Raw genomic sequence first — 72,089 nt, forward strand, 5'->3', positions numbered from 1 at the left:
CCTGCCCAGCTCCTGCCTAGCTCAGCGGGTTCTGTGGCAACAATTCCAGGAGACACCACGTGACCTATGTTCAGACGCCCTGCTGGGCATTCATCAGCCTGAATTTTGCTCCAGGCAAGAGCTAGGGTTCAGTGAGGAAGGGATCAAAGATTGGAATGGAACTCGGTTTACCACACCTGGGGCATGATAGGTTTCCATGGAAGCCCCATGTTACCTATAAGGCAGCTGAAGGTGTCCAGTGAGTTATGCTAGCAGAGGGAAGCGGTCAGGGAGCCCAGCATTAAATTCTAGTCTCCTCCCACCCCAATCATTTTCATCATGGTTCACAAATAAATGCAGATGAAAAACAAAATGAAAAAAACAGCATAATTGATTTTAATTCCATTGCTTAATGTCCAAGTCTAAGGAATCCCTAAACTTTTCTTTCCCAGGAATAAAGCAATTTTTATTTCTCCAAAATTGCATGATCACTGATGAATATATTTGGACTGGAGAGTTAGCCCTGGGGTTTTTCTGAGAGGACAAGTTGCTGATGCGGAATGATGCAGCTGCCATCACAAAAACCTTTAGGGAATTCTTTCTAGTTGTGTGGAACCCAATTCAACAACACACTTTTACTATGTGCCTATTGCATGCCAGACCCCAGGTCAGGTTCTGGTGGTACGAAGAAGGTAAGCCATGTGCGGCTGTTCAGGTTGTATACTCTACAACCCTAAGGGGCATAGAATTGTGTATCCATTAAGTCCTGTTTCTGCAGATGGCAGGAAGGTGACTTGAGCAAGATGGGCTGTATAGGCTGGCTGTGATGTCAGTTAGACACAGTTTCTACCCTCAAGGAGGTCACTGTCCAGCAGACAGCAGGGCTCTAAGACACTAGGTGATCACAGGCTAGAAGCTGGAAGAGCTTTTCTCTCTTCCCCTTTTAACACATTATTGACCGGAGGATTTTTGCAGAAACTAATGCTTGTGGCCAGCAATTTGTTATGTAAGTGAATATTGAAACACTCCGGTCAACAATGTTTGGGTAACAAAAGACGTATTAATATGTCTCTGGTCAGTAAGTTGTTAAGAACAGGCTACATATAGTTAGATAATGATGGAAAACAAATTGGGTGCACTCTGGTCTTTTTGTTATTGTTGCTAGTTAAGGACAGAAAATCCATTCCTTTACCATTACCAAAATCCATTACCACCTCCCACCAACTCCCAGGACCCGTGTCTTCCCCCATCAAGAGCACATCTTCTCTAACCTAAATAGGAAAAGAATTTGAAGAAGAATAGATACATGTGTATGTATAACTGAATCACTTTGCTGTACACCTGAAACTAACACAACTTTGTTAATCAACTATACTCCAATATAAAATAAAAATTAAAAAAAAAAAGAACATCTACTCTTGCCCTTATACTCCATTGCCCCCAGTCAGGACAAGGCTGTTAGTACTCATTATTCTTAGGAGGAAAAGAGCAACAAACAAACAAACAAAAAACCAAGCTGGCTCTGAAAGACAATGTTTCTTCCCAATCTCTCCAGGGGCTACCCTGGGGCAAAGCTAGCTGTGCCCAGCTTAGACATGGGGTATCTAACTGTGGGATTTATTGTTTCAGGACCCCAGCCCCATCCCCCATTCCTAACCCCCCATACCTTTCCTCCCACCTCTGAGATAACTGCCCTGCTGCACAATAATTCACCCCATGCTCCAAGCAGTGCCAATATCACATATATTACTTTATTATTCGGTCATTGGCTTTCCAATGCAAGTGAAAAAATAATTTAAACTAATTATATGTACAGAGGCTTGGTTAGTTTTCCCAAGAACTTCCAGAAAGATCCCCAGCCCCTTAGATAGCAAAGAAGGGTTACCGTTAACATCTATACAAAACTCCACCTATAAAAGTCGCATGTGTAGAAAGGTTTCTTTATTATAAGCATCACGTTTGGGGAACAGGAAGGGTTGGGGGTGGGAGGTGGAGGAACGTGTGCAGGGGGGTGGTCCACACACACCTGCCCTGACTAGTCCTGTGTAGGAGGCTGTGTCTGGTGAGGCTCAGGTGATCTGCAGCGGGGTCTCCAACATCTCCATTAGGAAGGTGTCAATGGGTGTGTCCCCGATGAGCTTGAAGAAGAAGAGGTGCTCCAGGCATTTCAAGCCGATGGAGCGCAAGGCTGGGAGGCGCAGCAGCAGCTTGGCAAACCTGTGGAGAAGCAAGGAGACATTAAGAACTGGGGGACTGGCATGCGCGGGGCGGCTGCTGGCATGAGGCAGCTCATTTGGTCTTCTTGACCAATCTGTGATTAGAAGAAAGAGCCTGGTTGGGGAGACTAAGGCAGCTGGAGAACCTCTAATTCTGGAGAGCTTCAGAAATAGGCTAGAGGTCTTGTCATGCTTCTTAAAGGTGGAAGTTGGATCCTGTGACCTCTTGAGAATCTCTTGAATTCTGTGGCCGCATCCCAGAATTGCCCTCAGCGCCCCCATTCGTGGTGGGCAAGAGGAAGCGCCAGCCTGCTTATGCTGACTCACATCTCCAACCCTAACCAGCTGGCGTTCCTCACATTCTCTGTGCCTGGGGGTTCCTGGGAAGATTTGCCAAAGCATTTAGAACAGCACAGCACGGCGGATGTGCAGGATCCGCAGGGGTTCTCGCCATCGGCTGAACGTGTTTGTGTACAAACCACGCACCAGGCACTGAGATAGGTTCTGGGATCCAGGAAGAGCCCCCCACTCTCAGGACCAGCAGTTCTCATCTCCTCGCTGGACTATGCCTTTCCTCATACCACACTTACTTTAAGCAATGCGACCTCAATGTGCCTCAGTTTCCACATTTCTGTTACCCGTTTAAAACCACTTTGTACATCAACTTCGTAGTCTGTGCTTACTTTTATTTTGTTTTGTTTATTTTTTTATTTTTTTGCCTAAGTGTGACTTTCTTTTTTAAATTTTTTGAAAATTTTTATTGAAATATAGTTGATTTACAATGTTGTGTTAGTTTCAGGTGTACAGCAAAGTGACTCCATTATATATATATATACATATATATATTCTTTTTTAGATTCTTTTCCATTATAAGTTATTACAAGATATTGAATATAGTTCCCTGTGCTATATAGTGGTCCTTGTTGGTTGTCTATTTTATATATAGTAGTGTGTATATTTGAATCCCAAACTCCTAATTTATCCCTCCACCCTCTTTCACCTTTGGTAACCGTAAGTTTCTTTTCTATGTCTTTGAGTCTATTTTTGTTTTGTAAATAAGTTCGTTTATATCAATTTTTTAGATTCCACATATAATCAGTGTCATATATTTGTCTTTCTCTGTCTGATTTACTTCACTTAGTAGCCACTACAGAGAATAGTATGCAGGTTCCTTAAAAAACTAAAAATAGAGCTACCATACGATCCAGCAATCCCATTCCTGGGCATATATCTGGAGAAAATTCTAATTCAAAAAGATTCATGCACCCCAATGTTCATTGCAGCACTGTTTACAATAGCCAAGACATGGAAGCAACCTAAATGTCCATCAGCAGATGAATGGATAAAAAAGATGTGGGGGGTGTGTGTATACACACACACACACACACACACACACACACACACACAATGGAATACTACTCAACCATAAAGAATAATGAAAGAATGCCATTTGCAGCAACATGGATGTGCTTACCTTTCAGTTAGGAAGAGAGAGAGACAGAAAATAGTAGCCTTCACCCCTGAGGGGTCCACAGTCTGGAGAGATAATACACACACCCATGCATACACACACTCACATATGCCTCCCACACATGTGCACACACACCCCCTCACCACTCTCACACACACACACACACGTGTGCACACACACTCACTCTTATACACCCTCACACACATGAGCTTGAACATATTCACACGTGTAAAAGTATACACACACATTCTCCTCCATTTTCACCTGCCCTCACACACTGGTACACACACACACACACACACTCTTCTATAATTAAGGACCTTAGCTGTGAGGCTCACCAAAGGGAAAGAGACTAGTGTGTGAAGGAAGTAGCCTCACACACACAGGGTCCCTTTCAGGCTCCTCAACCTGCCTCATTTCCAACACGCTTCTGTGGTCCTTCTTCATCTCTCAAAATCCTTTTTGCCAGTGAAGCCTATTTTTAATGTTATTAATGATAATGACTGGAAATCAAATAACTCTACTCACAGTTTCCAATAAAAAGTACAGGAATCGAAATCTTGTTAGTCACGGTGGCCTTAAATCAGCAACTTCCGGTTGGGCCGGACCTTCACTGGACGTCACAACGTTATTTCACGAGAAGTTTTCAAATTGGAGTTTTAATACTCCTCGAAAATGCGTATAGGTCTATATTCATGCCGAAAGAAGTTTTAAGGAAATGTGGCAATCTAAGAAGAACAGAGTGGCACCATCTAAAAAGGTAAGAATTACCTCCCTACATGGAAAAGTTAAAGGTCTATACCAAGGCCAACACAAACCTTCAAAACGTTTGGTTAGAAAGCCTCTGAGTGGGACTTCCCTGGCGGTCCAGTGGTTAGGGTTGTGCGCTTCCACTGCAGGGGGCACAGGTTTGATCCCTGGTCAGGGAACTAAGATCCCACAGGCCTCTCGATGTGGCAAAAAGAAAAAAAACAGGAAGCCTCTGAGTGCATCTGAATGGTATCACCATTAGATAAGAACATGGTCATGGCTCTGCCACGAAAGAGGTTTATGTAATTAGGCAAGGGAAACGGCTTCTTTATAAAGTGTGAAGTTAGGCTGACGTTAGCTCTGAAAATGTATTTTTTTACTCTAAAAATGCCAAAGTTTTACAATGTGTTAAATGCTAACCATTCTAGACGCAAACTCTTATATATAGAATGGATAGACAACAAGGGCCTACTGTATAGCACAGGGAACTATATTCAACACCCTGTGATAAACTATAATAAAAAGAATATGAAAAAGAATGTATATATATATGTATATATATATAACAATCACTGTGCTGCACAGCAGAAATTAACACATTGTATATCAACTATACTTCAATAAAATAATTTTTTAAAAAATGCTAACCATAAGACTGCTGTCTTTGCTGTCTGTCCCAGGTTTAGGAGCTAAGATCAGGAGGTAGAAGTAAACACACCCGTTAATAGCCATAGCCACAGGGCGGCCGTCGCATTCCTCGCTCACATGTTTGGAAACAAGGGGGACTCACAGCCTTTGAAGGCACCTGCTGTGTGAGAGAAAGAAGGTTCCTGCAAGCCCTGCCCCCTCCTGAGTTTTGATCTCTGCTTCTGGCTAGAGGAGGCAGAACTCGCCCCTGTGAGGTGTACTTCTGAAAAGTCTCCACGGAGTGGCAGCCCTCCACCACCAAGAAAACGGCCTTGACAGGGCTTGTGTGCCACCAGGAACCCCTTCAACCACTTTCTGCAAACCAGAGGTGACCAGCCTTCGGCACACTCGCCCACCTGGTTGAGCCAAGTGACATCCCTGATGGACCTACTCAGCGTCAGGGTGGTCACCCGCTGTGCAGGCTGCGCTGGATTCACCCAAGGGACATGCAGGGGCCCCGTCCCTGCACTCCCTCCCTGAACTCCCAGGCCCTGCCCTGGGCCAGGCAACAAGTGTTGGCATCTCTGCCTACTGCCTGGGGGCCGCCCAGGCCCCTGGCAGTCCCCTTCCTGGGAAAACAGGCAAGTTCCAAAGTTTTTAAAGTGTTATTCATTAGAGACAATCTAAATGTCAACCACAGAGCAATGACTAGATACATTACGATACACCCACCCTGTGAAATATTACAAAATCATTGAAAATAAGAATTTTGTACTTTTCAATATCTGATAAAATGCCTAAAATAGCTAATGGAGCAAAATAATACGCCAAACCATACGATTTCAGATCTGTAAATATACATTTCTATGTATACATACATTGATACACAAAGCTGCTAGAAAGAAATATACCTCCCAAATTTACAATCAGTTTATATTACCCTATTTATTTTAAAAAATTGTCCTTATTTCCTACCAAAGCATGCTTGGCTTTTATAATAAGATAAAAAGAGAGTTCTGTTTTTTAAAGAGGTAAACAGCACTACCTAGAGCCAAGTCCAGGAAAAGGATGAATATGAGCCTTCCTAGTCCTAATGCCCTGCACACAATATGTGCACACAGACACACACACGCACACACACACACACACATGAGTAATGCTGCCTTACAGCTGGGAGATTCGGTGGATATCATCCAGCACAGGGCTTTCAGTCAGCTCTCACCGGCCAGAAGCTGAGCCGATGCTGGCAGCCAGGCCCTGCTTGTTGGGTAGGGCTCTTTCAATCTCACCCACTTCAGATGTAGGAGAGACTGCCAGGTGCCTAGCAAAATCCATTCTCCCCTTCTTCCTTGGCATCCAGCTGCACACATTCTCCAGTCTCCTTCTTGGCTAGCTGGTCCATGTGACCAAGTTTATACAGTGGAAGTGAGTAAAGGGAGGGGGTGCCCTTTCCAGGTCAATGTGTTGCTCACATAGCCTCACCTCTGTGCTCCTCCTCCTCTTTCCCTTCCATCATCAGCATACAAAACACAATGAGGGCTTCCCTGGTGGCGCAGTGGTTGAGAATCTGCCTGCCAATGCAGGGGACACGGGTTCGAGCCCTGGTCTGGGAAGATCCCACATGCCGCGGAGCAACTAGGCCCGTGAGCCACAACTACTGAGCCTGCGTGTCTGGAGCCTGTGCTCCGCAACAAGGGAGGCTGCGATGGTGAGAGGCCCGCGCACCGCAATGAAGAGTGGCCCCCACTTGCCGCAACTAGAGAAAGCCCTCGCACAGAAACGAAGACCCAACACAGCCATAAATAAACAAATAAATAAATAAATAAAAAATTAAACAAAACACGAGACTCAACGACATGGTGGAACCCCAAGAAGGAAGGAGCCTGGGTCCCTGAGCGATGGTGTGGAAGAAAGTCACCACGCTAGATTGATTACCCATCCAGGACTGATTTGTGAGGAAGAAATAAACTTGTGTTCAACTACTGATATTTGGGAAGTCTGTTGTCACAGCTTAGTCTCCGTAACACACAAGGCCTGCACATTTATTGTATCAACTGGCTGGACCCCACTCACACAGATGCATTCATTGCCTGTGATAAAAAACGAGCTCAGCCTCTTCTGGACAATTGAGAGATAGTGGCTTATGATCCAGGAAAAATGGGCTAATGGAAATTAGACTCCACAGAGGAATAAAAGTCATCAGGGAGAATTGGGAGCATAGGTAATTAATCCTAAAAACAAACTCATGCCTTTAAAGAAGTATTTTTCAAGTTTCATTTTTCATTTTCTGTGAGGTTTGAGGATCATATTCTCTCTTTTTAACTAGAGTTAGTGGAGGAGGAAAACTTTTATTCAGCTGTACTTGGGGGAAACATTTGGGAAAAGGATTTTTTTAACCACTCAGGAATACTGGTAGATGGCCTCAGAGATCCTCTGACCGATGTCTTCCTTCTCAGACAAGAAGCCCAGACCCAGGACCTTGCCAGAGGCTACAGATGGCACCCTTGGGGCCAGCGGTCACCTCGCCTGGCTACCGAAGCCTGTACCTTTTACTGCATGGGGGCTTCCATGAGGGCAAAGCAGAAAGCAATGCAGTCACACTGAAAAGCACAAGTTCTTCGAAATCAAGCAAACTTGGGTTCACAACCTGCCCCACCATGCACCAGCTCTGTGACCCTGGGCAAGGTTCCTTTCGGAGCCTTGGGGCCTCTTTAGAAATTGGAGCTAAGGATTCCCACCATCGTTCGTTCACTGGGGTGTTCATTCAACATTTAAAGATGAATACTAATTGTTAGGCTCTGATGCCAAAGTGGTGAACAGTGGGTGAACAAGACAGACGAGACCTCCGGTTTCATGGAGCCAGTGTCTGAGTAGCTTTGAGACGGTTGTGAAAAAATCTAGACAGTGCCTGCTGCATGTCGCCATTCATTAATGGCAGATCAGAAGAGTTGCTGCGGTTGTTACCATTCTTCCAGGACTCCCTCACCTCCCTGGTTGTTCCGGGTACTTCTGCTTGGTGTAGGCCTCGAGGGTGGCATAAACCTTCTCTCGCAGAGTCTCCACCTCAGAGGGGTTGGACAGACCCTTGGCATCTGAAAAAGACAGCTGATTCAACCTCTCCTTACACACCTCTGCGGGACACCCTTCTACAGAGTCTGTCCCCATTCACACAGGCCACCTCCCGCAGAGTTACGAGAGACACGCTGGATGGGGGACATTGTGAAATACACAAAGCCAGCCCTTTGTGCCCTCACACCTCCTTCCTGTGCCCAATCTACCCAATAAACTCTTGGAGCAAAGGTACGCACCGCTGACTCCAAGGAGGAGAGTTTTTTTTTATCCCGGCCATTCTAGAAATACTACCTTCACGCATTTATTGAGTGCTTACTATGTGCTAAGCATGGACTGAGTAAAGAGATGGGGTACAAAAACCGGACAGACCCACATCCTGCATCAATTAACAGACCACTTAATTCAGGAGGTGAAGCATGTGCGTCAATTACTATGTAATTCTGAATACTCATCTTTCTTGACCCACGGCAGCATCTGAAGAAGCTGATCACTTCCTCCTTCTTGAAATGCTTTTCCTCCCTGGGCCCCCCAGGACACTACTCTTTGGTTCTTCCCTGTCTCACTCACTGCCTCCTCTCAGGCTTCTTTGCTGGCTCTTCCTTTTCTCTGCAACCTCTAAATATCACCATGCCCCAGGGCTTAGCCCTCAGCTCTCCGTTCTGCAGTGCCTCTACTTTACTCCCGGTCTCAGAGCCTTGCATGCCAGGTCTAGGCTGATAGCTCTCAAATGTACATCTCTGGTCCTGCCTCTTCTCTGAACTCCAGACTCACATAAACAATTGCTTCCGGGAGAGCCACTCTTGGGCGTTTACTATCCATCTCAGATTCTCATGTCCAAAGCCCTGATTCCTAGCCGTCCACCCTTTGAACCGCCGTTTCAGTAAATGAAATCTCTGTTTTTCCGAGTGTTCAAGAAAACAAAATGAAAAATTCTAAGAATTATATTTAATACCTCTCTTTCTTTCACAGCCTATCAGCAAATGCCATTGGCTCTGCCTAAAAATATATGTAGAACCTGACCACTTTTTACCGCCTTCTTTGCTACTACTCTAGCCCTCTGGCATCTCTCGTCCTCCCCACCTGCCCCCAAACATGCACACTCCACGCCCATTTGAGACCCTTTTCAGTATGGCTCGAGGAGCAGAGGCCATGAAGAGTTGACTCTTTGTCCTCCCTAGGATAGGTCTCCTGGCCCTCCCTTATCTGTCTCTGCTGAGCTAGAGGACTAGAGAACATCAGAGCACTGGGGGTCGACCATGGAGGAGAGCTAAGCGCGGCGCACTCACCTGGGTTAAATAGCACGATGGCTCGTAGGCACCCCAGCTCCGACTTATCCATCTGCATGTCTTTCATTTTGGAGACCAGCTCAGTCAGAACTCTGTTCACAGGAAACAATGGCAGGTGATGAGAAAATCATGAATACCAGGCCAAGGGCTGATAAAATGAATGCAACCAATATTTATTATGTACCCACCCCATTTTCCAGTAGATGCGCCAGCTAATAGGGGCACAGAGATGAATAAGATACAGTCCCTGATCTCAAAGAGCTCACAGTTTAATTAAAGAAGCAGACACAGAAGCAATACGTAGCAGCAACACAAAACCAATAACTGCCATGATCAAAGTCCCAGGGAACACCAAGGATGAGGCAGTGAACACAGAGAGGGAGCTGGAAAGGCAGCCTAGAGGATTTGTGAATTGGCAGAAATGCAACGGGCAAAGCAGGGTGAGGGCATCACATGTCTGGAAGAACACTGCAAAGGACGGCGTTCCGTGACAGGGCAGAAATTTCTAGACACCATCAAGAGGGCTGAGTCAACTGAAGACCGTGATGGTCTCCATGTGGAACATGTTGTGGGAAAAGGCAGGGAAGGAGTAGGGACATCTTAGATGGACATGTGCATGGCCCTGGAAGACCACTTATGATGGGGTTGGGAAGGGACCACAGGGCCCTGGCATTGGACAGAGACACTATTTTCAATCTTACTCTTCCTTTCCCAGTTCTCCATCCTGTCACCCACCCATTCATCTCTCATCTCTTTAGATCACCTGGCTTAATTTTCTTTTTCTTAACATCTTTATTGGAGTATAGTTGCTTTACAATGGTGTGTTAGTTTCTGCTGTATAACAAAGTGAATCAGTTATACATATACATATGTTCCCATATCTCTTCCCTCTTGCGTCTCCCTCCCTCCCACCCTCCCTATCCCACCCCTCTAGGTGGTCACAAAGCACCGAGCTTATCTCCCTGTGCTATGCGGCTGCTTCCCACTAGCTATCTATTTTATGTTTGGTAGTGTATATATGTCCATGCCACTCTCTCAGTTTGTCACATCTTACCCTTCCCCCTCCCCATATCCTGAAGTCCATTCTCTAGTAGGTCTGTGTCTTTCTTCTCGTCTTGCCACTAGGTTCTTCATGACTTTTTTTTTTTTTCCCTTAGATTCCATATATATGTGTTAGCATACTGTATTTGTTTTTCTCTTTCTGACTTACTTCACTCTGTATGACAGACTCTAACTCCATCCACCTCACTACAAATAACTCAATTTCGTTCCTTTTTATGGCTAAGTAATATTCCATTGTATATATGTGCCACATCTTCTTTATCCATTCATCCGATGATGGACACTTAGGTTGCTTCCACAGAATCCCAGACTGAGGCTGTCGCTCTTATAGCAGGATTCCCCCAGAGAGCCTGGTGCAGAGACCAGCAAAACCTCAGCTCATCTTTCCCAGATTCCTAAAGTCAGATCCTAAACCCTCATTCCCATCCAGGCCCCCTTGGATAAGCAGTTCAAACTCCCCACTCCCACCTTACTAGGTAATGTCAATAATACAGTCTCTTCCCTGGAAACCTTTAGGGATAATAGGGTCTTTCATCTGCCAGCAACTCTGTTGACCTCTGACTGACTCCATCTCCTTGGATTACCATTTCTTTTAATCCCTTTCTCATTCCCCAGGTTTATGTTTTCATGTGCTTAATGGTCTCTGCTTCCAGCCAGTACAGCTGATTGGGCTGTCCATCCTACATCCCAGCACTACCCACAGGTACACACACACACACATGCACACATGTATACACACACACATACAAGCGCCGGAAGCGGAATAGAGCCACCTGTCAAAGATGGAGCCAACCCCAGCACTGTGGGCACTGCTCCGGTGGACGTGTAAACCCGTGGCCAGAAGGATGCCATCCTGCACAGAAACCGAGCGGTGGGAAAAGGAGGCGATCAGCAATTCATTCCACCCTGCAAGAATAAGAAGGAGGCCTTGAGGGAAACCTGACCACACTCTTGCTTCATTGATAATCATCCAAGGCATGTATTATTATCCTTTGGAATAAAAGCAGAACCAGAAATCCAGGGAGGTCAAAAACTAGTTCCAGATGACACCACTAATTAGTGAGGGAACAAAGGGTAAGACTGGGGTCCCCTGACTTGTGGGTATGCTCCTCCCCCACAGTCTCCCCAGTGCAGCCCAGAATGGCAGCTTGAGGACAAGGGCCCTTTTTTTCCCTCCAGTTCATCAACAAATATGGATTGAACACTTAAAGGGTAATGGTCACTATGTTAGCTGCCATGGTAGATAGAGCGAGTATACCCTGCAGTGTCTGCCCCCAGGACCTGACAACCTAGTTTTACTTCTTAGGCGTTGTCTAGTAGCACCCAGCAGGGCATGTAGCTTTCCATCGACACTCAGGGATCGCTCATTATCTAATAGGGCTGAAATAAATGGACTGCCTCCCCAGGCTCAGCGAATCTTCATGAAATTTCCCTGCTGGCTCCATGACAAAGAGGAGATTTGGCATATGTCAACTGCACAGTGTCCCAGAAATGGGAGGCTAGAGAGATTACAGCATGTAGAATCTTAAAATAGGAAGGGACCCTGGAATCCATCTAGTAAAAGCCTGAGCAAAAATCTTTGGCTTCCCCTATTTCACCTGTGAAATGGGAATATCTCTATTTTCTAATTTCATAACAGTAATGAGGCACAGCTTCAGATTGTCTTGAATAACAATTGTTTAACTGTCTTTGAAAATTAAATGCAAATTATAAAGGCTGCATAAAATTTGCATGGAAAAAGAGCCTTTCTTGGTCACTAAAAGGATTCTAGGAAGCAGTTTAAGAGAACAAATGGACAGAAAAATCTCATTAAATAGAAAATTCTCACCTTCTTGTAAACCTGCCTTGTTTTTTTAATTATGTGTGTGTTTAAAAAGTTATTTTTCTCTGATAATAAAATGCATGTAGAAACTAATAAAAATTTCTTTAAGTATAAAAGAGAAAATTTAAATATTAAAAAAAAGAAAAAGAGTCTTACTCCTCCATTAACAAACAGTGTTTCATTTGGAAATGACAGTTTTGGGGGAGGGCCATCCAAATTTCAGAGCTTACCAATAATATAAAAAAGAACAACCTCGCATAGGGTTATCCTGTCTCAACAAGGTGCACAGCTTGGATGGGTTACAGGTCCATCAGGTCACTTGTTTTAGGATCCCAAGGGTAATTTCAAAATGGCAACCCAAGAAGAAAGGAGCCCTGCTATCGCTTACCTGCCCGGAGCAGAATGACCTGGTCCTCCAAGGTGAGGTCAGAGAAGTGGGGAATACGCTTGGCCCATTCAACGAGAGTAAAGAGCTGCTTGTCAGCAGCATGGCATATGTTGGTGACGGGGTCATTTGTCTGAAAAAGGAACGAGGTACTCTGAACGGACAGGTTCTAGGACTCAAACATACTCCTTCCCCACCTCCAGCCCCCTCCAAGAAATGGGAGGTGGATGGAGATCTAAGACCACCTACCGAATTCTCCATGTTCATGTCACCGTAGGATTCTGTCTTTGGTTCAACAGCAAGTTCAGCCTCCAGAATCCTCTCCACGGGCATATCTTCATGGCCACTACTGGCACATTCTGCCTCACTCTCAGCCCGCTCCCGGCTTCTCTGCCTTTCTTCTTGCACAGCTGGCAGGGACAAGGACGTGCAGACGTTACCATATGCCCAGGACAACTGTGGGAAAGTTAATTACAGCCCTAAGCCTCAGTTTCCTCCTCTGTAAAATGGGCATCATGGTGGTAATGAATCAGAGATGCTGTCATGTTAACAGATGAAACCAAGAAAGCAGAGCTCAGCTGTTTTCTTATGCCTGTGCCAAACTATGGGTCTTTTTCAGTCCGTAGTCTTTCCAGTTCATTATGGGGACCACTCTAAGAAATGTGCCTTTTAAGCTTTAATAACCTCCAATTCTGCCCTTTCTTTTAATGAACCACTGTCTCCTTGCATGCTGTCTCCCTTATCCTTCTTCCACCTGCTACCTCTAATAAACTGTGAGCATGCAATAGTTAAGTAACAAGCACATTACTCTAAAAACTCCCTCGGTCACATCCTGTGCATCATCCTTGGCATTCACGTCCCATTAGGTCTGCCCCTAGTGCACCGGCCTGAACACGGCATCACCTGATCTGACTTGTCAGGGAGGATCTTCAGGGAGCCATGTGGGTATTTAGTAAGCGAAAGGGTGGAGTAATGTCACCTAGATGACATTTCAGAATCAGCAGCTGATTTGGGGGGTGGGGAAGGGTACACAGGCAAAGGCGGAGGCTGGAATTTTCTCAGATTCCCCAAGCTTAGGGTTTTCATCAAAGAACCCTCTGGGTCTGTACATTAGAATGTCAGGCAGACCCCTTTCCCAATTCTGTGCTCTTCACTGGGAGAACAGTCTCTATGGGGTTAGTGTCCATCCTCTCGAAAGCTTCAGTTTCCATCTTCTTATTCCCAGTAGCAATAAGCAGAATTCAATATTGGCACACATCTTCTAAATCCCAAGAATCAAGAAAATTATACTCTAAGCAGTGGCCAAGAGGGACCTCAGTGACAGCTACTCCATGAGCAATTTCTACCTCTCATCTCCTCTCCTTTCCTCCCCTTTGTCCACTTTCCAAGGCACCTCTTACTCTCTGAGCCACAAGGCTGCGGAATGAACTGGGACCGATGCTGGACATCTAGTTTGTCACGCAAGTGATATTATTGATCTCTCAAAGTAGGTCAGAGAAGGGTCTGACAGCACAAATACGGCTGATGCATCACCATCTCTAATAGAGACACACCAAGAAACCTCAAGATGAGAATGATATTCAGGGGTTGAGAGGGAGGGAGGGTAGGAAAGAAGGCGTAAAGGAAGAAAGGAAAGAGAGATTAAAGCAGGAGAGTAAGAAAAAGAAGAAATGGACGAGAAAGAGAGCAGAGAGGACAAAATAGGAGAAGAGCAAAAATCATGTACCTTGGAGTCAAAGAAATCTTTTTCAAAATGGGCCCGACCACTTCCTAGCTAGTAACATCGGACATGGTACTCAGTTTATAAAGCCTGTTTCCTTACATGTACAGTGGGGATTATAGTACTTACCTGAGATTGTTTTATGAAGATTAAACAAAACAATTATTTAAAAGTTTTTTGAGAAGTAGCATTTCCCCTCCCCTTGGCCTCTCTTTCCACTCTCGGTGTCTGCTCTGGTCCTCTCTCTAACCCCGCTTTTGACCTCTTCCTCCCTCTCCCTGTTTCTCTTTTCCCCTCATCCTTTCTTTCTGTCCATTCTGTTAGCCTTCATTCACTGACAACGTACAGAAACTCTCATATGTGTTTTTATCATCAGTTGGATTTGCTGGTTAAAGTTGAATGCTTCTTGTATTAATTTTTTTTAAAGGTAGATTAATGGGCTTCTATTTGTCTTGACTTGAAAAGATGGATGAAAGCAAACCAAGTTCCTCTTGTGGCCCTCAATTGATTTCTTCTACAGATTTGTAACACTCAAGGAAAATAACCTTCAAGCTCCAAAGAAAATAACCTTGGCTTCAGGGAATTAGATTCTTATTCCAATTTTGCAATTAACTGAGTGATCCTTTGCTATTCAGTTCTCCTTTTTGTGCCATAAATCTTACTGTCATCAATGAGGAGTCACGTATCTGTTGTTGAAAGAAATCTTCTACGGCGCATTTTGAGCTACTGCTACTCAGTACATCAGGGTACATTGAGGGGCCAGTGGGGCCTAAAACAGGATTTTCCATTAGCCCAACACACATTTATTGCGATGTATTAAAATAGCCAAAATTTATGGAGCCCTTTTTCTGTGTCAGAATTATGCTCAACACTTTTCGTAATTATATTTCATTTAACCCCCACAAGAGCCCTCTGAAATGCTATGAGCCACAGAGAAGTTAGGTAACCTGCCTGAGGTCACAGAGCTAGAAGTGGTGAAGCCAGCATGTAGACCCAGGCTGGCTGCCTCCTGAGCTTACCCCTGACTCCAAGGCTCTGGGCTGGTTGGATTAATAGACCCACAGGAATGTCAAGTGCTGACCACAAATTGCCTCAAAAATAATCCATTCTCTTACTACCCAAACCGCATTATATGACCAAAAATTATGGAAATAGATCCAGAACCCGTGAGGATTGTTTGGTGGCCTGGAAGTCAGAGGGTCCCAGTCCTACACCAGCTCTGCCATTAGCTTGCCATGTAAGCTTAGGCAAGACCCTAACCTCTCAGAACCTCTGCTTCTTCTTTCAGGGAATGAATGTGTTACATCAGACAATAGCAAATGTCCACTCCAGCTTCGCCATTATGTACCCTGGCTTTAGGCAGGTGAATTCTGAGCCCACCCCAATTTCATCTCTGTCTGTCTGTCCAACTCTCTAGGAATGTAAATTCCATAGTATCACTCAGTTATCTGTTCCAGGATTTTATTATTCTTGTCCTCAAGAAAGTGTCTGAACTGAGCCCCAAATTCTGTAAATGAAGGCCAGAAATGATAGTGGCAAAGGAAAGGCTGTCCAGTAACATGTTTAAAGTGACCCTCCATATAGTGAGATGAGGAATTGATTCGCTTCTTTGCCTTCTGTTTTTCAGGGTAAATGGTATCAATTCCTTTAGCAATTTCACAGAGAGCCCCTTTTCCCCTCCTAATCTTTATTACTCAGCTTTTCATCACTCCTGTTGCTCCACATTATTATTATTTTTTTAATGCAGGAACCAAAACTGGACCCAATTTGCTATGAAAGAATCATAATACTAGGTTTAAAAGAAGGACTGCCCAGGCTCTTACAATCCACATGTCCCTGTTTGACTTAAAATAGAGAACCACGCTTCCCATCATTTGCTCTGTGAACCACTCTGACCCTAATTGAGCCAGAAATATTCAGGTTGAGCTTTGAGAGTCAGAATTAGACTGTGAGGCAGGAGAATCGAGTATAGGTGATTTGCAATCTGCAGCAATCATGCTCTATGCTGATGAGAGACACACTTTGGGGGCATTAATTTTATGTTTTGACTATCACGGTGGTGGAAGCTACAAAGAGTATCAATTCTATCCCAGTGAAGAGAAGACAGTCTCGACCAGCTGATTTTTCACATCACATGCTCCAGTCTAGAAAATTGTTGACCCCTCTACAGCAAGTATGACACAAGCATGAAGTAGTCACTCAAGTCATACTTGATGACTGAATGACTGAGTGAATGAATCATTTTTAGAAGCTCCTGCATTACTAAAACTTATGATTCCAATATTTAGTTTAAATCACTCATCCATTCTCTCAACAATTTTTTCTTAAATGTCTACTGTGTGCTAGTCACTGGTGATATAGCAGTGGGGGGGGAAAAGGCAGGAAAAATATCCCTGCGTTCTTGGAGACAGACAGCAGACAAAATTTTAAAGTATGTTAGATAGTGGTAAGTGCTGTGGGAAAGAGACTGGGAAGTATGAGGGTGTTTGGGGCAATCTGAGACAGTGTAGTCAGGCAAAGCTTTATCAAGAAGTTGACAATCAAGTAAAGGTACGAAGGAGGAGAAGTGAGTCATGCGGGTACCTGGGAAGAGGGCAGTCCAAGCAGACAGAACAGTAAGTGCAAAGGCCCTAGGGTGGGAGCACCGCTGACGGCCCAGCAAAGAGACTGGGAAGGCTGGAGCAGAGAGACACGGGGCAGCCAGACTATGTATGACCATGAAGTCATGACCAGAATTTTGCCTTTTTTTCTGAGTAAGAAGGGAAGGCATCAGAGGGTTTTGGTGAAGGAAAGGCTTCACCTGACCCACTTGTTCAAAGCCTCACTCAGGTTGCTTTGATAAGGAGAGACCGAAGGAAGATAAAGATGGAAGCAGAGAAACTTCTTAGGAGGCTATTTGTATTATTACAAAAAAGAATGGTGGCTTGGTGATAACAGTAAAAATAGTGAGACATGGAAAGATTCTGAACATATTTTGAGAAAGAGACAAGATTTCCTCACCCACTGAATGCGGTGTATGAAAGAAAAAGAGGTGTCCAATGGCTTTTGGTCTGAGCAACTGAAAAATGGCTATTTCCTAAAATGGGGAGGACCGTGTGATGAACAGGTTGGGAGGGCAGATTTGGGGGTCTGTCAATTTGAGATTCTGACCTGGGAGTAAGAGGTCCTAGTCTCTGTTCATCACCTACCTTGGGGACCTTGGAAAACTCACTCCATCTGTCCAAGCCTGTTTCCTTGGCTGTAGAATGGTTAGGGTTCTTAAGTTATTCTCAAGGGCCACCTCCGTCTCAAACATGCTAGGAATATCATTCTTTTTCCTTCTTGGTAGCATTCTCTCTTAGAAGGGGCTCAAACTTTTTCTTCATTGGTCCTTTCAGCCAGCCTCCCCCCTCCTCACAGAAAAGAAGTTCTTCAAGAATAAGAAGCCACCTGGGAGGGACTAAACTCCTTGTTCCCATTTCCTAGAGAGAGAGGCAGGACCTCCTTACTCTGAAATCTATTAAGATTCACCATTTACACCCTGTACTTGCTTGAGTTCACTAGCTAATTAACTGCCCAATTCAAGTTATTTGTATTACTTAACGGAAAGACTTTTTGATCTGTACATAAACAGAAAGCACTTTCAGATTTTTTTTCTACAAAAACCCAGCTAACCCACACTGTAAGTTTGAAAGATGTAACATTTAAAAACACACGATGATGATCTCTCTGAATGAGAAGGCGAAGTCTGATTAATTGGTAATGCCAATAATCCCCAAAGACTTTGGAATACACCAATCTCAGAGGATTTGTAGCAGACCAAGGTTATAAAAGCCCAGAGAGATTAATCAAACCAGCAGGCTTCCCCAGAGTGAGGATTAGAGGGGAGAAGTCAGCTCTGCCCGGAAGGTCAGTCTGATGTTCCATTACAGGGCAGCACACAACGACCCCGAGACCTCAGCTCTGATGCTGCCTGGCTATTGGAAGAGCAAGGGAGAGGGTCCAGTTTGGACCATCATCTGAGGTCCAGGAGAGGATAGGTGAACATGGAAGAAGAAGAGGCTCTTGCTCTCTTTGCTCGGGGGTACACACTTATCAGGGCAGGAAACATTCAACTGAAATACTCGAGAAATCATGGTACCCAAAGTCATTCCCCCCTCCGCTTCAAACCTCTTCCACATAATCCAGCCTAGCAGGACTCTTTCCTATGTCCTGCACTTGTTTCCATTATTTATATGCAAACTGCTCTCCCCCGAGTGGAGGGAGGGGTAGTGGGGAACCTCACCTTCCCTCTTCATGCCCATGACAAGGCACTTCTGATAGCGACAGTACTGGCAGCGGTTGCGCTGACGCTTGTCAATGAGGCAGTCTTTATTATCCCGACACGTGTAGATGAGGTCTTTCCTTATGGTTCTCTTGAAGAACCCTTTGCAGCCTTCACAACTGTACACACCGTAGTGCTTTCCTGATCACAAGAAAAGGACATTCCATAAGTTATTCTTGTGTTTATTTGGGTCTTTCATGCAAAAGAACCCCTTGGCTCTTGCCTAGGGAAACTGGCACATCACCTAGGCAATGGGACAGAAAGCAAAGCAGGGAAGGCAGGCTTGATGACAGGAACCAAACCAAGGCAGAGTAAATATGCCCTTCCTCGTGTCTACCCTCTGGAAGCGATTCTCTGGAATCACTAATTCCAGAGAGCATTATTAGAAAAGTCCGGACCTAAGATTTTGCTTACATTTATTTAATAGGGCAACTCATGTTTAGTTAAGCAAAATGTTCTGCCTTCATTTAAGACATTAGTATACATAAGAAATAAAAATATTTATGCTTATTACGTATTACCTAGCAGGCAAAGAACCTCAGCTTCACACATATTTCCCCATAATTGAAGCCCAAGGACTTAGGAATCTCACTTAAAAGTATTATCCTCTATCATAAACTATGAACAAGAACCTGAGTTATAAATTTTTTAAATACTACTGCCTATTGGAGGAATAAATAGGTATATGATCTTTATGGCATAATATGACATATAATCTTGAGATGTGACATAAAGATCTGATGGAAGGTAGTTTTGCTTGATCCAGAATAATCTGTTACATGTTTCATTGCCCTTATTACCTGTTCCACACATCCAGTTTTCCATGACTCCAGCCAGAGATGGCTAATTTGGTCAGGAGAGCCACCATACCCATGCCCACATAGGCATCAAGAGTCAATCACCATACTCTTTCTAAGTAGAAGTCTTCCCAGTACTACACACCATGCAGCTATGCTCAATGGACTGGAATTGTGGAACTTGAAAAATATAATGAAACAGATCATTCAAAACATATTTATGTCTGGTTCTTGAGTATATGACATGTAATACTGTTTAGTTATAGACCTGACATGACTTTCTAATTTGGTTGTATTTAGGCTGATATCGAAGTGAACTTGAAGTCACTAAGAACTACCCAATGTAAATATCTGCATCCCAGGAGCTTACATTTCAGAGGAAGCCACTCTAAGATGCAATGGTGGCTAGAGATAGCCTGCTTGATGAAGTTGGTCTGTGCCTAATCAGTTGACTATACTAATTTCCTGAACTCATAGCAATAATAAATACGGGATTTTATCTTGGGCTCAAAGAACCTAATGCTCTCAGCTCTGAAGTATTTGTCTTTAAGAAACATGGGAACAATTTGTCATTCCCATGGTTCTTCCATATACGAAAGAACTGCCCAACTTTCAATTAAACCATAGCAGAAAAAACTCTCTATCAGGGTGGCTGGAATTCCATTGCTATGGCAATGGTCAAGTCTGCATGATTTGGAAACAACTTTTTGAGAACAAGCAAACATCAGCCGTGTAGCTAAGTTCCAGGCACCTGGAACTTTCAGTGGAGTGACATTTTGCAGTGACTTTGGTGACAATAAAAAGATGAGAAAATATTGTCAGCCATCATAGACAACTATAGAAAAGAATCTTCCTCATTCATCAAATCAGAGATTCAAATGTCATCAAAATTGTTGAGATGGGGAGTGGTGAGGTGGGAATGATGGAGAGGTAGGGAAACAAGTCAGGAAAGAAATAATTTGGGCAAAAATGGAAGAGGATCAAAGAAGATAAAATCAGTGAAATCACACTTATTTCCACCTATGGAAACATGTTAAAAACCTAAAATGTTGTAGAAGGAAATTCGCTAAAATATCAAAGGGTTTACTTTGTTGGGAACACCATAGATAACTCTTTGTTTTCACTGGTACTTTTCTAGTTCTCCCACATTTCCTATGTTGGGATATTATTTTTAGAATTATAAAAAATATTTTTTTAAAAATTAAAGAGACTCTAGCTTGAGATACTTGCTCATTACAACAGCTTCTCTATCCCAGATACACACGCAACACAGTAACTCCAGGGAAGGGCTTCTGAAATGTTTTCTATAAATCTAATCTCACCACATGAAATTATGCTTTAAATTCATTAAGGCTGTGGTGACAGAAATTTACAGCCTGGGCCCCAGGCTGGACCATCCCCAAAGACCCTTTTTCTCTCGTTGGGTACAAAGGAGCCAAGTGGGCAATGGAAGAGGTGTCTTCTCTGGTATCCCCATTGCATGGGGCACTTGGGAGGAGTGTCTGCTTCTGTACATACCTGAGGATCTGTCCCCACAGATGGCACAGATGTGTTTAACCAGAGATCCAGGGCTAGTGGATGGGTAGTTCATGTTTCCAATGCCAGGAAGCCCTGGTAAGGGTTTGATGTCCTCTGAAATGCTGACACTGTTGACCACATTTAGCTGCAAGAGAAAAAAGTACAATAAAACACAGAGCCAGGGTAAACCCAATCCCTGAGGCAGAAAGCAATAAGGCCATCCTTGAGGGAAAAAAAGTGGTTCTATTTCGAGAAGTAGTTTCCAAGTACAGAGTATCTAAAATTGCCCATGAGGGATGTGAATTTAAGGGAGAAAAAGAGTAGCATAGAGGAACTAAGTCATTTCTAAATGCCAAAACCTAAACCGAAAATCACAACACATCTACATCAGAGCTCTCAGCTTTTACTCATTTTACTCATGTTTTATTTGAGCTAGAAATCCACGCTGAACAGCACACTTAGGACAAGTCCTCTGTGTATTTTTTAATTTTTTATTAACTACATCCTGCCTATTCAGCAGTACTCCAAGGGGAGCTATGGCCCTCAGGCAAAAGACTTAGACTCGGAGAGAACCAAGCAAAATATGCAAATCCATCCGTTTAGTGAATCAACAGTCCTTCACAAGCACTCACTATGTCAGGCACTGTGCCAGGCTCTGGGATACAAAGGTAAATAAAATGCACACTCTTAAGACGTTCACAGTAAAATGGAAGAGACAATACGTGTAGTGGTCATCTCAACGAGCCTACTGAGGACGGTAAGCCAAATGCCCAAATCATTGCAATAGCACCAGAAATTAGGTTAAAAGTCCCAGATCATGTTTTTGAACTTGTCTGTAAGGAACAAATATCTTCCCATGAAAACATAAAATCTTTAGAGCCAGAGACCATCTGCCTTGTCTTCCGGGTGCCTGACGTGAACCCAGAATGTGGTACGGAGTTGGTAGAACTGAGTGGCTGAATAAAGGAACGTGTGTGTATCCCTTTCTTCACCCCTTATCACAAGTTAACATTAACTCCTCACCGCCACCTGAGAAGCTGCCTCTACTTGTGTGTTTTGTATTCATCAAAGAAAAGTTAAATAAATACAAGCCAGTCATCCAATCAGCAGTGTTTCTGTACCCATGGGTACAGGTCAACATTCTAGGCACTGTGAAGGGAGATATGAAACGGAGGTCTGTCTTTCATTCCTCAAAAATGATCACAATCTCACTGAGGAGTCAGAACGTGCCCCAAAACAAAGAACACTTCCAAGTAAGTTCAAACAAAGGTGGTGCTGAGTAAATGTGAGTTAAGTGCCTGGTAGAGGCACCTGGTGAATATCTGGGGGTTTAAGGGAAGGTCCGCTGACTTCCGCATGGTCTATGTGACTTTTGCCTAACTGAAGTGACTGTAATTCCCAAACTGAACCAAAGGTAGAATTTTCTTCTCTATTCAAGGCCTTTGGGACAGAAGGAATGATCAATAAAACCTAAAATACAACAGAGCCTGAGTTAGGTTCCTTCTAAATTTACTAGCTTTTCAATTCACTAAGCAAATATTTATTGAGCACAGGAAGTGGGCAAAGGCTCTGGGTTAAATGCTGCAAGGGATGCAAAAAAGAAAAGACAGCTTTCAGGGCCTTGCTTTGAAATCAAAGTCACCAGGAATTTTTAAAAATTAATTCATATGAGGGATGAAAATACATACATGGTGGGAGAATTCTCCCTCCTCTTCCTCCTTCTCCTCCCTCCTCCTCCTGCTCCCTCCTTTTTATACAAGGCTAAGGCAAGACATCTAGGTCTTATGTTCAGTATTTTGTTTTGTTTTGGTGTAATACAGTGGTACTCAACCCCAGAGGTACACCTGGGAGCTTTGGAAAAAATTAATTCCAGAGCCCCACATCCAAAAGTGGCCTGAGGGCCACTATGTGCTAGGAATTCTGAGTGCCTCAAGGAAATAGTTATTAGCACTTAGATCCACCCCATGAAAGGGATGTATTTTAGAAGAGATGACCCCCAAAAAAAGAGCCCTCTAGCTAACCATGACTTTGTCTGCAAATCCTCAGATGAATAAGAAAGGTCATGGGAATAAGGAGGAGGACACCATCACCTCGGGCTCAGGAGGCCCTCACCCACCTTCCTCTCCCACTCCCATCTCCAACAGGACCAGATCCACCACCTCCAGCCCACAACAATCACAGAACAGTAATTATTGTTCTTGCTACTGTTAGTGCTACCGTCCAAGGAAAGTTTGCTCAGCGCTAATTAACTATTTTAATCCTTACGACAACTCTATGAGGTTTTCCTATTTTTCAGATGAGGAAATTGAGCTGTAAAGTGGTTTATTCTTAAGTTCATTCAGAAATCTTGGGATACAAAAAGGAAGAAGACACAGGCACTAACCCAAGAAACTGGCCATCCATGAGATTAAAAGCCAGTTGGGATAATTTAGGAAAGCAAGTGAGATTAGGGAAGATGTCCTGAAGGAAGGAGCATTTGATCTGGGACTTGACAGCTTTAAAAAACGGGGAGCACAGGGAGATCAGCTCGGTGCTTTGTGACCACCTAGCAGAGTGGGATGGGGAGGGAGGGAGGGAGAGGCAAGAGGGAGGGGATATGCGGCTATATGTATATGTATAGCTGATTCACTTTGTTATAAAGCAGAAACTAACACACCCTTGTAAAGCAATTATACTCCAATAAAGATGTTAAAAAAATTAAAAATTGGGTAGGATTTGGATGGGCCAGTGATGGACAAAAGGTTTTGACAACAAAGGCCTGAAGGGAAGCCCAGGTATTTGTGTCCAGTGGATGGATGGGAGACAAGGCTGGGAGGCGGGCTGTGACAGAGCCCGAGACTTGATTGCCCGGCTAAAGAGAGTGGATCTAATCTGAGAGGAATGAGGAGCCATGAGGTTTCCAGCAGAGAAAAAAGGTCGTCAAAGTATGAGGCAGCAGCAGGGGGAAAGACTGAAGGAGAGAGACACCAAGACTATTGCACCTGCCCAGGTACCAGGTTAGGTGCCTTCCCAGATCCAACAGGTTGGAGCTGGAACCCCGGGCTCCTGGATCTCAGGTCATCATTCCTCCTTCCCCACATTGTCTGTCTTGTGTGGCGGGAGCTCCCCAGACCGCCCCTGCCCTGAGTGCTTCCTGCCCGACTTCATTGGCAATGTGCACCCAGAGGAGCCGACTTGCTTCTGGTCACTCTCTCCTGGAAGCCTCTCTCCAACACCCCTCCTCTTCCTGAGTTGGGCTGGCATTAGGAGGCAGTGGTTGGGACAGGTGGGTTGATGCCCTCGTCTCCATCAGCCTCTTTGCCAGCTTGGGGTTTGCGTGGGATCAGAGCAATGGTAGATGAGATCGAAGGTGGCCACCAGAGCTCAAACGCATTAGCTGCATGGTCCCCAGTGCCGCGGCCCCAGCTGTCTTGTTCCATTAGAAGCAGCTCTGCTGAAGTGAGCACTTTAGAGCCGGGATTTACCAGGCGGCCGGCTGCTCCTGAGAACAGGAGAGAAACACACTTGGCTGGCCTGTCTTCCATTTGCAGACTCTCAGCCAAGGACTGAATGCATCCTAGATGCCCTGGAGCCATCACAGAACATTGGGAGCCACATTTCTGAGCGGCTTTCAGCCCAAATTATTCCACTCAAGGCAGATACGTGGCCAGCCAGGAAGGCTGCAGGCAGGCGCGCCTCTTCCAATGAGTGGTCTCCTTAGAGTGGCATTTCTTTAACCGAGTGAGGGTCTTTGTCAAAAAAAGTACAGAGCCTGGACCTGCCACTTCCTTGCTGTGTGATCTTGACTGGATGACTTCATTTAGAGAAGCTGTTTCCTCATCCACAGACTAGAGCAGTGGTTTTTGAGCTCAGAGAGTGTGTATAGCAGGGGGTGGCGAGGTTGAGTAAGAAGCCTTCACATTTCCCACCTCTAGTTCACCAGACCTGTTTTTATTTGACATGTAATGGCTTCTAAACATACTTTCACTTGAAGGAAAGACTTTATGGCTTTTTAAAAAATCATTAAACAAGATGATCTTTAAGGTCTGTTCTAGCTCTAACATTTGCAATTTTTATTATCAAAGTATTCTCTGTAAAAATGCAAGCATCTGAAAGGATAATAATTTGGTTATCAATCACTATCTGGGCAGGAATGATCAGGGACAGAACCCAGGTCAGGCAGCAGGGTCAGGAGAGGAGAAAGAGGAAGGAGCCTTCCAAAGGTAGGGCCTGCTTTGGGGTCGAGCCAACAGATATCATACTTACAAAAATGTAGCATTACACACACACACACACACACTCAGAAAAACGTGATCTAGATCATTCTGTCTGAAAGCTGCATAAATATCTTCTCAATTATATATTTGGTGTTTTGGGAAATTGTTCACTCCACTTAGATACTCCCCAGGGAAGGGACTGAGTCTTAAACATTTTTTAAATCTCCAGTGTTTAGTGCAATGAATGATTGTTGAAATGAACTTCTCTAGAACCTTTCAACAACAAAGTACACACACCTGAAACAATGATCACATAGTTGCATAATATACATCACCTAGGTGTATGATATAGCACCTAGGTATAATAATATTAATATTAATAATACCACATTATTGCCATAGAGCATCATAAGTGCTTAAGCAATGACTTTTCAAATCCACATCTCCTTTGATATTCATAAAAATCCCTGTAGGGTAATCAGGGCAAAATGTGTTACCCCACAATAGAGAAAAGGGAACTGAGATAAATATAAGTTAAAGTGGTTTGCAAAAGTTTACCCAGACCCTGCCTCCGGAGTATCAGTTCATTTCTCTTTATTCCTCAAGACTGAAAATCCAACAAGAGTAAAATAAAAAAAGAAGCTCAAACACCGTGAAGACAGAGCACAGAACGCGACAACCCCCCCTGCTGCTCCCACACCGAGCACTTCCCTTCACCCGCAAATTGCACTTACCCTAGACCCAGGTCACAGAAGGCGCATGTTTCCCGGACAAGTCCCACTCAGCCTCAATCCTGGGCAAGAAAGGCAGGCTGCATAGGAATCGTCTATCCAGTGTTCAGAGTCCAGCTCACCGTGGCTAATACTGACAGCACTAGATATCATGTGTTATCTAGTTAATTGGGCAAAGTGTCACTGCCGTGTGGCTCCACAACCCAAGCCCCAAACGCTGCTCAGCTTCACCAGTGCTGGCAAGCTTAATATAGCTCCCAAAGCCAAACTTGGCCTTGGCCTCTGCACACAGCCCAGTTGGCCAGGACCAAAGCTTTCAGCTGACCTTTCAACCCCAATCCCTCTGTACAGACATATGGTCCAGGAATAGCGGCCCTGCCACTCACATGGCTGTGAAACTGAATTTATTGGCCAGGTTTGGTTCAATTAGACTGGAGTGTGGTTGCTAAAAGCAGGCTTGGAGGGCCGGTGCCTTGCCCCTTCCCCACCCACAAGCCCTGTCACTGGTCATTACCTCACCCTGTCTTATTTCTTCCTGGATACAATGATTGCCATTTGAAACTATCTGGTTTATTCATTTCGTTTTTGTCTATCTTGCCTGCTACAGTGTAACTGCCATGAAAGTACAGGCTTATTTAGTGCTTGTCCCCAGAACCTAGGACAGTATCAAGTAGTGCCTGATACAGAGTAGATCCTGCTAAATAGTTATTTGAATGAACGTGATTGTCCTTTGCAAAGTTTCACTTTTGTCCCAGAATTTCCACCTCTCTTTCTGTCTCTAACCTATTGACTTTGATCTGCCTTCCTGGCATCTGTTCACATGAATGAAAATGAATAAACCAATCTCTTCAAGTCCCACATTCTAAAGGGTATGGTATCACCAGCTCTGCCAATGACAGTGGGTGAGGGTGGCATAAACCCATGTCCCTCCCCACCACTGTCTGGTCCCCACTCATCCAAGTGGTTGACATCTGGAAGACACAACAGGAAGTTCACAGGGCCCTTTTCTATGTTCCCTTCAGTTCTGCCCCTACACCTACGACAGCACGTACAACGTTAAAATTTATCTGTATGATGTGGCACGTCCCTCACAAGACTCCTTGGGAGCACCGATTATTCATCTTTTAATCCTTGGCAGCCAACAGGAAGATCCTGGGGTCACTGGTTAAGTCAGAATACACCACAGCAGTGGGCAAACGCAGCATCATAAATACTGAGTGGGGGTGTGGAGACTTGGGGTCTAACCCTGGCTCTGCTGTGACTGGTTGTGTGAGGTTGGACACATCACCTGAGCCCACTGAGCCTATGTGGGCTGAAGGACTTAGAACTAGTGGTTCTCAGCTGGGCAGGGGTCGGGCAGTTAGAATCCTCTGTGGGGTTTTTACAACCCACACAAGGGCCAAAATATGGGATAAGGGAGAAATGTGTACTCTGAAAAAGATCCTACAGGTGAGAGCCATTAGATTACAAATTGGGGTTCAAAGGGCTGGCCAAATGGGACCCACAGAAGTACTCTGCTTGGCCCGTGGAGTACTTAAAGTCTTTGAATTTGAACGGCTTCAGGGGAGGAGGGCAGCTTTGTACAGACCGCACCAGGCTCATTCACCTACCTGTGTTACCCACCTGGCCCCTGGCTCCTGCAATCCCTACACTAGATGATCGCTAAGGTCTTCTCCAGATTCTCTAATCCATAGATGAAAAAATTACTGAAGTCCTTACTGGCTGTAAAATTCTATGACTCCACATGGCTTTGCTTTCAGACTCTGAGCACGTGAAATGTCTTGGAAGGGACTCTAGGGATAGTCTCTGAAGTTCTCTTTGTAGCAGTAAGAAATGCTAACACAGTGGGAGTCCTGCCTCTTCTTAGAACTATAAATTCAAAGGAGGCTACAGGACCTACTAATTCTGCTGCTAGATGTCCTGGGGGACCCTGGCCCAATAGTGAGATACCAGAACAGTGAGAGAGGAGAGTCTGGTAGATGGGATCATTGTTCCAAATTCTTCATATCCTTTGCATTGTGTCTTTGTAGTTCCTCCCAATAAAACAGGCACAAACTATTCCCCTGTCCCACCAATGTTGGAGTTGGTCACACAGTTTTCTTAGGCCAATGGGATATTAATGGACATGATGCGAGCAGAGACTTCACTGTATTTTCCTGATTTGGTTTAGACTTTCGCATTCCTGGGAGACACCTGGAGAGAAGCATGCCCCAAGAAGCTGCTGCTTCTTTAGTCTGGGACATGAGGAGCTGACCTGCACCCAGGCTGCAGCCTAGTCTAGCTCACCCACCATCTGAAACAGAACCTTCCTAGCCAACACATAAACTTGTGAGTAAGAAAAAAATGTGTGTTTTGTAAACCATGGCAATTTGGGGATTGTTTGTCATGCAGCATCATTACAGCAATAGCTGACCACTACAAGAAGGGAAGGTTGATAATCTCAGTGTGACATTGCTAGAAGGAAGTACACAGCATCTGGCCATCCCGTAGGTTCCTCAGAGCAACAATGTAGTATCTACCATAGATATACATCCTTGTCTCTGTTGTAGCAAAAGGCACTAGGAATTAAAATGAGGGTTTTTTTTTTCCCCGAGTTTCCATAATCTTTACCTCTATCTCAGAGATAGCATGTAGGTAACACAGTCTGCCTTGTTCTAGATTTATCCATGTGGCACACCTGCCTATTTCCCCTCTCAACTGTAAGCTCCTGGAGAGCAAAGACCACATCCTGATCATTTTGGTATCCCCTATAGCAGGGGTCCTCAACCGGTGGGACCCTAGACTGGTACCGGTCCGCTGCCTGTTAGGAACCTGGCCACACAGCAGGAGGTGAGCGGCGGGTGAGTGAGTGAAGCTTCATCTGCCGCTCCCCACTGCTCACATTACCGCTGAACCATCCCCCCGCTCCCCGCCCCCCCACCCCCTCATCCGTGTAAAAATTGTCTTCCACGAAACCGGTCCCTAGTGCCAAAAAGGTTGAGGACCGCTGCCCTATAGCATGTCATAGAGCACTGGGCACTTCACTGACTCGAAGAATACCCAGTATTGAGAAGAATCAAGGGGGTCCACCCCAGGGAAGACAAACAGGCCTGAGAGACACTGAAATCACAGCCAGGGCTGAACCATTGAAACCACAGGGGTGGCTTCCTTTCAGCCACGGTTTCCTGGACCATGAGGCAGCATCAGTTCTCTGGGGCTGCTCTGCCCGAGGGCATACGCAATGAAGGCTCTGCAGGAGGGAAGTCTGCAGAGGCAACCCAATCCCTTTGCAAGCATGCATTAAGCACCTGCTGAGTGCTGCCTGTGTGCCAGGATGAAACTATTTAGGATGTCTGGAAAGACGTTGGAGAGGACAGACGGACACCTACCTGAGAGCTGGGCGGGGCAACCAAATTGATTCCTGGAGGGGCTGCCAGAGCTCCTGAGGGTGGGCCCATGGCAGAAGTGATGACTCGATATGGAGAGCCCAGGGCATTGAGGGGGGTCCCCACTGCACTCAGAGTCCGTGGGGCACTCACTGCGGTGTCAGTGTAGCTGGCGTGGCTGTCCATGGGCTTCCCTGTGGACAAGGCTGCCGACGGGCTCATGGACATGGAGCCAGAGTGGCCGGGGGAACCTGTAAGGAGAAGATCAAAGGTGATGAGAGGCTAGGGGAACACAAGGATGGCACACTAGGACAGAGCCCCCTCCTTTTGTTTCCTATATCCTTCCCCTCCTTCCCGCCACACCTGCACACCTGTGAACTCCCGCAGCTGGTAGAATAAAGGCAAGCAAAGACCAGAGAGGGGAAAGGGCCTGCTGAAATACTCATTGATGTGCCAGTTCTCTGGTGCACCACATGACATTCACCTTGAATTGTGTCAGATCAACAGCCAGGGCCACAGGGGCATAGCCCACATGTCCCCAGGCCTGGGTGACTGTGACCTGAGCCAGTCAGACAGGGAAGGTGAGTCAATACCAAACCCCCAGTTGGGGGGTGGAGTGAGCAGGTTTCCAGGCTGCTCCAGAATTCCCTGCCTCACATTCATATCGCTCTGAGAACTGGGGCAGGGCTGAACCTATAAAGTCAGGAGAAGTTCATTCATTCATATGTAACGAACATCTATTAAGGTGCAGGAACTACATCAGGTGCTAGGGATTCAGAACCGAAGGGAACACAGTTCCTGCTGTCGGGAACACATTCCATAATGACCATGGGGAAGGCAGAGGCTGTTATCATGCCCTTGACCACCAGTAGCTTTTGCAGCTTCATGCCCATAAGGTTCTTGTCCTGCCGATCTCTTGGAAGGTTAATCAGCGCTCAGGGAAGAAGACTCAGGATGGTTGGGCATGGCTCAATGGCCACAGAGGCCCAGGAAGGCAAGCGCAGCCAGGCCTGCCCAGAGTGTTTCTGCCTCCGGGGATAGGGAGCTGCGGCCACAAGTGTCTGTGAAATGGGCTCTGGGTAGATGGCACCTGGTACCCTTTTCCCCAGATAAGTTGAGCCCGAGTTTAGCTGCAACTCAAGATGAAAGAAAAGAAGGGTGCCCCACTGCCATCTCAGGAGCTTGGCGTGGAACATTCTCTCCAGAAGAGAGGAGCTGTGAGCCTGAGTGTCCGCAGCAGCAGAGTGGAGACTGGGGAAATAACAGAGAAGCCCACCCTAAGCCACAGTGCCACTGCCCTGTGTGGCTGGCATGCAAGAACAGATTCAAAGAAACCATGTGTTAGCCTCCACCACGGCACCCGTGCTGTCCTCGTGGATGGGACATGAGAGGATTAAGGGGAGAGGTGGTCAGTAAGTGTGGTTTGCTGGAGAAACCATCCAATTCTCTCCACTTCCTACTGGAGCCCAACACCGCGCCGGGCAGATAGGATGCTGAGGGCAGTAAGTCACGTGCCTGACCTTAGGTGGTTCACTGTTGGTTCAAGGAATATCTCTTGAGTGCCTTCTACATGCAGAGAAGGCACTGCATGTCTTAAGCCTTTCGGAGACCTCAGTAGCACTGAGCGTAGTATTAGGAACAGAATTTAGGGAGGGAGGTGCTCTCTTCACATTCTGGAGGGGAGCGTGGAGCATCAGAGGTATAATTGTGCAGCTATTCTTAAACATAAACGTCCCACTAGAAAAATGTCAACCTGGAGTTGCCCTTGGAGCATCTACTAACTTAGTTAAGGTCTGCTTTTGGAGAGAACAGTCACTCCCATGTCTGAGGAGGCTGTGCCCTTCTAGTGATTCTACCTAGGAGTTTCAGTCTATCAGGTGTCTTGTCTCATAAACAGATGAATCCAAATCATGATCTTTTAAGTACCACACCTGAGGTGAACCAAATGCTCTGGGTCCACAGAGAAGTGGTAAAGGGGTTTAAATGAACAAGTGAGACACTTCTTATGTGTCCTGAATAGGCAATTTCCATACATTAACTCATTTTATCCTGATAATAGGCCTATGAGGATCATCTCAGCCTTTTACAGAGGAGACCACTTAGGCTCAGTCTCACCCTCATGCTGCTCCCAGTTCCGGGATGACTTACCCCCACCTCCTTTGTCTAGAAAGTTCCGAGTCATCTTTCAAGGTTTAACTCAAGTATCACCTCCTCCAGGAAGTCTTCCCTGGTATTCCTACTCTGGTTTAATGCCCTTTTCTGTTTTGTAAGTAACAGCTTGTGTATTTCCTTGTATTTTTCACTAAATTGAGAGGGGAAAAAAGTGTCTGTTTATGTATCCTCACCACTAGCACTGTACTGGCATTAGCCGGGAAGTAAGCGGCAGAGCCTAGATTCAAACTGTCAATCTGAAGCCCGTGCTGTCTCCTGTGTGCTCTGTCAAGGATAGCAGAGATGATTCGGAGAGCCATCGTATCACAAAGTACAAGATGACTCAATTATGAAATGATCTCATGCTGAAAGTTCATCTGAAGGAGAGAGAAGAGGGCACCTTCCAAGAACTCAAGACAGAAAAAACAAAAATCTTCCCAGACGGTCACTGATTAGAAAGAACGATTTTAGACTCTTCTGAGGCGCTGGAAGTCTGTGACATTTAAAGAAGCCAACGTACACCTTGAGCCTGTAACTAAGATAACATGTGACAGGTGAGTTAGGAGCCAGCCCGACTTGATGGGCAAGGAGCCGTGAACTTGGCTGGGATGACAGCTGTCCTTCCCCACAGCCAGGCCATCTGAGGGAAACCGACTTTCCCTTCCAGCGTCGGCTTTCCAAAAATGGACCAAAGGGCCCTGCATATTCTGTTTTAATTGGATCTCAGAGACTACGCCTTTCATTTCTATATCCCCAAGGTAAAGTCCAGTGCCTGACACCAGGCTCAGAGCTATGGGACAGACAGGAACAAGATTTTCCTTCACACATTCATCAACCTGAGAGTTCCCAAGGTATGGAAACTGCAACACCAGTGGTAAGGGACATTTTAGCTGGTATTTTAAGCGGTATGTAGGCAAACTTTTTGAAAATATTAATAGTTTTATATTCATTTTCACTGTCTCCTATTTACAGCAAGTGACTCTGCTTCCATTTTTTATATAAAATGATGTTCCTCAAAATTGCTATTTAAGTTTTCAAAAGAAAAGTAAATTGACCTCAGAACACTTCTAAGTACAAGAACACATGTTCAATATCATGAAAACAGTATGCAAAGGTATGATGTTTAAGAAACGTGAACTGTGCAAAAATATAAAAATATGGACTTGGGGAAATTCACAACTTGTTTCCAGAATAAAATGGTATGTGAGAGAGATTTGAAATTTAAAAGTACATTGTTTTTATTATAATTAATAATAATATAAATTAAGACAATCAGAATATGCCTTGACTATTCAGTGATGACAATGGTACATTGCTGAGATAGAATGAAACACAGTTCAAGTTTGATTTACAATGGCTTTAAAATGTGGTTTGTTTCTGTTGAGTCAATGACCCAGAAGAGATGGGCTACTTTAAAAACCGTGTTTTTTTAAGTAAAATTCCAAAAGACAAATACATCTTACACAAATGCATTTTGGTTCTTTGCCTCTCACAATGACCCAGCGTTTCTTAGAAATAAACAGCCTTGCTTTTAGGAAAGGTGGAAAACGATGCCTATGATGACAAAAGTGTTTCTCAACGGAAAATTAATCCATTCTCCCAAATAGACTCTAAAGCATATCTGTCCATGACATTTTTATCAGCCTCTTTCGCTCTCACTCCTTTTCTTTCATAGCCATGTGGGAATTACAGCTAGCACAAGTTTTCCAGAAACCTGGGTTCTAGTCCAAATCCAAAGTCAAGTTTTTCTCTAATGTCTTTCCCTGGCTCCTCTGCAGAGGCTGGGAGCCCAATTCTCCAGCCTCTGCAGCCCACCAACCTTGCTCGCTCCCTGACCACACACCCTCTTGATCCCCGTCAGCCCCTCACACCGTGCCCATGGTCAGATGCCTGGGAAATACACAAAATCTGTACTCTGCAGAGTTCATTGTCTTAGCACAGCCATGATTTTTATAGAAATTAACTTATCTGATGGGAGAGGACTTTCTCAGGAGCTTCTCTTCTCTCCTGGCGACACACTGAAGAAACGCCTTTCGTATTCCCGGGCCTCATGCTCCCCAGTAAGGAGCCAGCACCCAATGGCTTCTGAGATCCCTTCCAATGCTGTTCCATGAACATTGAGGTAGGTAGCATATGGCTCACTGGCATCTAAAAGAAGTGCAGGTGGTGGTCTGGAATGGTCTGAGTCTGGACCACTTGCCGAGGGGCCCCTGTCATCATCAGCTGGACCATGTTAGCCCTTCAGGCTGTTTGGGATTCCAGATTGCACTTTGAGATGCAGATAGTGTCACCAGGAAGCAAAGCTCTTTGGAAATCTGCAGGGTGCATACACTCTTTTGATTTCCGAAGCCTGTGTGTGCATTGTATGGGCATTAGGGGTGCAGTCTATGTGGAATACAAGCCTCTGAAGCCCAAAAGCCCTAGGCTGGATTGAGGTTGTACCACTTTCCAGTCATATAAACTTGAGCCAGGAACTGGACCTCTCTCATCCACAGTTTCCTCGGCCATTAATGGAGATATACATGCCTATCTCAGGGGTGCTAAGAGAATCTGAGACGACTGGCCCAGTGGTAGCAGCTGCAATTACTTACCATACTGTAAAAGTGGTGAGGGAGACCTGAGTCTAGCTTAAATACCATTGTAGAAGATTATGTAAGTAAAGGTTTTAACCCAAGCCATGCCAATAGTAAGTGCTCTGTTAAGGATTGTCACTACCATACACTAGTACATACATACCAGTTGTTTATAATATTAGCCACTCATCTGAGCCCAGAGTGCCCCTCCATTATCCCAGCCACTCCAGCCCTTCCCCTGGGACCCTCCAGATCTCCCCATAATCCATCCCAGCACAAAGATATCCTCCATGCTAACTTCCATTCTGAGTACCTGGTGACCTACTGGCTGTCATATATTTTAAATTTCACCACGATTATCATTGTGGTATCTAGCACTGGAACATGCTAGATGCTCAAAAAATATTTGTTGCCTAATCAACGAATGGAATAGTTTTTTTGGTTAATTAATGTATACAACTATATATAGAGTTCATCGGTAGAAATTATTTGCATAAGAAATCTATGTCCCTGATGTTTACCAAATCCAAAATCTCTGCAATCTCTAGACAACAAATTGCATGTGTGTGTTGAGGGAGTACTTATTGAGAAAGAGAAGCCCAGGTACTTAGAACTACAGAATTCTTACCAAGGCAAGGAAGTTGCTTAGCAACCTTATCCTCAGCCAATAAACGTAAAATGTTAAGCATGAGTCTTTCTAATTGGCTAGACAAGGGAACAAATGGCTTGGTGTTTCCACCCCTTTACTGCTGTACCTGGGTAGAGAATTCACTGTCCCAGCTTCAGGATGGAATGGAAACTTATGATGAATCATTGATAATGGTTAATACCCACCCACAGGGAAGGGGACAGAGGCAAAAACTTGCTATTTCTAAGAGTCAGAACTCTCCATTTGAAGTCAAGGGAACATCACAGGGCCCTACCCCACTCTACTCTCTGTCACGGTGGGCACAATCTGACACCCAATCTGCCTCCTTTTCTCCAATGGAGGAATGTAGTACATAAGCCTAAGAATCATAGAATATTCAGAAACCTGGCCTGTTCTTCCTAGTTGAAGGGAAACTTGCTCACACACCCTTTCCCAGCTTGGCTTGTAATACACAGACAGGCTGCAAGAGAGGTAGGCCAGGGTCTGCCGTATGAAGACACTTAATTGACACTTAAATTTTATCTCCTCTACTAAGTAACAACAACAGATAATATTTATTAAGCAATTGCCATGAGCCAGACATGGTTCTGAACACTTTACAGATATTGACTCATTTCATCCCTACAAATCCCTTTGAGGTCACCAACTCTCACCCCTATTGTACAAATGCAAAAACTGGGGGACAGAGAAATTAAATAACTTGCCCAAGAGAACATGGCTAGTAAATTATACAAGTGGCATTTGATTCTAGGGGAAAAGCAGCAGACCTGGATTTTAATCCCAGCCCCACCATATACTATCCTAGCTGTGCAGCTCCTTATAGCAGTTACTCAGGACCATTCTTCCATCAAGCCTCCCTGGGCCCAATTTCTGTCTCCAACTCTGCCCTTCCTAACCCGATTCATGGCCTCTCTCAGGACTTTGACCTGGCACTTTCTTTTTTTTTTTTTTTATTGGAGTATAGTTGACTTACAATGTTGTGTTAGTTTCAGGTGTATAGCAAAGTGAATCAGTTGTACATATACATATATCCCCTCTTTTTTAGATTCTTTTCCCATATAGGCCATTACAGAGTATTGAATAGAGTTTCCTGTGCTATACAGTAGGTCCTTATTAGTTATCTATTTTATATATAGTAGTGTGTATATGACCTGGCACTTTCTGACTAGAACACTTCCCATCTGACTCCAGCCTCTCACATCAAACACAAGCTCTGGTTTCCTTCATCAGGGGTCCCAGCTCAGCCCAGCCTTTTCCTCCCTCTTTCTTCCACAGAAGGGGTACTCAGATGCCAGGGGCTGTCTAATATGCATTTCTTATATTTAAACTGCTGTGGCATTTTCAAAACCCTTTCATATCCACATCAGAGCCGCACGGCCACCCTGAGACCGGACGGGAAGGTATTTTACAGGCACTGAGCTCCACATTTAAACAGATGTGGACACCAAGATATTAGTTCTCAGGGAGTGAGAAGAAGTAGAGGCTGCATCTCTTAACAGGAAGCTTTCTCTGCTACCAATGTCCTTTCTGGCTTTCTTGATGGGGAGAATGAAGAAACGTGATGGAAGTGGCTAGCGAGCTGTGGGAGAAGAGACACTCCTTCTGACCCCGAGGCTCAGCCCCCTTGGCCTCTCAGCAGGAATAAGAGAACACAGCAGCTGATAGGCTGACACCGCTGTGTGCAGCCCTGGCCAACTGGCCAGCCTTTCTGGGCTCACACAGCGTAGCTCTGCCTGATTCCTGCAGTCCCCAAAGGAGAGCTGGCTGGCTGTTCAGGGCAGGGGCTGGAGGTTGCTTCTCCTCGTGCCTGGAGAAGGGGGAGGGGGAGATTGGCATCCTCCACTCCCCCCTCCATCCCTCCCTTCTCCCTCCACCCCCACCCCCTCCCCTAAAACCTGTAATGATGGAGGGAGTGAAAAGCAGGCAAAGATTGATAATCAGCCTCATTATTACCAGCATTATATATAATTATAGCAAAACCTCACTCATTTGGATCAATTGAGAGAAAAATCAGTCTAAATTCATGACAAGTTGGCAGATTACTTTTAAATTACGATTTTATTACTTCTAAGTAACACACGTGAAGAGTTTGTGCTTCAAGTACCACAAGCTAATGGTTATTAAGTGGGGATTTTATAAAATCTGCTTTAAAAGACTCTTTTGTAATTAACACTCCGTTAATATGCTAATGAGGTTTCTACTATGCTTGCTTTTTAAATTGCTCGAAAACGATGTAACTTAAAGAGGCTCAACACTTCTACAATCTTAGTTGCTTAACAAACCTTTTTTGTTATTTTTTCATCAATGAGCAAATACAAACTAGCTTCTGCCATGATCAATTTAATCACCATTCCAAATTAATTCTGTCATGAATTAATAAGGCCATATTGTTTCAGGGAAGAAAACAGATTTTCAGGACTTGAAGAACCACCTTATTTTATAGAAGAGAAACTAATCCCAGAGAAGTTGCATGACTAGGTCGAGGCCACACAGGACAAAAACACTCGGTCTTCCGCTCCCAGGTCCAAGCTTATTCCATCCACTGCATACCGCCTTACATTCATAAAACTCTTTATAATTATCTGCTGTGTATTTCCATATCAATTATTGGTTCCGTCAGTCAAAAAATATTTGTTGAGTGCCTACTGTGTGCCAGGCTCCGTGCTAGGCACTACGGATATAGCAGTCCCTTGGAGGCCACTGTCTGTTCCATTCAAGCTTCAAACTGACTCAGAAGAGTTGGAAGGGCAGAAATTATCTCCATTAGGCAGATTAGAAAACTGAGGTTCAGAATGATAAAGTGACATTTTCAAGTGCTTATTGTGAATTATTAGAGACCTAGAATCTGAGTCTAGCATTATTTCTGACAACCTTCCTACATGTAATTAATGGCATTTGGCCTGCAAACCAGCCTTCCCACCCAGGACCAAATTTGAACTTCTCTGGTACAGATGGATACTGTGCCATCCCTAACACATTCGAGGCACCAGGGGGTACTGGAGCAGGGTCTCCACCAACCAGGACAGGCTGTCTGTCCCTTTAAACAAGTTCCATGCACTGATACACCACGTACCAGCCCATCCACCAAGACAAATGCCAGGAAGTGCTCCAGGCATTTGCTGAAGGTGACCCCCTCTCACCCCTTGTTCCTGAAGTCCTTGAACACCAATTCTGCCCACACGCAGCTCTTGAATCCATGACTTCAATCCCTTTCTCTGTCTGTATAGGCTTCTTGTACATATATGCTCTCCCTAGCCTCTCAATATGGACTGTCTTCTAAAGACTGCAGTTGTCTTAAAATACAGCAAACCATGTCCCTAGTGCAATGTTACCATTGGGTAATGGACATGGTATCATTTGTTCTCAGGTTCCAGGTACCTAAATTCCTTGAATCTATTCACTTAACCTCAGCCCCAAGAAACGTTTCCAGGAATAATTCATCTCTAACTGTTCTGCTGACTTCGGATCTTGTAACTGGTTTATATACTCCTTCAGGGCAGAGGACGGGTCTTAGTTCTCGGTGTCCCGCACAACTCTTGCACAAGCCAGACGCTGAGCCAAGGTGTGCTAAATGAATGATTGACAGGCATTCCCGGAGCAGTCTGGATATACTTTCCCTCCTGAAGATCTCTAACCTTTGCTCTGCTCCCCATGTCACTGGGGCTGAGAAAGCATAGGTACCGTGAGCCCCAAGCCTTCCAAGAGACTGCTTCCTCATGACACTAGTGACCAGCCGAAGGAGGGACAAAAGAGATGCTGAGTCACAGAAATGAAACCCAGGCAACCAGCCTAGAAGAAACAGGCTAACGTATTTATTAAGCACTTTCTTTGCCGCTCCTCTTTTTGTAAATGCTTTTTTAATCAAAGATCACAAGCTTTTCCATTTTTTAAGTTCAAATGCTGAATTCTGAAATCCCATCAGGAATTTGAGTTTGGTCTTGAACCTAGAAACTCCTGCTCTCTCCCTCACCCCTTTCTCTGTTACAGTATCTGATAAAGGGAGCCAAGGGCCCCAGGTTATGCAAATTGAAATTGAGGAAACTCAGGGGGTACATGACTCATTAAGGACACTGGCCTGGGGCGAAGGTATCCTGAAGATTATAGGGATGGGAGGTCCCAGGTCACTGCTCTGTTTCTGCCAGATCTCATGAGTGTCTGCCCTGGAATAACTCATTAAAATGCAATTTTCTGTAACTGGCACAGAATCGATGTCTTCTTTACTTCATTTTGTCAGCCTCTCCTACTGCACAGTCTGACACTTTAAGAACAGGCATACCTCCTCTAAGAAAAACCTACCTACAAAATTTTCGCTGAACTTAACTACCGTAGTCTCCAACTTTTCTGAAGTAGGAAAGAGAAACGAACTTTTCTTGTGTGTTTACAATTACCCAGGCTTTATTTTATTGAATCCCTACACTGTGGAAAGTTAACCCTGACCCTGTGTAGTTGGAAGCACTGTTATTTTACCAACGTGTTGGGGGAGGGCTCTCTGTGGCTTACCTCCCTCTACCCCTCTTTCTGCCACCCCAGGTGGCCCCTGAGGGGGCTCAGGGGAACCCAGTTTGAAGACCATAAACAGCCACAGGTCCTGGGCAAGCCCCACCTGCTTTCCCAAGTGTCCTCATCTGTAACTGAGGGGTCAGAACGGGTGAGAAGCAAGTCCTTCTTCTAGCTTTAAAGATTCAGCTCTTGCAGGGAAGGGAAGGGGTGCAGGGGAGTTATTTAGAGGGAGTGTTGTTAACGCTAACAGGGGGACAATCAGAAACAGTAATAAAACTTCTCTGGAATGATGCCCTAGGGGTTGGCAAACATACTCAACAGGGCACATCCCTGTGCATTAGCTTATACGTTTGACCACAGCTGCTTCCTCATCACAACAGAAGACCTGAGCAGTTGTGGAAGAGACTATAGCCGGCCAAGACTAAAATGTTTACTATCTGGCCCTGTAGAGAAGTTTGCCAACCTCCGCCCTAGAATACAAAATCAAGTTCCGTGTATTAAGATCAAGTGAGGTTCACCTGGAAATTTTTTTGACCTTTGTCTTATTAGCACCTTTGAGGGCTCAGTCCCCTGCCCCCCACCCCTGTCATTTTATTCATTTGCTGCAAGTATGCATATTCAAGAAAAAGCATTATGATCCCTAAATAAGTTGTGAAGAGCACAGAGTAAGAACTGAATATGTTAATTGTTGTTCTTATACATAATTCACCCATTTGGGGTGGATCTGGGACTCCACACACCCGCCCCCTCCACCTCCTCTCCACCCTTCCCACCCCCTCTGCCTTCCCCAGCAAGCTGCAAGCGGTATGTACAGTGTAGGGTTAAGCACAACACTCCTGACGTCTGCCTGGATTTGGATCCTGGGTCCACTCCTTACCAGCTGGGTGATCTTGGGCAGGTTACCCAACTTCCTTGTAGCTCGACATTTCTGTCAGTAAAAATGGGGACAGGGATAACAACGGTCCCTTACCTCCTAGGGTCCTTGAGGATATTAAATGAGATGGTGCATGTAATGCCCTTGGCAGAGGGCTTGGCACAAGGAAGGTGTCTAATAAACGTCAGCTATTATTTTCACTCTTTTGAGAAAATCACCGAACCAAGACCTGGGTCAATCTCATGAAAGCCACCCAAACCCAGGCATTCTAGAACATTCACTTCTTAGATTCCCTGGGCCTCTGTGTTTTCTACTTTCAAATAAGAGGAGAAAATAGCAGCTTCCTCTGGGAGCCCCTGGCATCCCAGCCACCCAACTCTGGTGGCTAAATTCTCTGCAGATACAGAAGCTACATAATGAAGGGAAGGAAGAGGTGGAGAATTTTTATTACTCTTTGCATAATTTCTTCCCCCAGTTGCTATTCAGCTCTCTATCTCTTGGTAAGATTGTAAATGTTTCAGAAAATAGTTTATACTGAATATGTTCCTTCCTAAATCTTGTAAACAGTTATTCCTTCCTACATAAACCCTAACCACTTACATCCATGGTAGGTCCCTATTAGCCACCCACACATTTGTTGGAGGGGAAAAATATGTTCCGGCGTGCGCACACACACATACCCTCCTCCCACATCCTCATATTGCCCTCCATACACACACACACACACACACACACACACACACGCACCTCCAACTCAACCCCTCCTCTATGGCTATTCTCAGGTGAGAAGGGGAGTATTCTACACAAATGGTCAGAGTCTGTAGGGCAGGACTCTTACAAATCAGTAGGCCCCCAGAAGAAGGCAGCAGTTAATTGTCCAGAGGCCACCATTGCTCCTGAGTGACTGCTAACCTATCCTGCACTTTATTCCTCAATGCCAGGCTACTGTGTCTGCAACCATTGGGCAGTGCCGTGGCTGGCTTAGGGCTCTTCACCCCCTCAAGGCGGGCGCTGCTGCCTTAGCTTCCTGCAGCAAGTCTGTGGCCCACAGAAGCCGTGAGAGGCAACTCAGCACGTCCTGGACTCTGGAGCCAGACTCCCTGGGTTCAAAACCTTGGCTGTGCCATTTTCCAGCTATGGGACCTTAAAAGAAGTTACTGTACCTTGCAATGCCTCAGTTTCCTCGCTGATAAAAGGAATGTGATAATATTGGTAATAGTACCTACTCACTGGGTTGTCATGAGGATTAAATAAGATAATGCTAGTGAAGTGTTTACAATGGTAGCTGGCACTAAGTAAGTGCTACTGCGTGCTTGTTAAATGAAACAAGAGAAGTCCCCTCTCCCCTGATCTCCTTCTCACCCTGAGGATTACCGCACAATTGGACAGGGAGATTACAGGCTTTGTTTTGCCGTCTTCTTAGAGGCAGCAACTGTCTCATGCAGGCAAACAAATCTCTTACTGGGCAGCTGGCAAAGCCAGGACTTGGCAGAAAAGGAGAAGAAAAGGGCTCTCACCTCATCACATGGCAGGGCCCAGAGCTGGGATAGTGGGCACGCTGGTAGGGCTGCTGCAACCCAACTACTCCCCACTCTGTGGCCACTTTGACCAGTGTCTTGTTCACGGATGGGGGGAAGGCCTGATATCTGGTAAGCACAGCCCAGATGCAAATCTCAGGTGTTGTTTCCCAAGGGTGACATTGCTTCCCTAGAGATCCTCACAAATCCCAGCAGCCCTCTGTGGTTCCGTTTGCTAATATGGAAAAGGGCAGGGGTTATGCACTAAATCATTTAATATGTGCAGCACAACTTGCTGCGTTTGGGCAAAGGTGGTGAGAGGCTGCAGGCAATGTCTGCTCCCATCCTCAGGTTTCCCCAGTGCCTACGGGTGGGTCCTCCTCCTTCCTTCCCTCCCTCCCTCACTGCTGCAAGTTCTCATGAAGACCTCCGTTTTCAAGGGGTCCCTGTCCTTTGCTCAGTGCTTCTGCCTCTTAGCTGGCGAAAGCAAACAAAATGGAAAACATCAGCAGAACTATACAAAATAACTGTTCTCCTCCCTCAGGAATGGGGAGGAAAAGAAGCATTAGGCGGAGATGTTTCAACAGCCTAGATGATCCTTTCTCCCCCACCCCTCATGTTATATCAGCCTACTTCTTCCATGGTCCAGCCAGTTGTGTTTCCTTTTATCTGAAACCTAATTACACTAAATACCAGAGCTCTCACAATTATGAAAATTTAAACCAGCAAAGTCTGTGGGTCTTCATGGATTTAATTTTATTTCCCCAGATTCCTAATTCATTATTCTACAGTGATGTCTGATTTTTAGATTAATTCGCATGTTAGTACTTGAACAAAATGAAGGGGATGAAAATATTAACTTTTACTAAATACCACATATACAGACAACACTCTAGAGCTGCTTTTTCAAGCATTTGCACGTTTAATGCTCACAACCATGATCTGAGGATGGGATGTTAAACTCCGTTTTAGAGATGAGGCTTAGAGAGGTTCAGTAACTTGCCTAAGGTCACACAGCTAGTAAGTGAAAACCTAGAAACCAAACTCAGTTCTCTTTCTCTCTCTCTCTCTCTCTCTCTCTCTCTCTCTGTGTGTGTGTGTGTGTGTGTGTGTGTGTGTGTGTGTGTGTGTGTCTTTCATGCTCTTTTCACTCTATCAAATTGAAGGAGCACTATCAGAAGTTTGACTCAGGGGTTTTTCCAGAAGGGCTCTCCCCCTCAACTCCACAGAACCTTAAACTATTCCTGCCTTTCTTGAGGCCTCAGTTTACACATCTATAATATAAGAGGGCTAAGATGCCCTTTGAGGTCCCTTAGGAGGCTACCGTCCCAAGATTCCAGCCAGCAGCCCCCAGTGAATTCTGGACTAGATCTTCTTTCTCCAGACTTTCTCTCCCTACGTCTGTCCACCTTCAATCCTTTTATTCACCCCAACTGTCGCAGAGGGTCTCCTTGGCAGTCATGAAGCCATGACCTCACAGACCTCAGGGGTCCCAAGAATCTCATGGATAAGCATGTTCTTCAGACAACTGAACTCAGAGGGAAAAAGAAAAAGTACTTCTCGGCTGTGAATGGGACCAAGATGGGAGCTGAAAAGGCTTTTCACACCCAGGACCCAACTGTAAACTGGAGATCAGATGTCCAGGTCACAGCTTTGGCCACCACTCTCACCGGGTCATGTCACAATACTGGCCCCAAGAACTTCAGCATTACCGCCTCCAGGATGTGTGTCCATGGCCCCCCACCCGCTGTGTCCAAGTGGCAACCTCCTGCTGCAACAGATAGGGCACATGCCATGCAGTATTACAATGTGTCTGGGTAATAACAAGCTTGCCCAGTCCAAATAGTAGAGACTACATCTCATGCACATCTGTATTACCAGCGCCTAACTCCATGCTTGGCCCACAAAACCACCCAATGTACCCCAAATGAATCAGCAAACCCCCTGGCTTAATGACTGCAGGACAGGGACCCCATCCACTGGCCATGTCCCATCACACCTTATAGAGGGGACTGCCCAGAGCGGGTAGGCAAGCTTTGCCCCCAAGCCTTCAGATGAATGGCCTATCTGTCCCCACAGGAGGTGGGGAGAGCAGGGACTTTTCAGTTCTCAAGACCTGACGAGAATTTCTGCTTTGTCTTGCCTGCCAGCATCCGCGGGGCAAAAGCTCTCCCCTTTGGCTCCCAAGAACCCGAACTATATGCCACCAGATGCCAAGTGAGAGGCCAGTTGGTCAGCTGTTGGTTCCATGAATCCAAAGCTGGGCGGCCGTGCTGCTTCTGTCACTGAATGGAAGGAGCCTTGGGACCAAAGTGCTTGGGTGTGAAGGCAGCCCCTGGGAAGTGCCGCCCAGCTGCGCTGCCTGGCTTGGCAACTTGGAGCTCCAGCTCGCCTGTTTTCTGCTATGAGAACCTGGACCACCCACCCCCTCCACCAACTCCCAGATTCCGACCGATGGCAACGACCCTGGAAATGGAATTGGGGGCAGCAGCAGGGGAGGGGACAAGAGGCTATTAGCAAATCAAAAGGGGAGAAAACAGAGGAAGGAAAACAGGGTGGCAAATTAAAGTGCTGTGTTTTCTTTTTTAAAAAATCCAATTCTAAGGAAATCTGCTTTTAAATAAAACAATCAGTCCCTTGTTATGAAGTATCCCAGGGACCCTTAATATAGGCAAAACCTTTTTAGTCACATTTTTTTTTCCGCATGGCAAGTTGGATAATAGGTACCTCCTAGTAATTTCCCCTACCTTTTCCACTCTTCACACCCACGCAAACACACCGGGTTAAAACAATGCACTTAGTCTACCTTTGTCTCAGACATATTCCCAAGCAAGTGGGTTGAGGCTCTCCTTAGAATATCCCCATATCCTCCCATCTGTTCACTCATTCTGATGTGCAAACAGATCTTCACCTACGGACCATTCTCTCCCCCTCTCTCGCTCCCTCCCTCTCCCGGTCCCTGTCCCTCTCTCATGCACACACACACACACACACACACACACTCACACGGAAACACACTGTATATGCCTGTAAACATATATGCTCTCCTAATTCAATCCTAATTCAGTTATCCGGATCGCCCCATCTCCGCTCCGTCTCTCCAGACGGTCCCCACGGTGAAGCCATGTGAAATACTCACCTCCGAAGCCTGTGGGAAACTTCATGAAGTGAGAATAATTTCCATACATGTTGACTCTTCAGTTCATAGTCCTCCCGGGCGCGTCTGCTCAATCGCTCGGCCTCTCCCGGCTCCCGAGCGCAGCCGGGCTCCCTTCAACTTGGGCTAGCGAGAGTGGTCATCGCTTCCTACCAGCCCGGGCAGCTCGGGCTGGGCCAGCCCTCTGGGATTAGTCAGGAATCTGCCTCTCGATCTGAGAGTCCACATCGTGCGTTGAGCCGGCGGTGGCGGCAGCAGCTGGTGCCTGTCAGTAATCACGCATAATGCCGCCGCCGCCGCCGCCGCCACTGCCACACTGCCACCGCCGCGCTGCCGCTGGAGATCCTGTTGCTAGTTTGATTAAGTCGGGGCTGGGCTGCTGCGTGCGACTCTTGCACCTCCCGGCTGGTCCCCAGAGGTCCCCACCGGTGGTGGCACAATCTATTATCTGGGAAGCCAATCGATGTGTGACCGCCCCAGAGTAGGTCAGGACAGAGGAGGGGGAAGTGGCCGGGCGGGGGGAGTAGGGGGTGGTGGTGGGACTCTTTAGGTGACTTTTCTTTACTTGCAGCCCCCAAAATCAATGGGGTTTTATTAAAATGCATTTTCTCACTGCGGCTTCTATCTATCCAATGCACTTGGTATTTGATCTGGGAAAGGCAGTGGGGATAGGGGCCAAGAGAGAACAGAGCCCTTTCATAAACCCGAGATCGGCCAAGTGTGAGAGGCCATCCCCAGCTTTGGAAAACTAAACCAGAGTGGCCCTTAGATCTGGGGTGGGCCCCTCCTGTTCTGGTGGCCGGAAGTGTTTGTCTGAGCTCTAAAGGTAGAAGCTTGACAAGGGCAGTTAGAAGCCAGAGCTCGCTGACACAGAAAACATACAGGTAGGGAAGACAAATGGGGTGGTCCTTCTCTGACATTTCACTGGAGGGATGCATTTACCTTGCATACCACCGTCATCAGGCCATCTGTTCAAAAAGCACCATTGAGTCCTCAGTGGCACAGAGACTCTTGGGTGCAACCAACCCACACATGAAAAAGCCTAAGCATCCCTTTGATGTTTGGATCTACTATACAGTTTTCCTGACAAGCCACTGCTCCACCTATACTTGAATACCTCCAATAATGGGGAGCTCACTACCATTTCATTCTATTCCATTTCTGGACAGCTCTTACCATGAGAAAGTTTTTTATTAAGCTGAAATCTGTCTCTTCCCTGCCGCTTCTGCCCACAGGTTCTAGGCTACTCCCTGGAGCCACACAGAGAAACCTGTGGGACCTTTCACAGTAGGATCTTCTGCAAAGTCAGAGATAAATCTCCCAAGCCCATAGTCTACCTTCTCTGGGCATTCTGGCCTCTTTTATTCATTCCACATATCACCAACTGTTCAAGTCTATTCACAACCTATCCTTTTTCTATAAATATACTTCAATTTACAGAGATTCCCTTATGGTAGGGAAGGGGGTAGGCCAGACTTGGATACGATACTCCAGATATGGTCCAAATCTTCTTGTGGTGTATGTATTGAAAGGGCAATGGGAGTGCTATCAGCACACCCTCCAGGGGTCACAGTCATGGACTGAGCTCTGAGAGGCTGAAACAAAGATGAGAGGTTTTCTCCTGATGCAGCATGGCTCATAGTCAGAGAGGCAGTCAAATCAGGGCCCCATGGGGAAAAAAACCCCAAGATTCACATGCTAGGAGAACCCAGAACAAAAACTGAGAATAAAGGGCAAGAGGCAGGAACAAAGTCAGGATGACAATGGGGGAAGAGGCCAAGATGGATGTCAGAGCAAAAGCAGGTCAGGAAGGAGGAAGAAAGATCAGGCCGTCACTGTGAAAAGTCTTGGTGACTGGAGCTCCCCTGGCTAGTCACTGGTCTCATAACATCAGCTGAGAACCAGCGTGGACGTGACCAGTGCAAAATACACACAGAATGTCATTTGCTTCCTTGCATTAGCTTCTGGGCAGCCCCACATGCTTATTCATGTTGGAATTGATAAATCCCACACCCCAACTTGTATTCTCTTTTATGCATATTCTCCACCACATTCTTGGGCAATTGGTTTGGGAGTCAACACGCAATATCTTCCTATATTCCTCTGAAATGAAAATATTTAGAGTCATTCATCAGCCCAGATTTTTTGAGATCCTGCTTCTTTTGTCCAGTGTATTTTTTATTCCTCTCCCCATATCATGGCTTCTGAAGATCTGATGAACTGCTTTCCATATTTTATCCAACTTGTGGGTAAAAATGTTGAAAAGGACATAGCAAGGACGTCTTATAGCGTACCACCAGAAAGTCCAGCCATTAGTACCAGTGACACTTTGTTCTCCCACTTTCTAGTTTTATGTCCTGGAGAGGGTGTACCTAAAGAGAAAGCACCAACTCAGAAGCCAGCCTTGCTGGCAAATCCCAGGTCCATTGCTTATAACCTTGTGATACTGGCAAGTTACTGAATCTCCCTGAGCCTCTGTTACCACATAGGTTTGTTGTGAGGATTAAATAAGCTAATACATATTAATCACTTAGAATGTGCCAGATACATAGTAAATGTTCAATATGTGTGAGCTATTTTGATGATGATGATGATGATATAACTTAAAGCAAGTTGATTTACCTCTTGTTTCCTTTTTCTCATTTTTAAAAGGATGGAGTAGGTTAGATGAGTTCTAAAATCCCCTTCACCTTTAAAATTCACTGTAAATTATAACATATACACACTACTATACATAAAATAGAAAACCAAAAAGGACCTACTGTATAGCACAGGGAACTATACTCAATATCTTGTAATAACCTATAATAGAAAAGAATCTAAAAAAGAATAAATGTATATATGTGTATTTATATGTATACATATATACACGTATATATACATATATATATATATATATATATATATAACTGACTTACTTAACTGTACACCTGAACCTAACAGAAAATTGTAGATCAACTATACTTCAATAAAAGAATAATAAATCAAAAAAATTAAAAGAAATAAAGTGGAAAAAAATTCAGTGCAAATTAATCCACCACCCATCCTGTAATTGCCCATTTTCTCCAGAGTGGTATCTGAAACAAGTGTCTTACTGAAGTACAAACTAAATTTTCTATGGTACTCCTGTCAGAGGAGAAAATGAGTTGCTCCAACATAATTGGCTCTTTGGTGAACCAGTGCTGGCAAGGGTTCTTCCAAGCACTCAAAAACCATCCTTTAGAAAGCTCTCTGTAGAGCCTTGTCCAAGGTCCAGGTCAAGATGACCTGTTGGCGGTTTGTGGTGAACTCTGCTTTCTTCCCCTTGTGCTAAATTGGGTGTACTGTCTACTTATTTTCCTCACAGAATAAAGACCAAATTCCTTAGCCTGGAATGGAAAGGCTTCACCATCGCATCTCATCCTATCTTTTGAGCCCTACAGAGGAAAGTGCTCTGGGAGAGTAACGCGAGGCGTCCCCCCGCTGTCCAGCTGTGTGCCCTTGGGCAAGCTCATTTACCCTCTGGGGGAAACACCCATACCCCCGACCTCACTGAGGTTTCTGCATTGGTTTTTTGTTTTGTGGATCAAATGTGATGAGAATTGTGCATACATTTTGGTTTGGTTTGGGGCTATGTCTGTTTGTTTGTTTCATATTATAAAGTTCTATACAAGCAAGGAAGTAATATTTTCTTGCTTTTCTTTCTTCCCTTTCTCCAATGGTCCCTTCTGCTCTTGCTAATTTGCTCATTCACTGTGGGAGCACAATATGTTCATTCCAACTTCTGGTTCGTTGTTCATGCCCGTTTACCTTCTCCCAACTGTTTCCCCACATAAAATTTTCTCACATAAACGTTAGAACACACAATAGATGCTCAATAAATAGTTTTGCATTAAAAAATGCTTGATATGATTAGACCCAAAATATCCCAGCCTGCTGTCCCTGTGGGATACCTTCCATATGGTTTAACATTCCATAACAAGCCATAAAGTACTAAGCCTAAAGTACAAAAAATACGAATGTGGCTTTTCTTTCTAATCCACATTTTTTGCTTGGCACCACTGTGCCTTGTTTAAGACCACTGTTGATATAACAACTTTATCCTAACTTAAGCCCTTCCCAGACAACCCTGTGTCTCAGTCCCTCCAGTGTCTCCAGCTGGTCCTCAATTTTCATTAGGATGTAAAATTAAAAACCAAATACTCGGTATCCATAGTGGGAATTGGCTAATTCATTCATGAGAATCCTGAGCTTACTTCTTGTCAAGGCTAATTATTTATTCCCCTTAAATGATACATTCTGCTTTTATGAAAGCCATTAGTGCCTTTGAGTAAATGTAAAGGGCATGTGTTTTCACTAGTATGTTCAACACAGACTCAACATACTATCTCATAGTCACTCTGGTAATGAAAGGATATAGCTTTACCACTGGTCTTAACTATTTTTTTTTTTTTTTTTTTTTTTACTTTTGACCAATGGTGATAGAAAATAATTTTTGCAGCAAACATGAATGAAAAACTGAAGTCACTTATTTGCGAATTGCCAATAGACATTAGATAGACAATTTAGACGCAAATATCTCCACACTGATGCTATGGATTAATATTTTTATATTTGTGCAGTACTTTACCTACATGACAGTGTATTAAGTGCAAGTGTTTTTCCTAATATTGAAGATAAATAGGGCAGGCTGTATTATCACAATTTTATAAATGAGGAATTTGAGACCAAGGTTGTGACCGCAGAGAAGGAAAAATAGCTACTCTAACAAATTGCATTTTGGATGTGGTCTCACAGTTAGGTAGTGGCAGAAATGAGTATAAAAACCAGGCCCCCAACTCTGACTCCTAGCCAATGTATCTTGCACCAGACCATGATCCTTCTCTTATTAATGACATGTTTCTGTTTTATGTGTGCGTATATGTAAGGGGGGTTTCTATTTATATTGTTTTTCTCTTTGCTGTCACTCATTCATTCACTTAACATTTAGCCAACACTTCTCGAGACCTTTTTGCCTGCCAGTTACTGGGGATACACTAAGGGACAAGATAGATAAAGTCCCTGACCTCATGGAGCTTATACAGTCAGATGGAAGAGATGGATATCAAACAAATGGTCACAGACATAAATATATAATTATAACCCGTGTTAAGTACAAGGAAAATAATTGGATGAGATGAGAGACTATAGCAGGGGAATCTAATTTCAATTGAAAGGCCAGGGCAGACTTCTTTGAGAAAATGACAGTTATACTCAGATCTGAAGGATGAGTAGGGTTCAGCCGAGGGGAGGAAAGAGAAGTTGGGGGGAAAGTGTACCAGACAGAGGGAACAGAGGATCTAAGAGCCCTGAGGAGGAAGTGAGCTTAGTGCATTCAAGAAGTTGAGGAATACACTGACATTAAATATCTAAGCCATAGTTGACCTCAACAGAAGAAAATTCTTTAAAAAAAAAAAACAAAAGAAGTTGAGGAATAAAAATATTCAGGTCTCCCCTTTAGAAGAGTTCCATGGTTCCACTGTGTCACCCACAATTCGATGTCAAGTGTGTACTGCTGACAACCTTCCTTCCTGGCTTTGTCTCTCCTTCACATGCTGGTCAAATTCAGATGACTTGCCATTTTCCCATGGCACCACCCCAGTAATCCATCTTCGTTCTGCTCCTCTGCTCAGAATAGCCTTCCCCTCTTTCTTCTCTCTGTCCAAATAACACCCATTCCCCAAGGCCATTCTCATGAGGCCTTTTATGTGGCTCTCTGCTTGAACCACTCTCTCTCCTAGACTCCCATAGTCTATGGTTGAGACCACTCTTGTGTCACTCGACATTATTATTAACTCCTTGTGTTATTATAATCATGAATGCAACTGAAAACCCTGTCTTACTAGACAGCAGAGCTTAAATAACTGTCAACTTGGTCTGAGTCATTTTTGTAGCCCCAGCTGTCTTTACAAGAGAGTCTAACACATAATAGAAATCTGGTAAATGCATGATTAGCAAATGACTAAGTTCATTGATTAGGCTGAGATCTCCTGATGTCAACTCCAGGGCACTGGACAAGAGGAGAAGGGTGTTCCTAAGTCCCAACAGTCTTTACAGCCCAAATTTCATTTTCATGAGCTCTTTTTTTCTGGAATCACAGACTCCCATGTGGGCAGGCTCCATACTGGCATTAGTACAGTGCCTCAGTCTCGGTGGCTGAGATGCCCTGAGGACAGAAATGAAGTACCTAATTCAGAAAGAGTGCTGATTAGCTTTAAATTAGAACTGTCTCAGTTATCATAAAAAATTGGGACATTTCCATAATGTGTCCAAAAGCATGTGCTATACCTACAAGGTGCCATCCATGGCTTTGCAACCAGTCACATTTGTATTGTAGCTAACTGCTCCAGTCACTGGCAAAACCAGCTGACTGAGTTAAGTGTGCCTTAAGGAAGGGATTTCCAAACTTGTCTGTGCATTCGAATCAGCCAGGAAGCTTAAAAGATTACAGATACTTTTGTCTACCTCCAGGATTATTCACTTGGTCTGGGGCTGTGGTCTGTGTTTTGGAACCATTCAAAGAATCCCAGGAGATTCTAACACGCAGATGAGTTTGGAAACTATTGACTTAAGGAAGGAGAAGTTTTCCACAACAAGAGGCTAAGAAGGACCCATCAGCAGAAAATGAGAAAGCACTTCCCAAGATAGTTCCAAGGAACCAATAAGATCCACTTTGCCCATCTGCTAGTATATCCAACTGGGGCTTATGAACCCAAGAAGCTCTTGCTTAGCGGGAGATCTGGTGGCTGAGGCCATCTGCTGCATAGACTTGCATATACTGACTTGAGGTTTGCTGGCACTGTGTTCTCAGCATGACATGCTCACATCCCACCCCGTCTGCTGTCAAAATCTTACTCGTTAAAGACACTATCTAAAGGCCGTTTCCTCTGTCAATCTTCCTTTACAAATAGTACTTCCACTGCTTTCCCAAAAAAACTTGCTTAAATATTTATTACAGCACTAGTTGAATTTCCCTTTGTATCATAACTAGTTGTTAAACTGGAATCTTCTTCCTCAGTATAGGGAGACCCTCTTATTCATCTTTATGTTATCAAAGAATCTAGCATTTTGCTTTGTACACATTAAGGGCTCAATAAATGCTTATTGAATGGATGCTGAGATTGCAACTATGAACAGAACAGGCTTTGTCTCTGCTCTCATGGAGCTATGAGCCGAGAGTTTAAGGGTAACTTATAACGACCCTTAACTCCAAACTAAATAACATTGTCATAAAAATTTCAAGGTAGAAGGAACATTTATAGAGATGCCTCCATCTCTTGGTTCCCAGTCAAATGACGATCATAAAACCCTCCCTGTCATAAACAACTCAACCACAGCTGCAAAGCACATGGGAGCTCTCAGGATACAGAACAACTGTGATCATGCTGAGAGAAGAATAGGGCTGAGACCAGAGGGAAACATCTGGTCCCTTCCAGAGAGAGGCCAGCCATGCGAATATGGGATACTCTAAGCCAGACTGGGTCCAGATCCAAGGAGTCCCAGCCAAAGAGGTGGATGTCAGCCCTAGACCTCAGAAAGGCCTGTTCAAGTCCCTGCGAGGGAGGAAAAGTACTCAGGCCGAGCCCAGCCCCCAAGACCAGGCCACTGTCACTTGACTTCTATTGAACCCATGTGTATTGAGCTGGCTACGGCCTACATGTATTCAGGTGTAGAGCTGGAGGCTGCAACCCAATCACACACAGGCCAAGCAGTCTATTTTCAGATCTCACTTACTCTTGGGGAAGAGGCTCTAAATATACCATCCAGTGACTGCTTGAGGCAGACGATCATTGCTGGCAGCTGAGCAGGGCGGGGCAGACAGGGATGTTAGGAAGCTCACCATTAACCTCAGCACAGCCCAAAGGCCCCACCACTTGTAGAGCTATATTTACAGAAGGGCAAGTGTCTGTTATATTTGACTGGGTTTTCAGTTAGGAGTGCTTGGGCATATGCTTTATATGGCAGTAAAAACCACTATTTTGCCCTCTCCAAAGATCCACTGAGCAAAGCATGTAGACGCAGCAAAGCAGGATTTAGGCGAAACTGACCTTGTTCTGATCTCAGGAATTTGTAGCATAGCAAGATCTTGCAATTATATAAGCAATAGTACTGAAATTTCCCATGTGTATAACACCTGAGAGTCTACAACATGCTTTTATAGCTTATTTATAAACAGGCACGAAATACTGTTAAAAGCAAAACCCAAGTGGGTTGCAGTCAGAAAGAATGTTGGATATTAAGACATGAGAATGTATCTTGCTGTGATGATTTTCTCCATAATGGGGAAGGCCTTTTGAGTCAGTGTTCAGGCGAGACATAGTCCTCTAACTGCCAAAAGCCAAACACTGTATAATCACCTCCATTTCCAGACAGCTGTTCCCAAAAATCCAAAAGGAATTTAGTTTCAGAAGGAATTGTGTGAGAGCTGCATTAACCGCCAGCATTCAGGTAACTCTGTCCAGTAGCAAAAGTGAATAGAAACAGCTGAAGACAGAGAGATAGTTGATTGGGGGTGGGAGGCAGGGGGGATACTGGGGTGTGGCACAAGGAAGGTCTTAAAGTCAGAATGTTTAGCAATATCAGACAGAGTTTGAGTAATTGGTGTATTTAGTGTATCATATTAGCCTTAGAGGAGGTAGTAGTGCCAAGTTTTGCTGGCATCAACCGTGGAACACCCAAGAAGCTGGGGTCTGAGACGTTCCGCCTGCAGCAGCGTTGCTCAGAGGGTCCAGGCACATCTGCATCGGACTCATGTGGGGGGCCTGTTAAACACTGAGACCTCTAGGCCCTGCCTGGACCCTCTGAATCAGAATCTTTGTGGCCTGGACATGTGTCTCTTTAACAAGATCCACAGGTGAGTCCTATGAGCAGTGAAATTTGAGAATCACAGCCTTACAGAGTGGTGTCTAAAGAAGGCCAAATCTTAACTGGGTCTGTATGCCACTTTTCAGTATTTGAGATTATTCATTGGCCCCTCCTGGTTACTCTGCAGGCCAGCATGGATGCCTTGTCACGACCTAACTGATTGCCTAAAGGCACAGTTATTAAGTAGTGGAATCAAGCTCGGAAACCAATTCTTTTGACTCTAAATGTTGTGCTTTTTCCACTACGTTTCACCTCACCTTGGAGATGCCATGCTTGAAGTGTCCAAATTTCTGTCCCTGGCAAACAGGAAGCCCAGCCTCTGGTCAGGTGAAGGTTCTGAAAAATGGGTTGAGTATGGGGGTCAGGTGGGAATGAGGTGGTGCTGGCCTGCAGCCACAGGTTTGGAAAAGACTTAGTTGGGAGAAATAAGCCCAAGAGACAAGAAATAGTTCGAAGCGTTTAGTATACAGAGGGCCGAGTAAAGAGGTACCGCCTGGCAAGAAAAATGCCAGAAGATCTCCAGTTAGACAGACTGAGCTAGAGGAACTGAAAGGTTGGCAGGGATTGGGGGCAGATCTAGAAGCAGTTTGCCGATGCAGTGGCATGCCGAGGGGAAGGCTTTGCTGGCCCCCTATGACTTCACCCATGAGCAGCTGTTAAGGATGCAACGCTATTTCTGAAATCGCCCAAACATCAGTGACTCTCAAGGTGTTATTTCAGACACTTCAGCAGGCTGGGGCACAGATATTTAGGGACTGGAGCCTTTCTGACGCCGAGTCAAGAACTATGTGTGAGCTGCTATCACCCCCTCCCCCCTTGGCCTGTGGTGATGCACTGGGTCCAGCCCTTCGCCGGCCTCAGCCAGCCAAGATTGGGAAGATTGTGAAATCAGAGATGGAGAAGGCAGCGGCGGCAGAGAGGTCTTCCCCTTAACATCCTGGCAGGTAAAAATAGCTCCCGAGGACTTCAGGCCACCACAAGTGAAATCAAAAAGGGAGGAAATTCAATAAATCCAACAAGTAGTTCTTGAACATCCATTATTTTCCCAGCTGCTTGAGGGGCAGGGATATACCCTTTCAACGCTTCAGGGAGGGATCCATCATGACTGGTAATTAAGAAAAGCAATCATGATGAGTGCTAAACATGAATCACCCTTTTTCCATTGGAGGGCGGGCAGAGGACTGTTTTAAAACTTCCATTTATTGATGAGTCTGCCAGTGGTAGACCAGGAAGACGCCGTGAGTGAGGTGGAGGGGCAGCTGCCACCTTCCTCTCTCCCTGTCCATTCATCCTGTTCGCTCCTGGCAGATGAATCCTCCTAATGCACAACGCTGATGGGACTCCTCAAACCAAATACTCTTAATGGCTCCCCTTTGCCCACAGAGGTATCTGCACTGGGTCCCCTCCCACTTCCCCAAGCCCTCAGATTCCCCTTGACTGAGCACATTCCAGACTCTGGAAAAGTGCACGGCTTACTCTTTCCCCGAACACAGCCTGCACGTTGCTTTGTTCCCCCTTCTGCTCTGGCTGCTTCACCCTCTGGGATGCCATCGTCCCTACTACTTATCCCCTGTAGCTGAATCCTAGTTTATCCTAAATGCCACCTCTTCCTGATCCTCCCCAGCTCGTAGTCTCCCCCTCTCTTCTCTCTGTGTGTCTCTCTGCGTCTCTTTCTCTCTCTCCCTGCACTTGAAACTCCCACCCTTACCTCCCATCACTGAGAACCTCCCGGTTCTGATCCACAACCAGCTCGGTCACTTTGGATTTTCTCAGTGGGGAACATTCTCACTGAATGATACCACTGAACGTGCTGCTACTGAAAACCCACCCCTCATGCCCTTTACTTTCACCTTTTTAATCCACGCTGTCTCCTCGGCCTCCACCACAGACTTGGCCTAGTTGTGATGAGGCCAGGACCTCAGTTTCCTTCTGGGGCGGAGGGGGGCCAGGGGGCAAGGCATGTCACCCCACCTCTTTGGATCAAATTCTTTTCTTTAGGAAGCTTTCTGTGTTTCAACCCCCAATCCTTCCACCCAGCCAAGGTCAGAGCCTCGTTTCTATGCTCTTGTTGTGCACCCGTTCTTCCTCCCCAGCACATATCACAGTTATTATTAAATAACTGTGTACTGTTTGTTTAACACCTGCCTCCCTCCATGGACAGAAGCTCCATGAGGGCAAGGCCCACGTCTCTTTTATTCATCAGTGAATCCTGGGCCATAGTTGGTAGGCAATAAATAGTTGGTGAATGGATGAACGGCGTTTATAACATGCCACGTTGGATGACAGCTTGTATGTATAACACGTCTCATCCCCCCTTCACTGGCTAAGAATATAGACGATGAAGGAGACTCTTTGTCCTCCCCCAACACTTCCAACGGTGTCTTTTTCATAGTATGTGCCAAGAAAGAAAGAGGGAAAGAAAGAGGAAGGAAAGGGGATAAAGAAGGGAAGGGAAAGGAAGGGAAGGAAGGGAAAGGAAAGGAAGGGAAGGGAAGGGAAGGGAAGGGAAGGGAAGGGAAGGGAAGGGAAGGGAAGGGAAGGGAAAGGAAAGGAAGGGAAGGGAAGGGAAGGGAAGGGAAGGGAAGGGAAGGGAAGGGAAGGGAAAGGAAACGAAAGGAAACGAAAGGAAAGGAAGCAAGTGACGGTGGGTCAATAACATCACATTTGATTCAAAAGCAGACACAGTAGTCCAAAAAATCAACAAATCATTATCGAGCATCCATTCTGCAGAGGCATAGAATTATTTGTCTGTCTATCTGTGTATCTGTTTGTCCACTGTAAGTGAGGTAGTTGTAGGGACAGCAGAGGGTCAGGTTTTGAGTTCTTGCTTTGCCCCTGAGTGTCTGTACGACCTTGAATAGCCAGACCACTCTGAATGTCAGTTTCCAGTACCCTCAGCCTTTAAAAATGAACACAAAATTCTTAGTTCACAGGGATATTGTGAGGATTGAAAGAAGGGATGTGTTTGAAAGCCTTTTGTAAAATGTGACGTGTGATAACATGTATAATTATTATGAGTGCATGATGAAAAGGAAAAGGCAACAAAATGAGACATGGCTGGGAGTGTCTCTAAGCAGCAAGGTACAACCCAGGAGTGGAACGTGAGGTCCGAGCTCTCTGGGCCTCTCTGTCCTGCCCCCTGACGAATCCCTAAGCCTCCCAAGACACAGGTTCATCATCTTGTCAAATGGGCTCCGAGGCGCCTGGCTTCCTGGGAGGAACGGGCTTACTAATAAAGAGATTGTTTTAATAATGTGGAGTACCGGGTGCTATGGTAACGGGCATTACATGATCTGGAGAAGAAGAGCACCTTTTGATAAGAATAGGGAGGCTGCAGTTGCAAAAAGGGGGTGGGGATGCACACAGGATGGGGGTGGAGGAAAATGCAAACATTGATAGGCACAGAGTAGGCACCAAAGGGTACGAACAAACAGTACTGGTGGTTCCTGCCTCTCATGCAGCCTCTCTCGTTTGGGCCCTGCTAGCTGAAGGGTATCTTGAGCATCTCCAGATTTCCTGCTGCTATTGCAATTTAGGATCCCCCTGTGTGCTTAAGCTGGTAGCCCTGACATTTTTTAAAAAGATATAAGCATATGCAAAAATCTAGATAAAACCACATTTGGGGTGATTTTACCAAAAAATTAGAAATGCAATGTTTTTTTTTTTGTTTTCTCCAATGGATGGTTTTAAGAAGTTCTCTTATAACTCCATTTGGCATGACCTCTTGGTTGTTGATGTTCTCCCTGAGTCCTACCAATGTGGAGAACCAGAAAGTTTGTACACTGTGAATAGAAGTTCAATGCCAATGCTGAAGTCCATACCATCAAACTTGATTACCCTGTCCACCTGAGGACACACTGCACAGCATGGAAGGCTGCCAATGCAATGGAAAGCATATTAGATGGGCAAAGAAGGGGATTCATGCCTAGTGAGTTGTCTAATTCATGCCTAATGAGACATTGGATTGGGTACTTTACCCACACTAGTTTCTGCCAGGGAGTCCAATATCTTGGGTTCTGGGCCAAGCTTGCCACTAGCCAGCTGTGAGATCTCTGGGTTTTCTCAAAGAGGAGAACATCTGTTCACAGACACTTTTTATGATTCTGTTATTAAAAGAATTTCCTCTTCTGGTGGTCCCTAAGTGTCTCCTATTTAACCTTTGCTTTCTTTTTACCTCCTGCTAGTGCATCTGTTACGGGGGAGGTCCTGAGACAGTCATGATGATGAAGAGAGCTTAGTCCCCTCTTGGTTTTTTCTCATCTTATGGCTTGGGCTCCTTCAGTGAAATATTAGTTGCCTCAATGGCAAATTGAGTGTTGCTATTTTTGTGTTTATTGAATATATAGATGTTTGTATTGTTGCCAGGACTAAAGGAGATGGGTATAAAAAAGAGGAGGGATTTAGATTAGGAAACTGAAAGAACTCCCTGGCTGGTAGGATGTGGGGTCCACTGGAATGTAGTACCAGGGCTGGCTAAGAACATTCCTTTTCTATGGATTTTTAAGAAAAACTAGACTTTTCCCTTCTTCCATTACTGTAAGATCAAATGTACCTGCGGAAAAAAGAAGGAACTGCCTACGATTCCTTTAAAGATTTTATGTGAATTTAAAGGAGCTTTGGATTTTTACAAAAATGTTCTTTAGCCTGGAATAGAGCAGAATTTGAACAATGATTAACTCCAGGGCATAGAATTTTAAGACAATTTCTATTTTCTTCTGCATACCTCTCGATATTTTACAAGTTCTCTATTACCTTTACCTATTACCTATTACATTTACAATGAGAAAAATAATTTAAATATTTAAAAATTTTGAACAACAATATTCTTTAGTCTTCAGAATTATTTGTTTTTGCCATTGGTATGTCACAAATCACAGCCCCTTTCCTCCATACATTTTATTTCATAAGGCAAATAGCTAAGGAATGACAGAACAAACAAACAAAAGAAGCCTGGAATCCTTACCTCCCTAAAAAACCCACAAGGGTTGAGCCCAAACCCAACATTTTATGAGCATACCTTTGGCATAGCCTCTCAGCGGTCCCCTCACCTGAATTACATTAGACTGTCTCATCCCATTAATGAATCAATCTCTTCAGCTGTCCCTCCCCCTCCTCTCTCTTCCACCCCCCCCCACCCAACCTGTGATCATTTAATTATCATCTGCTTTTCATGTCCCTTGAAAGTCACTGAAAAGACACATCATCAAGATTCTTGGACCATTAAAACCCATCTTGTTCCTCTTGTATCCTGCTGACTTTCCATATGCCTTTATAAAGTGTGTGTCTTGTGAAATCAGAAGACCTAGGTTCAAATCCTAACTCTGCTATTTACAACACATATATGGCCTTAGGAGATATACTTACTCTCTCTGAGCCTTCATGCTCTCATCTATGAAATGTAAACGATAGCTGTGAAAATGAGAGAGTTGTGAAAAGATGAGAGAACATGTAAAAACACGTGGCACAGTGATCATTGCATAGTAGGTACTCAGTAAAAATAAGGAGGGTCTACGGCTGTTCTTATCTTGAGAGGACAGTTCAACTCTAAAACCAGTACCTGGGGTTACTCAGAAGTCCCACTGGATCCTTTTAATCTTTCCCAAGTAGAACCTTCAGCAGCTTAACCCCCAAGAGGCCAGGGTGATAAAGACAATTTACACAAGTCATAGCTGTCAACAGTCTGCCGTTATGTGGACCTCTGATCGGTCTCAGCAACAGCACTGGGGGCTAACTGTTGAGCCAGCTCTGCCTGCCATGGAACATTAGAATGGTTCTCCTTTTTTAAAATTGATTTTTATACAATTTTTAAAGGTTACTTTCCATTTACACATATTACAAAATATTAGCTATATTCCCCGTGTTGTACAATACATCCTTGAGCCTATCTTACACCCAATAGTTTGTACCTCCCATTCCTCTACCCCTAAGTTGCCACTCATCCACACTGGTGACCACTAGTTTGTTCTCTATATCTGCGTCTGCTTCTTTTATGTTATATTTACTAGTCTGTTGTATTTTTTAGATTCCACATATAAGCGTTATCATACAGTATTCATCTTTCTCTGTCTGACTTATCTCACTTAACATAATGCCTCCAAGTCCATCTATGTTGCTGCAAATGGCAAAATTTCATTCTTTTTTATGGCTGAGCAGTATTCCATTACATATATATATATATATACACCACATCTTCTTTATTCATTCGTCTGTTGATGGACACTTAGGTTGTTTTAGAATGGTTCTCTTTAGAAAGTCTCTCTAAGACTTTGTATATTCTCATAGATTGGTTGGATCAACTACCATGTTCCACTCCTGGGCCAGAGGACAGAAAGAAATATAAAAAGAAATGGTCCCTGCCCTTCTAGAGCTCACAGTCTAATGGATAACACTGATGTGGAAACACTATTATGCTGCACTTCTCTTTAGCTTCTGTCCGCTCTTCCCCTTCACAGCCAGTCTCTCCAAGGTGTTATCTAAGCATCCCTCTTCCACTCCCACACTGTCCGTTTGCTCTCCTTCACTTGCTTCTCAACCCACATGGTCTGGCCACCCCTCTAATAAGACCACTCTTTCCAAAGTCATTCAAAAATCTCTTTGTTTCAAATTTGAATTAATAGGTCTCAGCTACTGTTTCTTGGACAGCATGACAGCATTCAACATGCTGACCTTTCTCTTTCCTTCTTGAAGCATGCTCCTTTGGCCTCCATGGCGCCATTCTCTCTAGATTCAAGTGTTCAGAAGCCTACTGGACATCTCACACCTGACATAACCCAACTAAATTCATGATCTTACCTCCAAATCTGCTTGTCTTCCAGGGTCTTTCATCCCCAAATGGCATCTCTATCTACCACTTTGCTCATGCCAGAAGTCTAAGAGTCATCCATGAATCTGCTTCCCCCCTTGCTCTGTATATCTCCTCTACCATCTAATCCTGTCAGTTTTTCTCCTCATCTCTAATGTACCCATGGTGATCTACCATCTTTTTCTGCCTGGACCACTACAAAAATGTCCTAACTTCTTCCCCTGCTTCCACTGTTACCCTCTCCATTCCATTAGCTACACTACAGCCAGAATGTTTTTATTAACATAAGTCTGATCATATTACTCCCATGCTTAAACTCTTTCAATGATTTATCATTGCACTGAAAAATAACCTATAACTTGATCTTCAAAGTGCCATGACCCAGCCCCTGGCTACTTCTTTACTCTAAAGTCATGGATTCTTGCCCTTGATCACTGTGTCGTAGATACACAGGTTTCCTTTCAGTGCTTAAAACATGCCATACCCTTTCCTGCCTCCAGGGCCATTAAACATGCCATTCCCTCTGCTTGGAAGGCTCTAATATCCACTCTGCCTGGCAACTCAAATCCACATTTCAGAGCCCAGTATGGAGGTTACCTCCTCAGAAAAGCCTTCCCTAAAACTTCAATCTAAATTAGATCTCCCAGGTATGCTCCCTCATAAAGCCCTGTTATTCTCATCAAATATTATCAAAAATTTATAGTTATTTATCCCATTATGTATGTGATGTTTGCATCCCTAAGATGATAACTAACATGAGGGCAGGCACTTTGTCTCTGACCTTAATTGCCTTCTGTTTAGGAAAGAGACCTGATAAGAATGCAGGACTCTACACCCACAAAGGAAATTCGTGCTGGCTTCAGAAATTAATACATTTACTCTTTCATTCAAAAAATATGAGTAGACTTCCAAGAATCATTAGGTATTTGAAAAAAATCAGCATCACAAAAGAATCTTGATACATTAAAAACCCCAGAGGAAACAAGATAGAAAACAACTTTTAAAACAATTCTAACTAGTGTGTTCAGAGAGATTCAGGGAGATGCTACATTCATAAAACAAAAATAGTTCTTATAAAAATAAAACCTTCACAGAGCAAGAAACAGTTATTGCACATTAAAGACACAGTTGTTAAAGAGAAAAGGTCAATAGAGTAGCTGGAAGACAAATTCAAAGAAATTTTCTAGAGCACAGATTAAAAAAAAGACAGGGACTTCCCTGGTGGCACAGTCGGAGATGCAAGAGGGAAGTGATATGGGGATATATGTATATGTATAGCTGATTCACTTTGTTATAAAACAGAAACTAACACACCATTGTAAAGCAATTATACTCCAATAAAGATGTTAAAAAAAAAAGAATCCGCCTGCCAATGCAGGGGACACGGGTTCGAGCCCTGGTCCAGGAAGATCCCACATGCCACGGAGCAACTAAGCCCGTGCGCCACAACTGCTGAGCATGTGCTCTATCAGCCGGCGAGCCACTACTGAAGCCCATGCACCTAGAGCCTGTGTTCCGCAACAAGAGAAGCCACCACAATGAGAAGCCCGCACACTGCAACGAAGAGTAGCCCCCGCTCGCCGCAACTAGAGAAAGCCTGCGTGCAGCAATGAAGACCCAGTGCAGCCTAAAATTAATTAATTAATTAATTAAAAAAAAAAGACAAAGAGATGGAAAATATCAGAGAAAAGTTAGAAGACTTAGATGCTCAATCCAGTAAGTGAACCATCCATTTGATGAGAGCTCCAGAAAATGAATACAGAGAAAATGGAAGGAAGAAAATAATAAAAGAAAGAAAGAAAAGAAGACAGATGCCTGGAGCTTACAAAAACTACAAACTAGGTCCACCACTCAAATATATCCCAGTTAAAGTTTAGAAACACCAAGGACAGAAATGATCCTAATAGTTTAGGCAAAAATAAAACTGGTTACTCATAAAACAACACATATCAGATTGTCATCAGTAAAACTGTATACTAGAGGTCAAAGCAGAGAGAAAAATTATCTTAAACCTAGAATTCTAGCCAAACAAATTAGGAACTAGGGGTAGGGGTGGTGAGACAAACAAAGGCCCAGAAAGCTGGCTTCCAATGCACCCTTCCGTAACAATCATTTCAAAGCACACTCCAGGCAAGCAAAACAGAAATTTAAGAGTGGAGAGCATGGGACCCAGAAAAAGTGGAAGTAAAATGTGAAATGAATTGAAATCCTAGAGTGACAGTTCTTTAGAGGGCCTAGAAAGTAATGAAGCACATTAGGAAAGGAGGACAGAACTTTGAGAATATCTTTAAGAATCAAGGAAATGTCCTGTAACAAGTCATTGGAATTAGAAGCTGAATGATCTTATTGAGAAGACAAAAGAATATCACCATTTTGTGAACAAGAAGAAAGAAAGGTAGTTAGAAATGCCAGGAAAAATAAAATTAGGAAAGAGGTGTAGAAGAAAGTCACAATCCAAATATACAAAAATGAAAATGTTATGATTCTGAGCATGGATAGAATGTATGAAAACAGAATTCATCTGACAGTGATTCTGGGATCGTTCTCCTTTGAATGGAGGAGTTTTAACAACATAGTGTTAAAAAGATAAACTGAGGCACATTAAATTTTTGAAGAGTTTATCTGAGGAAATATCAATTTGGATGAGGCAGTGCTAAACTGAGAATGGTTAGGGATGCGGGGCCGACAGGAACTATGGGAGAGGCTTTTACAGAGCAGACACAGGATCAAAGCAAGAAAATGATTCGACTGGCTAAACAGTTGCCTTATTTGGGAAGGCCCAGTTAATGGTGATTGTTGTCCTTGAATTTCATTTTCTCAGATACAGGCACACTTACAGGAATTGACTCTGGCTCGGACTTTGGTTTGCTTAGTAGACTACCAAAGCATTAGAGTCACCTCGGTCTAATGCCTCCTTGTTCAATTACTTCAGCAATAGAATTGCATGTTTTCCATGGGTCTAATCACACTGCTTGGTTCTGAAGAAAATAATAATTACATAATCATAATGTAAATATTCATTGATTTTCAATCTATGAAATCAACATATAAGCAAAATACAGAGGACCTAATGGTGGTTACAGACCAGAATGTAAATATTTCATGCCATGGGCTTCCCTGGTGGCGCAGTGGTTGAGAATCTGCCTGCTAATTCAGGGGACACGGGTTCGAGCCCTGGTCTGGGAAGATCCCACATGCCGCGGAGCGACTGGGCCCGTGAGCCACAACTACTGAGCCTGCGCGTCTGGAGCCTGTGCTCCGCAACAAGAGAGGCCGCGATACTGAGAGGCCCACACACCGCGATGAAGAGTGGCCCCCGCTTGCCACAACTAGAGAAAGCCCTCACACAGAAACGAAGACCCAACACAGCCAAAGATAAATAAATAAATTAATTAATTAAAATGCCTTTCCCTTTAAAAAGAAATGCATAATTAGGGAATTGGAATTAATTATTTAAAAAAAAAAATTTCATGCCAGCAACGTAAAAGTGATAAAACACTGACAGAAGTTAGAACGTGGAGGGCGGTGAAGTCCTTATTTTACAGTGCAGAATCAGGAAATATTGTCTGAAATTGAGCTATCATGAAATATAATCTTTTAAAAACATAAATTTCAATTTATAATTTAAAATTACATAAGTAAAGAACAACAAAAAAGCAAAATTTGGAGGAGAAATACAATTACTGCAAATGAGTTATATTCTTCCTCTTTTAAGTGAAAAATCAGTAAACACTATTTCAAGCTGAAAAACAAGAAAAAGACGTAAAAGCATTTAAAGTTTGGAAATAACCACCAGAAGAACTAGAAACAGAAGTAATTAAACATAGGCATAGGTGAGGGAGAGGGACGGGACACTTTTACTTTTCATTGTCTGTTGTTCTATGTTGCTCGAGTGTTTATTACTCTGTGCATACATTACATTAATTAATTAGTGGGTGAAGAACATGCAAAACTAAATGAATAGAACTCCTGGGGTAATGGAGTCAAGCTCAGAGCTCTCGGGGAAGGCACATTGAACAGAGCAGTCTTATGAGTAACGGCCCACCTAGGGAGCACCTCCAGACTCTTCCCAACGTGGGCACACTTCCAGCTGTGCCCTTCTTACATCTGAAATACAAACATCTTGCAAATCTGAGATGATGGCTGGCATTTCAGAGAATAAGACCTAAGGATTTTAGTTGGCCACAGCTAAAGAGGAACCAATCATGTAAAGTGGCTCTAAGCTAGAGACTCTATAAAGCAATGGTGGGCTGGGTGTAGGTTGTACGAGTTAGTGGCCAAAATTGCAGATGGTCTCATCTGGACTGTCACTTACTAGTTGTGTGACTTCAGGCAAGTGATGAAAATAACTATACCCATTCCCTAGAGTTTTGTGTGGCTTAGAAGAGCTCATTTAGGTTAAAATGAGTGTTAGCTGTTACTATTTTTGTTTGTTTGTTTTTCAACATTATTTTATTTCATTTATTTATTTTTATTTTTCTAATTTATTTTATTTTTTTATACAACAGGTTCTTATTAGTTATCTGTTTTATACATATTAGTGTATACATGTCAATCCCAATCTCCTAATTCATCCCACCACCACCACCACCACCACCACCCACCCCAGTTTCCCCCTTGGTGTCCATACGTTTGTTCTCTACATCTGTGTCTCTATTTCTGCCCTGCAAACCGGTTCATCTGTACCATTTTTCTAGATTCCACATATATGCGGAATATTTGTTTTTCTCTTTCTGACTTACTTCACTCTGTATGACAGTCTCTAGGTCCATCCACGTCTCTACAAATGACCCAATTTTGTTCCTTTTTATGGCTGAGTAATATTCCATTGTATGTATGTACCACACCTTCTTTATTCATTCCTCTGTCGATGGGCATTTAGGTTGCTTCTGTGACCTGGCTGTTGTAAGGAGTGCTGCAATGAACATTGGGGTGCATGTGTCTTTTTGAATTATGGTTTTCTCTGGGTATATGCCCAGTAGTGGGATTGCTGGGTCATATGGTAGTTCTATTTTTAGTTTTTTAAGGAACCTCCATACTGTTCTCCATAGTGGCTATATCGATTTACATTCCCACCAACAGTGCAAGAGGGTTCCCTTTTCTCCACACCCTCTCCAGCATTTGTTGTTTGTAGATTTTCTGATGATGCCCATTCTAACTGGTGTGAGGTGATACCTCATTGTAGTTTTGATTTGCATTTCTCTAATAATTAGTGATGTTAAGCAGCTTTTCATGTGCCTCTTGGCCATCTGTATGTCTTCTTTGGAGAAATGTCTATTTAGGTCTTCTGCCCATTTTTTGATTAGGTTGTTTGTTTTTTTAATATTGAGCTGCATGAGCTGTTTGTATATTTTAGAGATTAATCCTTTGTCTGTTGATTCATTTGCAAATATTTTCTCCCATTCTGAGGGTTGTCTTTTCATCTTGTTTATAGTTTCCTTTGCTGTGCAAAAGCTTTTAAGTTTCATTAGGCCCCATTTGTTTATTTTTGTTTTTATTTCCATTACTCTAGGAGGTGGGTCAAAAAAGATCTTGCTGTGATTTATGTCAAAGAGTGTTCTTCCTAAGCTGTTACTATTATAAAGAGATTCAGATTCCAGCTTAAGAGAAACCCTAATGTCAATAATGAATATTTTGGAGATTCCATTAGGTAATCATCTCCTATAGCTTTTTCCTTCCCAAAGTACTAGAGGGACAACTTGATTTTAGCTTGGGGAAAGAGAATACCAATGTTGGGAAGAACAAACTTTTTCTTTTATTTTACTTTTTGGCTGCATTGGGTCTTCGTTGCTGCGCTTGGGCTTTCTCTAGTTGCTGCGAGCGGGGGATACTCTTGGTTGTGGTGTGCGGGCTTCTCACTGCAGTGGCTTCTCTTGTTGTGGAGCACAGGCTCTAGGCGTGCGGGCTTCAGTAGTTGCAGCACATGGGCTCAGTAGTTGTGGCTCACGGGCTTAGTGGCTCCGCGGCATGTGGGATCTTCCTGGACCAGGGCTCGAACCCACGTCCCTTGCATTGGCAGGTGGATTCTTAACAACTGTGCCACCAGGGAAGCCCCACAATAAACTATTAATACTAATAGTACTAATAAAAGTTAACATTTATTGAGCTGAGTGTCTACCATGTGCCAAGAATTGTGCAAAGCACTGTACACACATCCTCTTAGTCCCGTCTTCACCACTGTCAGGTGAGACAGACTTTACTATCTCTGTTGTTTTTATTGTGGTGAAATACACATAACAAAATATACCACTTTAACCAATTTTAAGGGTACAGCCCAGCCGTGTTAAGTACTATTAAAAACAAGGCAACAGGCCCAAAATGGAGTTGTTTATGCTAAGCCCCATGTCACCAAACCCAGACTTAACTCGATTACAGTTTCCACTCTCCCAGAAATGGAATCTTAAACCAGCCAACCTGATTAGCATTAGGTAGGTAATATGCCTTATGAACCCCTGCCATGCCCTGTAGGGAAAGTAACCAGTCTGCTTTCCGCCTAATATAACTTCCCTGTCCCTGCTCCCTTCCTCCCATAAAAATCTTTCATTTTGCACAGTTCCCCAGAGCTCCTTTCTATCTGCTAAATTGGATATGCTGCCTGATTCATGAATCACTGAATAAAGCCAATAAGGTCTTTAAAACTTACTCTGTGGAACTTTGTTTTTTAATGGTACATTCATATTTTGGGGCAACCAATCTCCAGAACTCTTTCCATCTTGTAAAACTGAAACTCTATACTCATTAAACAACAATTCCTTTATCACCTCCGTTTTGGAAAAGATGAAACTCAGAGGGATGATTATGTCAAACCAGGTGAAAATGTTGTTATCCAATCATTTTTTACCTATGAGTAAATGGCAATTTGGAATAATTCCATTTAAGAGGCCAATAGCCCAAGCCGTCTATGAGAAAAGCCAGCTTTCTAGCCTGACTTCGAAGCCCTGGTGTTTTCCATGCTGATGAGAACACTCCTGCAGGGACAACACAGGAGGGCATCCAGGACGCTGAACCAAGTCATATGGGAGAAGATACAGGAAACACATGGACTCAGACTGTTCACGTCATGAGAAAGAGGAGTTCACATCATTCTCAGTTATTCTAAGGCAGAGCTACAGGGGTGAATCCAACTGAATCAGCTGATGCTGATTCAATTGGAGAGATCATCTTTTTTTTAAAAAAAAAATAATTTAAATGTACAAATATAGTATTTTCCACTTCTTTTCTTCAAACTCATCTCTGCATATGACTTTATAGATGCTTAATCACCATGGGTGCCCGTCTCAGAATTTTTATGAGCCTGACATGCATAGGGAGGCAGAAGAGTGAAAGGGTTAGAAGCCGCACACCTTTTAGAGCTGTGGGGACATTCATGCATTGCCCTGAAGCAGAGGCAGGCTCAAAGTCCCTGCATCCCTCGGCCCCTGTCCTCCTTGAGCCGAGGCAGTGGCCTCGGTAAAAACTCAGCTAATACCCCACGTGCACCTTGGACACCGATGCACGCTGAAAGGTCCCTTCAGCCATCAGTGTGTTCACTCAGTGATGTTTTTACCCTCACCCCCTCCTTACCTGCCTGGCCTCACATTCTTTCCACCCTCCCTCCTCTCTCATCACCTCTCAATACATCTCTGCTCCCTGAACCCTTCCGCACAGACTCAGGCTTCTTTTTCTTATTACTTTCAGAAAATTGTGTAGGTGGAAAGAAATTTAATCAGTAATAATAAGGCTTTCTATTTTTAGAGCTTCTGCCTTCTGAGCAACCCAAAGAATGCCACTGCTATAACGGAACCGGTTAAAGGGTTGAAAGGGTCTTCTAAAGGTCTTCTAGGAAAGTCCCCTGCTGTGAGGCAAAACTTTCCCCAATCCTGCCTGGGGCAGGTGCTGACCTCCCCTAATCTGACTCTGGAGTCAAACTCAGCTCCACGTCTGGTGGTCTCAACCTCCAGACTCTTTCCCCACACCCAGCCAGAACCCTTCTTTCCTTCACCGCCGTAGTTCCTCTCTCTCTGGCACGGTTGCAGCGGACTCCTCACATTCTCCCAGCCTTTAGTCTCTCATCCAACGCATCTCCATGCCACCAATTCAGGATCTTTCTAAAATGTAGCTCTGGTCAGACTTGGAATGCAAAGTTAGAGGTGCAGAGTGTTATGGGAAGACAGTGGCGATGGAGGTTAGGGAAAATGTCACAGATTGGGACTCAACAGATCTCAGGAGGTCACCACTGTGGCTCAGCCTCTTCAGCACTAAAATGCAGCAGAAGCACCTCCTGCCTGGCGTGGCTGAAAATATCATAGGAAATAATGTATATGAAATACTTAGGACACACAGACAGAGCCCAGCAAATGCAAATTTAATATAAATTTTGTTGCTTTCTTTGGGGGTCCTCTCTATATTCCCCAAGAGCACCTGTGAGTCCTGTGTCCCCAGACTTTCAGGGAGATGTATGCAGACTCCAGTTAACAGCACTTCTGGGACCTCTCCAGTGGGGCTTTCCTTGGATTTTCTGGCCTGCGTTGGATGAAGCTAACACTTACAGAGTGGGTTTATGGGACAATGAGGGTGGTGTGTGGGTACAGGTGTATCTGTGTATGTCAGTTCTGCTGATGATACAAAGGAAAGGAGGGGGAATCCGAAAGGCAAATGAACACAAAGAAGTGATGCCCAATCCAGCTGTGCAAGAAGAGGGTTAGGGTAGATTAGAGGCTGGAGGTCCAAGGGGAGGGGATCGAGGTCCACCTTGCTCAGTCCTCCATTGCCTGCCTGGGTGCCTCACGTGGAGAGTGGAGAAGATGGCAGAGCGCCCAGCCCTCTCGGTGGGCTCTCCCACTCCAGCCACTCAGGCCTGGACGGAGTGCTTCCCCCAGTGCACTGCTTCCAAGCTGCAGAAATTCTCCAGGGCCAGCATCTGGGGTTTGGGTGGAAGGGGGACGGGCCCACAGTTTCCAGCACTCCTTCCAAAGACAGACTCTCTTGACCACATGCTTTTCCGTGACATCACTGTCAGTGACCTTTGGGGGCCAGCAGGGTGGAGTCTGAGGGGACGGGTACAGGCCACGATTCTCTGGTGGTGACAAAGGTTGGGATTGTGAGCCGCCCAGAGCTGGAGAGGCGCCTCAATGGGGACAATGTCTCTCGCTGGACTGGGAATGGTTCCCCTGCCCTAGGATATTGCAGGACTATAGTGGACGTGTTGTCTCTGCTCCTTTTCTAGATTAAAAAGCACATTGTTAAGCACAGAGGCTGTGTGTGTGCGTGCGTGTGTGTGTGTGTGTGTGTGTGCACAGAAGTGTAAAGAGTCTCAGAAAATTGCATTTTGCTTTTAGAACAAATGATGACGATGTGGAGTGGAAAACTTGCTGCCCAGCCAGCAGAGAGAAGCGTGCTTTTGCTTTTCAGAAGCCTTGGGAACGACAGGAGGGAGGAGGGGAGGAGGAGGGGAAGACTTCCGCTGATGCTTTACGAACACCAAATAGCGCTGGAGGAGATCAATATGCCCAATGAGTCCAAAGCTGATTACAGCAAACACAGCCAACGGCCCTGTGTCCACTTAAAGTAATAGCTTTAAACACTTGACGGAAATAACTCAATTACCTTATCGATTTGGGATTTCAGTCACCTCCCCCAACATACAACACCCATGAACACTACCGCAGACCCATGCATCTTATTTTCTTTCACTTTGATTCTTTTTGAAAAAACTCACGTAATTGTCATGACCTGCACTACCAGCTTGGAAAATAAAGTTACATCTGTTTCTTATCTGTGCATTAATCACTCAGGTCCCCACCTGCCCAAATTGCAGGATGGTCAATAGCATCTCTCTTGGGACCTCCTCTCCACACCCCCCCCAAGCTAAAGGGCCCCAGGTGCTCGCTCAGCCCAAACTGGTTAGTGTAAAGAAATAATTGAGAAATCTGATCAGTTCACCAGCCCCCTTCTCCCCCTCATTTCCTGCCGTTGTCACCTCGAGGCCCTGCCACATGGTGCTGCTGATGAAATCACTCAGCCCCACACAGATGGACGGCTGCTGCGCCCGTGCCTGGCTAACCCGGACCACACTTAGGAGGCGGGGATCCTTGAGGGAGGACAGGCCTGTACGCACCCACTCACTGGTCCATTTACCCTCACGTGCGGACCCACTGTCCCAAAGCCATGTCCTCCACGACGGAATTGGAGAGAGGCTTCCACCGACAGCCAGAAGCAGCCCAGCCTGAAGATTTTCCCCTGGAGGCCCCAGTGCTCAGGGGCCTGAAGCAACTTACATACCTTGCCTCACAATGCTCAACAGGGGCTGGAAAGATCCTCAGACATCATCCAACCCACCGTCCTTGTTTTATATATGAGGAAAACGAGCAAGGTTAGGTCACTTCCAGCTTCACACCACCAGCCTGGAGAATGTGCTTTTGTGGGAGGTGGAGGTGACATGCGTTACGGTCTGGGGTCAGCATCTGAAAGGCTTTGAACGCGTGTAATGGTGAGCTCTTAGTAACTTGTCCTTCCTCTCCAGCAAAGCCACTCTTTGCCACTGCCTGGCCAGGCCCACCGGACGTCCCAGGAGAAGTCCTTTGTGTGCCTCTTCCCACAGCCCAGGAGACCCCTTCGTCCTGGACAAACCGGGAAGGGTGCTCAGCCTGCACTCTGCTCCAGTGAATAGCCTTTCTCCAGCCTGTGTTTCTGTCTTTTCAAACTCTCCCTCTCAACCGGCTCCTTTCTATCAGTTCAAACCTTTCTCAGATTTAAAAAACAAACAAACAAAAATAAAAACAAAAAAACAACTCCTTTGTTCCAACATTTCTCTCCTCCTTCCTCACCTTCCCCCTTTGTCCCCCCTTCTGCCTTTGCCTTTTACCTCTCTTTTCTGTTCTGTTTTCTCCCATTTTCCTTCTCTCACAAAAAAATTTTTTTTGATGCACACTGTCTCCCACCCCCATACTCACACCCATGTCCATCTTCCTTGTGCCAGCGCTGGGCGAGAAAGGCCACAGGGAAAGGCCATAGCTTCCTCAGGGGCCACTGTGCTGACCATGACCAAAACAGATCCAGGTGGGGAAAAGTCTGGGGCTCACTAAGCACTGGGAAGACAGGGGTGGGCACGGGGGGAGGGCAAGACCAGGCTGCTGTCCCCAGAAATGCCCACAGCCCTGCAGCTCTTCTGTTGTCAGGTGGGTACAGCCCAGACTTGTCCCATGGCCTGAGGACCCCAGGTGTCCAGCTGCTGAGGCAGAAGACACCTCCAAACCAGTTCATTAGGTGGAAGTAGGGCATTTGTTCTGCTGCTTCAGATTAAAAGGTCACCAGCCCCTGCCCCTCCCCGCCACCCACTGATCTTTCTTTTTCTGAAGGAAAGGTGTTTATAGTGTCGGAGCTTCTTCGTGATATGTGCATGTTCTGACCTTCACGTCATCGTAGGAGATTTCTTACAGGTTAAACGAGAGCCTTTATCTTCCTGACACTGAGACTGACAACATGCTATTTACTGAGAAAAGGAAAGAAAAGAAACCAAAATTGACTAAACACCTACTAAGTGCCAGGCATTCCTATGAGTTAGGGACACAATGGTGAATGAGACTGACATGTTCCCTGCTCTCGTGGGGCTTACATTCTACCAGAGAAACAGACACTGTGCATGTACACAAATAAAATCATTGTAGATGGTAAGAAGACCTAGGAAGGTAATTAACAGGGCGCA

At 44.7% G+C, this 72,089-nt stretch overlaps 1 protein-coding gene across 2 annotated transcripts; it reads right to left on the reverse strand.

Moving 5' to 3' along the window:
* Positions 1–1,708: 1,708 nt before the first annotated feature.
* RXRG (retinoid X receptor gamma) lies at positions 1,709–45,029 on the reverse strand. Of its 2 annotated transcripts, XM_036835183.1 has the most exons (10): positions 44,704–45,029; positions 29,304–29,551; positions 21,009–21,153; positions 18,655–18,834; positions 12,920–13,080; positions 12,674–12,803; positions 11,237–11,369; positions 9,402–9,493; positions 8,030–8,135; positions 1,709–2,196 (listed from the first exon to the last, which is right to left on the reverse strand). In XM_036835183.1, the coding sequence occupies exons 1-10, from the start codon at positions 44,750–44,752 to the stop codon at positions 2,049–2,051; spliced, it is 1,392 nt and encodes a 463-aa protein (XP_036691078.1). In that variant the 5' UTR covers positions 44,753–45,029; the 3' UTR covers positions 1,709–2,048. The 2 variants fall into 2 exon arrangements, with proteins under 2 accessions (XP_036691078.1, XP_036691088.1); XM_036835193.1 differs by lacking the exons at positions 29,304–29,551; positions 44,704–45,029 and adding an exon at positions 25,939–26,156.
* Positions 45,030–72,089: the final 27,060 nt, after the last annotated feature.

This window comes from Balaenoptera musculus, chromosome 1 (genome assembly GCF_009873245.2).
Source record: "Balaenoptera musculus isolate JJ_BM4_2016_0621 chromosome 1, mBalMus1.pri.v3, whole genome shotgun sequence".
Taxonomy (NCBI): Eukaryota; Metazoa; Chordata; class Mammalia; order Artiodactyla; family Balaenopteridae; genus Balaenoptera; species Balaenoptera musculus.

Excerpts from the sequence above, each read along its gene's own strand:
- RXRG (XM_036835183.1), bottom strand. The coding sequence starts at position 44,752 with ATGTATGGAAATTATTCTCACTTCATGAAGTTTCCCACAGGCTTCGGA. Across the intron at positions 29,552-44,703 it reads GTTTCCCACAGGCTTCGGAG|GTTCCCCCGGCCACTCTGGC; the intron begins GTGAGTATTTCA and ends TTCTCCTTACAG. Across the intron at positions 9,494-11,236 it reads GTTGGCTCCATCTTTGACAG|AGTTCTGACTGAGCTGGTCT; the intron begins GTGGCTCTATTC and ends TCCTGTGAACAG.